General features: G+C 51.9%; 1 protein-coding gene across 1 annotated transcript; it reads left to right on the forward strand.

Moving 5' to 3' along the window:
* Positions 1 to 30,818: 30,818 nt before the first annotated feature.
* Positions 30,819 to 59,550, forward strand: LOC148521537 (serine/threonine-protein kinase mTOR-like; the record flags this gene model as incomplete). Its single annotated transcript, XM_088475017.1, has 4 exons — positions 30,819 to 30,907; positions 43,824 to 44,004; positions 53,402 to 53,510; positions 59,318 to 59,550. Coding segments are annotated over exons 2-4 (477 nt in total), but the record flags the coding sequence as incomplete, so codon positions are not given.
* Positions 59,551 to 70,229: the final 10,679 nt, after the last annotated feature.

Here is a 70,229-nt window from a genome sequence, read left to right on the forward strand (position 1 = left end):
GTGAGGGGAGTCAGTGCTATGTGAGGGGAATCTGTGCTATGTGAGGGGAGTCAGTGCTATGTGAGGGGAGTCTGTGCTATGTGAGGGGAGTCAGTGCTATGTGAGGGGAATCTGTGCTATGTGAGGGGAGTCAGTGCAATGTGAGGGGAGTCACTGTCAGTGCTATGTGAGGGGAGTCTGTGCTATGTGAGGGGAGTCAGTGCTGTGTGAGGGGAGTCAGTGCTGTGTGAGGGGAGTCAGTGCTGTGTGAGGGGAATCAGTGCTGTGTGAGGGGAGTCAGTGCTGTGTGAGGGAAGTCAGTGCTGTGTGAGGGAAGTCAGTGCTGTGTGAGGGGAATCAGTGCTGTGTGAGGGGAGTCAGTGCTGTGTGAGGGGAATCTGTGCTGTGTGAGGGGAGTCAGTGCTGTGTGAGGGGAATCTGTGCTGTGTGAGGGGAGTCAGTGCTATGTGAGGGGAGTCAGTGCTATGTGAGGGGAATCTGTGCTATGTGAGGGGAGTCAGTGCTATGTGAGGGGAGTCAGCGCTATGCGAGGGGAGTCAGCGCTATGTGAGGGGAGTCAGCGCTATGTGAGGGGAGTCTGTGCTATGTGAGGGGAGTCAGTGCTATGTGAGGGGAGTCTGTGCTATGTGAGGGGAGGGGAGTCTGTGCTATGTGAGGGGAGTCTGTGCTATGTGAGGAGAGTCAGTGCTATGTGAGGGGAGTCAGTGCTATGTGAGGGAGTCAGTGCTATGTGAGGGGAATCAGTGCTATGCGAGGGGAGTCAGTGCTATATGAGGGGAATCAGTGCTATGTGAGGGGAGTCAGTGCTATGTGAGGTGAATCAGTGCTATGTGAGGGGAGTCACTGTCAGTGCTATGTGAGGGGAGTCTGTGCTATGTGAGGGGAGTCTGTGCTATCTGAGGGGAGTTTGTGCTATGTGATGGGAGTCAGTGCTATGTGAGGGGAGTCACTGTCAGTGCTATGTGAGGGGAGCCTGTGCTATGTGAGGGGAGTCTGTGCTATCTGAGGGGAGTTTGTGCTATGTGAGGGGAGTCAGTGCTATGTGAGGGGAGTCACTGTCTGTGCTATGAGCGGAGTCAGTGCTATGTGAGGGTAATCAGTGCTATGTGAGGGGAGTCAGTGCTATGTGAGGGGAATCAGTGCTATGTGAGGTGAGTCAGTGCTATGTGAGGGGAGTCAGTGCAATATGAGGGGAGTCAGTGCTATGTGAGGGGAGTCAGTGCTATGTGAGGGGAGTCAGTGCTATGTGAGGGGAGTCTGTGCTATGTGAGGGGAGTCAGTGCTATGTGAAGGGAGGGGAGTCTGTGCTATGTGAGGGGAGTCTGTGCTATGTGAGGGTAGTCAGTGCTGTGTGAGGGGAGTCAGTGCTGTGTGAGGGGAGTCAGTGGTGTGTGAGTGAAATCAGTGCTGTGTGAGGGAATCAGTGCTGTGTGAGGGGAATCAGTGCTGTGTGAGGGGAGTCAGTGCTCTGTGAGGGGAGTCTGTGCTGTGTGAGGGGTCAGTGCTGTGTGAGGGGAATCTGTGCTGTGTGAGGGGAGTCAGTGCTGTGTGAGGGGAGTCAGTGCTGTGTGAGGGGAGTCAGTGCTGTGTGAGGGGAGTCAGTGCTGTGTGAGGGGAGTCAGTGCTGTGTGAGGGGAGTCTGTGCTATGTGAGGGGAGTCAGTGCTATGTGAGGGGAGTCTGTGCTATGTGAGGGGAGTCTGTGCTATGTGAGGGGAATCAGTGCTATGTGAGGGGAGTCAGTGCTATGTGAGGGGAATCTGTGCTATGTGAGGGGAATCTGTGCTATGTGAGGGGAGTCTGTGCTATGTGAGGGGAGTCAGTGCTATGTGAGGGGAATCAGTGCTATGTGAGGGGAGTCTGTGCTATGTGAGGGGAGTCTGTGCTATGTGAGGGGAGTCTGTGCTATGTGAGGGGAATCAGTGCTATGTGAGGGGAGTCTGTGCTATGTGAGGGGAATCAGTGCTATGTGAGGGGAGTCAGTGCTATGTGAGGGGAATCTGTGCTATGTGAGGGGAGTCAGTGCTATGTGAGGGGAGTCACTGTCAGTGCTATGTGAGGGGAGTCTGTGCTATGTGAGGGGAGTCAGTGCTATGTGAGGGGAGTCTGTGCTATGTGAGGGGAGTCTGTGCTATGTGAGGGGAGTCTGTGCTATGTGAGGGGAATCAGTGCTATGTGAGGGGAGTCTGTGCTATGTGCGGGGAATCAGTGCTATGTGAGGGGAGTCAGTGCTATGTGAGGGGAATCTGTGCTATGTGAGGGGAGTCACTGTCAGGGCTATGTGAGGGGAGTCTGTGCTATGTGAGGGGAGTCAGTGCTATGTGAGGGGAGTAAGTGCTATGTGAGGGGAATCAATGCTATGTGAGGAGAATCAGTGCTATGTGAGGGGAGTCAGTGCTATGTGAGGGGAATCAGTGCTATGTGAGGGGAGTCAGTGCTATGTGAGGGGAGTCTGTGCTATGTGAGGGGAGTCTGTGCTATGTGAGGGGAGTCTGTGCTATGTGAGGGGAGTCAGTGCTATGTGAGGGGAATCTGTGCTATGTGAGGGGAGTCAGTGCTATGTGAGGGGAGTCACTGTCAGTGCTATGTGAGGGGAGTCTGTGCTATGTGAGGGGAGTCTGTGCTATGTGAGGGGAGTCTGTGCTATGTGAGGGGAGTCAGTGCTATGTGAGGGGAACCTGTGCTATGTGAGGGGAGTCAGTGCTATGTGAGGGGAGTCAGTGCTATGTGAGGGGAGTCTGTGCTATGTGAGGGGAGTCTGTGCTATGTGAGGGGAATCAGTGCTATGTGAGGGGAGTCAGTGCTATGTGAGGGGAATCTGTGCTATGTGAGGGGAGTCAGTGCTATGTGAGGGGAGTCTGTGCTATGTGAGGGGAATCAGTGCTATGTGAGGGGAGTCAGTGCTATGTGAGGGGAGTCTGTGCTATGTGAGGGGAGTCTGTGCTATGTGAGGGGAGTCTGTGCTATGTGAGGGGAATCAGTGCTATGTGAGGGGAGTCTGTGCTATGTGAGGGGAGTCTGTGCTATGTGAGGGGAATCAGTGCTATGTGAGGGGAGTCAGTGCTATGTGAGGGGAATCTGTGCTATGTGAGGGGAGTCAGTGCTATGTGAGGGGAGTCACTGTCAGTGCTATGTGAGGGGAGTCTGTGCTATGTGAGGGGAGTCAGTGCTATGTGAGGGGAGTCTGTGCTATGTGAGGGGAATCAGTGCTATGTGAGGGGAGTCAGTGCTATGTGAGGGGAATCAGTGCTATGTGAGGGGAGTCAGTGCTATGTGAGGGGAGTCTGTGCTATGTGAGGGGAACCAGTGCTATGTGAGGGGAATCAGTGCTATGTGAGGGGAGTCTGTGCTATGTGAGGGGAGTCAGTGCTATGTGAGGGGAGTCAGTGCTATGTGAGGGGAATCTGTGCTATGTGAGGGGAGTCAGTGCTATGTGAGGGGAGTCTGTGCTATGTGAGGGGAGTCAGTGCTATGTGAGGGGAGTCTGTGCTATGTGAGGGGAGTCAGTGCTATGTGAGGGGAGTCACTGTCTGTGCTATGTGAGGGGAATCAGTGCTATGTGAGGGGAGTCTGTGCTATGTGAGGGGAGTCTGTGCTATGTGAGGGGAATCAGTGCTATGTGAGGGGAATCAGTGCTATGTGAGGGGAGTCTGTGCTATGTGAGGGGAATCAGTGCTATGTGAGGGGAATCTGTGCTATGTGAGGGGTGTCTGTGCTATGTGAGGGGAGTCAGTGCTATGTGAGGGGAGTCTGTGCTATGTGAGGGGAATCAGTGCTATGTGAGGGGAGTCTGCTATGTGAGGGGAGTCTGTGCTATGTGAGGGGAGTCAGTGCTATGTGAGGGGAATCAGTGCTGTGTGAGGGGAGTCACTGTCTGTGCTATGTGAGGGGAGTCAGTGCTATGTGAGGGGAGTCTGTGCTATGTGAGGGGAGTCAGTGGTATGTGAGGGGAGTCTGTGCTATGTGAGGGGAGTCTGTGCTATGTGAGGGGAATCAGTGCTATGTGAGGGGAATCAGTGCTATGTGAGGGGAGTCTGTGCTATGTGAGGGGAGTCAGTGCTATGTGAGGGGAATCAGTGCTGTGAGGGGAGTCACTGTCTGTGCTATGTGAGGGGAGTCAGTGCTATGTGAGGGGAGTCTGTGCTATGTGAGGGGAGTCAGTGGTATGTGAGGGGAGTCAGTGCTATGTGAGGGGAGTCACTGTCTGTGCTATGTGAGGGGAATCAGTGCTATGTGAGGGGAGTCTGTACTATGTGAGGGGAGTCTGTGCTATGTGAGGGGAATCAGTGCTATGTGAGGGGAATCAGTGCTATGTGAGGGGAGTCTGTACTATGTGAGGGGAATCAGTGCTATGTGAGGGGAATCTGTGCTATGTGAGGGGTGTCTGTGCTATGTGAGGGGAGTCAGTGCTATGTGAGGGGAGTCTGTGCTATGTGAGGGGAATCAGTGCTATGTGAGGGGAGTCAGTGCTATGTGAGGGGAGTCAGTGCTATGTGAGGGGAGTCTGTGCTATGTGAGGGGAGTCTGTGCTATGTGAGGGGAATCAGTGCTATGTGAGGGGAGTCTGTGCTATGTGAGGGGAGTCTGTGCTATGTGAGGGGAGTCTGTGCTATGTGAGGGGAGTCAGTGCTATGTGAGGGGAATCAGTGCTGTGTGAGGGGAGTCACTGTCTGTGCTATGTGAGGGGAGTCAGTGCTATGTGAGGGGAGTCTGTGCTATGTGAGGGGAGTCAGTGGTATGTGAGGGGAGTCAGTGCTATGTGAGGGGAGTCTGTGCTATGTGAGGGGAGTCTGTGCTATGTGAGGGGAATCAGTGCTATGTGAGGGGAGTCAGTGCTATGTGAGGGGAATCTGTGCTATGTGAGGGGAGTCAGTGCTATGTGAGGGGAGTCAGTGCTATGTGAGGCGAGTCAGTGCTATGTGAAGGGAGTCAGTGCTATGTGAGGGGAATCAGTGCTGTGTGAGGGGAGTCACTGTCTGTGCTATGTGAGGGGAATCAGTGCTATGTGAGGGGAGTCTGTGCTATGTGAGGGGAGTCAGTGCTATGTGAGGGGAATCAGTGCTGTGTGAGGGGAGTCACTGTCTGTGCTATGTGAGGGGAGTCAGTGCTATGTGAGGGGAATCAGTGCTGTGTGAGGGGAGTCACTGTCTGTGCTATGTGAGGGGAGTCAGTGCTATGTGAGGGGAATCAGTGCTATGTGAGGGGAGTCAGTGCTATGTGAGGGGAATCTGTGCTATGTGAGGGGAGTCAGTGCTATGTGAGGGGAGTCTGTGCTATGTGAGGGGAATCAGTGCTATGTGAGGGGAATCAGTGCTATGTGAGGGGAGTCTGTGCTATGTAAAGGGAATCAGTGCTATGTGAGGGGAGTCAGTGCTATGTGAGGGGAGTCTGTGCTATGTGAGGCGAATCAGTGCTATGTGAGGGGAATCAGTGCTATGTGAGGGGAGCCTGTGCTATGTGAGGGGAGTATGTGCTATGTGAGGGGAATCAGTGCTATGTGAGGGGAGTCAGTGCTATGTGAGGGGAATCTGTGCTATGTGAGGGGAGTCTGTGCTATGTGAGGGGAGTCAGTGCTATGTGAGGGGAGTCTGTGCTATGTGAGGGGAATCAGTGCTATGTGAGGGGAGTCAGTGCTATGTGAGGGGAGTCTGTGCTATGTGAGGGGAATCAGTGCTATGTGAGGGGAGTCTGTGCTATGTGAGGGGAGTCAGTGCTATGTGAGGGGAGTCAGTGCTATGTGAGGGGAGTCAGTGCTGTGTGAGGGGAGTCACTGTCTGTGCTATGTGAGGGGAGTCAGTGCTATGTGAGGGGAGTCTGTGCTATGTGAGGGGAGTTAGTGGTATGTGAGGGGAATCAGTGCTGTGTGAGGGGAGTCACTGTCTGTGCTATGTGAGGGGAGTCAGTGCTATGTGAGGGGAGTCAGTGCTATGTGAGGGGAATCAGTGCTATGTGAGGGGAGTCAGTGCTATGTGAGGGGAATCAGTGCTATGTGAGGGGAGTCAGTGCTATGTGAGGGGAATCAGTGCTGTGTGAGGGGAGTCACTGTCTGTGCTATGTGAGGGGAGTCAGTGCTATGTGAGGGGAGTCTGTGCTATGTGAGGGGAATCAGTGCTATGTGAGGGGAATCAGTGCTATGTGAGGGGAGTCTGTGCTATGTGAGGGGAGTATGTGCTATGTGAGGGGAATCAGTGCTATGTGAGGGGAGTCTGTGCTATGTGAGGGGAGTCTGTGCTATGTGAGGGGAGTCTGTGCTATGTGAGGGGAGTCAGTGCTATGTGAGGGGAATCTGTGCTATGTGAGGGGAGTCTGTGCTATGTGAGGGGAATCAGTGCTATGTGAGGGGAATCAGTGCTATGTGAGGGGAGTCTGTGCTATGTGAGGGGAGTCTGTGCTATGTGAGGGGAATCAGTGCTATGTGAGGGGAGTCAGTGCTATGTGAGGGGAATAGGTGCTATGTGAGGGGAGTCTGTGCTATGTGAGGGGAGTCAGTGCTATGTGAGGGGAGTCTGTGCTATGTGAGGGGAATCAGTGCTATGTGAGGGGAGTCAGTGCTATGTGAGGGGAGTCTGTGCTATGTGAGGGGAGTCAGTGCTATGTGAGGGGAATCAGTGCTGTGTGAGGGGAGTCACTGTCTGTGCTATGTGAGGGGAGTCAGTGCTATGTGAGGGGAGTCTGTGCTATGTGAGGGGAGTCAGTGCTATGTGAGGGGAATCAGTGCTGTGTGAGGGGAGTCACTGTCTGTGCTATGTGAGGGGAGTCAGTGCTATGTGAGGGGAGTCTGTGCTATGTGAGGGGAGTCAGTGCTATGTGAGGGGAGTCTGTGCTATGTGAGGGGAATCAGTGCTATGTGAGGGGAGTCTGTGCTATGTGAGGGGAGTCAGTGCTATGTGAGGGGAGTCTGTGCTATGTGAGGGGAGTCAGTGCTATGTGAGGGGAATCAGTGCTGTGTGAGGGGAGTCACTGTCTGTGCTATGTGAGGGGAGTCAGTGCTATGTGAGGGGAATCAGTGCTATGTGAGGGGAGTCAGTGCTATGTGAGGGGAATCTGTGCTATGTGAGGGGAGTCAGTGCTATGTGAGGGGAATCAGTGCTATGTGAGGGGAATCAGTGCTATGTGAGGGGAGTCAGTGCTATGTGAGGGGAATCAGTGCTATGTGAGGGGAGTCAGTGCTATGTGAGGGGAATCAGTGCTATGTGAGGGGAGTCAGTGCTATGTGAGGGGAGTCTGTGCTATGTGAGGGGTCTGTGCTATGTGAGGGGAGTCAGTGCTATGTGAGGGGAGTCTGTGCTATGTGAGGGGAGTCTGTGCTATGTGAGGGGAGTCAGTGCTATGTGAGGGGAGTCTGTGCTATGTGAGGGGAGTCAGTGCTATGTGAGGGGAGTCAGTGCTATGTGAGGGGAATCAGTGCTGTGTGAGGGGAGTCACTGTCAGTGCTATGTGAGGGGAATCTGTGCTGTGTGAGGGGAGTCACTGTCTGTGCTATGTGAGGGGAATCAGTGCTATGTGAGGGGAGTCTGTGCTATGTGAGGGGAGTCAGTGCTATGTGAGGGGAATCAGTGCTGTGTGAGGGGAGTCACTGTCTGTGCTATGTGAGGGGAGTCAGTGCTATGTGAGGGGAATCAGTGCTATGTGAGGGGAGTCAGTGCTATGTGAGGGGAGTCTGTGCTATGTGAGGGGAGTCAGTGCTATGTGAGGGGAATCAGTGCTATGTGAGGGGAGTCTGTGCTATGTGAGGGGAGTCTGTGCTATGTGAGGGTAATCAGTGCTATGTGAGGGGAGTCAGTGCTATGTGAGGGGAATCTGTGCTATGTGAGGGGAGTCTGTGCTATGTGAGGGGAATCAGTGCTATGTGAGGGGAATCAGTGCTATGTGAGGGGAGTCAGTGCTATGTGAGGGGAATCAGTGCTATGTGAGGGGAGTCTGTGCTATGTGAGGGGAATCAGTGCTATGTGAGGGGAGTCAGTGCTATGTGAGGGGAGTCAGTGCTATGTGAGGGGAGTCTGTGCTATGGGAGGGGAGTCAGTGCTATGGGAGGGGAGTCTGTGCTATGGGAGGGGAATCAGTGCTATGGGAGGGGAGTCTGTGCTATGGGAGGGGAGTCTGTGCTATGGGAGGGGAGTCAGTGCTATGTGAGGGGAGTCAGTGCTATGTGAGGGGAATCAGTGCTGTGTGAGGGGAGTCACTGTCTGTGCTATGTGAGGGGAGTCAGTGCTATGTGAGGGGAGTCTGTGCTATGTGAGGGGAGTCAGTGCTATGTGAGGGGAATCAGTGCTGTGTGAGGGGAGTCATTGTCTGTGCTATGTGAGGGGAGTCAGTGCTATGTGAGGGGAATCTGTGCTATGTGAGGGGAGTCAGTGCTATGTGAGGGGAGTCAGTGCTATGTGAGGGGAATCAGTGCTATGTGAGGGGAGTCTGTGCTATGTGAGGGGAGTCTGTGCTATGTGAGGGGAGTCAGTGCTATGTGAGGGGAGTCTGTGCTATGTGAGGGGAATCAGTGCTATGTGAGGGGAGTCAGTGCTATGTGAGGGGAGTCTGTGCTATGTGAGGGGAATCAGTGCTATGTGAGGGGAGTCTGTGCTATGTGAGGGGAGTCAGTGCTATGTGAGGGGAGTCTGTGCTATGTGAGGGGAGTCTGTGCTATGGGAGGGGAGTCAGTGCTATGGGAGGGGAGTCTGTGCTATGGGAGGGGAATCAGTGCTATGGGAGGGGAGTCTGTGCTATGGGAGGGGAGTCTGTGCTATGTGAGGGGAGTCAGTGCTATGTGAGGGGAGTCAGTGCTATGTGAGGGGAATCAGTGCTGTGTGAGGGGAGTCACTGTCTGTGCTATGTGAGGGGAGTCAGTGCTATGTGAGGGGAGTCTGTGCTATGTGAGGGGAGTCAGTGCTATGTGAGGGGAATCAGTGCTGTGTGAGGGGAGTCATTGTCTGTGCTATGTGAGGGGAGTCAGTGCTATGTGAGGGGAATCTGTGCTATGTGAGGGGAGTCAGTGCTATGTGAGGGGAGTCAGTGCTATGTGAGGGGAATCAGTGCTATGTGAGGGGAGTCTGTGCTATGTGAGGGGAGTCTGTGCTATGTGAGGGGAGTCAGTGCTATGTGAGGGGAGTCTGTGCTATGTGAGGGGAATCAGTGCTATGTGAGGGGAGTCAGTGCTATGTGAGGGGAGTCAGTGCTATGTGAGGGGAATCAGTGCTATGTGAGGGGAGTCTGTGCTATGTGAGGGGAGTCAGTGCTATGTGAGGGGAGTCTGTGCTATGTGAGGGGAGTCAGTGCTATGTGAGGGGAGTCAGTGCTATGTGAGGGGAATCAGTGCTGTGTGAGGGGAGTCACTGTCTGTGCTATGTGAGGGGAGTCAGTGCTATGTGAGGGGAGTCTGTGCTATGTGAGGGGAGTCAGTGCTATGTGAGGGGAATCAGTGCTGTGTGAGGGGAGTCACTGTCTGTGCTATGTGAGGGGAGTCAGTGCTATGTGAGGGGAATCAGTGCTGTGTGAGGGGAGTCACTGTCTGTGCTATGTGAGGGGAGTCAGTGCTATGTGAGGGGAATCAGTGCTATGTGAGGGGAGTCAGTGCTATGTGAGGGGAATCTGTGCTATGTGAGGGGAGTAGGTGCTATGTGAGGGGAGTCAGTGCTATGTGAGGGGAATCAGTGCTATGTGAGGGGAGTCTGTGCTATGTGAGGGGAGTCTGTGCTATGTGAGGGGAGTCTGTGCTATGTGAGGGGAGTCAGTGCTATGTGAGGGGAGTCTGTGCTATGTGAGGGGAGTCTGTGCTATGTGAGGGGAGTCAGTGCTATGTGAGGGGAGTCAGTGCTATGTGAGGGGAGTCTGTGCTATGTGAGGGGAATCAGTGCTATGTGAGGGGAGTCAGTGCTATGTGAGGGGAGTCTGTGCTATGTGAGGGGAGTCAGTGCTATGTGAGGGGAGTCTGTGCTATGTGAGGGGAATCAGTGCTATGTGAGGGGAGTCTGTGCTATGTGAGGGGAGTCAGTGCTATGTGAGGGGAGTCTGTGCTGTGTGAGGGGAGTCACTGTCTGTGCTATGTGAGGGGAATCAGTGCTATGTGAGGGGAGTCTGTGCTATGTGAGGGGAGTCAGTGCTATGTGAGGGGAATCAGTGCTGTGTGAGGGGAGTCACTGTCTGTGCTATGTGAGGGGAGTCAGTGTTATGTGAGGGGAATCAGTGCTATGTGAGGGGAGTCAGTGCTATGTGAGGGGAGTCAGTGCTATGTGAGGTGAGTCTGTGCTATGTGAGGGGAATCAGTGCTATGTGAGGGGAATCAGTGCTATGTGAGGGGAGTCTGTGCTATGTGAGGGGAGTCTGTGCTATGTGAGGGGAATCAGTGCTATGTGAGGGGAGTCAGTGCTATGTGAGGGGAATCTGTGCTATGTGAGGGGAGTCTGTGCTATGTGAGGGGAGTCAGTGCTATGTGAGGGGAGTCAGTGCTATGTGAGGGGAGTCTGTGCTATGTGAGGGGAATCAGTGCTATGTGAGGGGAGTCTGTGCTATGTGAGGGGAGTCAGTGCTATGTGAGGGGAGTCTGTGCTATGTGAGGGGAGTCAGTGCTATGTGAGGGGAGTCAGTGCTATGTGAGGGGAATCAGTGCTGTGTGAGGGGAGTCACTGTCTGTGCTATGTGAGGGGAGTCAGTGCTATGTGAGGGGAGTCTGTGCTATGTGAGGGGAGTCTGTGCTATGTGAGGGGAGTCAGTGCTATGTGAGGGGAATCAGTGCTATGTGAGGGGAATCAGTGCTGTGTGAGGGGAGTCACTGTCTGTGCTATGTGAGGGGAGTCAGTGCTATGTGAGGGGAATCAGTGCTGTGTGAGGGGAGTCACTGTCTGTGCTATGTGAGGGGAGTCAGTGCTATGTGAGGGGAATCAGTGCTATGTGAGGGGAGTCAGTGCTATGTGAGGGGAATCTGTGCTATGTGAGGGGAGTAGGTGCTATGTGAGGGGAGTCAGTGCTATGTGAGGGGAATCAGTGCTATGTGAGGGGAGTCTGTGCTATGTGAGGGGAGTCTGTGCTATGTGAGGGGAGTCAGTGCTATGTGAGGGGAGTCTGTGCTATGTGAGGGGAGTCTGTGCTATGTGAGGGGAGTCAGTGCTATGTGAGGGGAGTCAGTGCTATGTGAGGGGAGTCTGTGCTATGTGAGGGGAATCAGTGCTATGTGAGGGGAGTCAGTGCTATGTGAGGGGAGTCTGTGCTATGTGAGGGGAGTCAGTGCTATGTGAGGGGAGTCTGTGCTATGTGAGGGGAATCAGTGCTATGTGAGGGGAGTCTGTGCTATGTGAGGGGAGTCAGTGCTATGTGAGGGGAGTCTGTGCTGTGTGAGGGGAGTCACTGTCTGTGCTATGTGAGGGGAATCAGTGCTATGTGAGGGGAGTCTGTGCTATGTGAGGGGAGTCAGTGCTATGTGAGGGGAATCAGTGCTGTGTGAGGGGAGTCACTGTCTGTGCTATGTGAGGGGAGTCAGTGTTATGTGAGGGGAATCAGTGCTATGTGAGGGGAGTCAGTGCTATGTGAGGGGAGTCAGTGCTATGTGAGGTGAGTCTGTGCTATGTGAGGGGAATCAGTGCTATGTGAGGGGAATCAGTGCTATGTGAGGGGAGTCTGTGCTATGTGAGGGGAGTCTGTGCTATGTGAGGGGAATCAGTGCTATGTGAGGGGAGTCAGTGCTATGTGAGGGGAATCTGTGCTATGTGAGGGGAGTCTGTGCTATGTGAGGGGAGTCAGTGCTATGTGAGGGGAGTCAGTGCTATGTGAGGGGAGTCTGTGCTATGTGAGGGGAATCAGTGCTATGTGAGGGGAGTCTGTGCTATGTGAGGGGAGTCAGTGCTATGTGAGGGGAGTCTGTGCTATGTGAGGGGAGTCAGTGCTATGTGAGGGGAGTCAGTGCTATGTGAGGGGAATCAGTGCTGTGTGAGGGGAGTCACTGTCTGTGCTATGTGAGGGGAGTCAGTGCTATGTGAGGGGAGTCTGTGCTATGTGAGGGGAGTCTGTGCTATGTGAGGGGAGTCAGTGCTATGTGAGGGGAATCAGTGCTATGTGAGGGGAATCAGTGCTATGTGAGGGGAGTCAGTGCTATGTGAGGGGAATCTGTGCTATGTGAGGGGAGTCTGTGCTATGTGAGGGGAGTCAGTGCTATGTGAGGGGAGTCAGTGCTATGTGAGGGGAGTCTGTGCTATGTGAGGGGAGTCTGTGCTATGTGAGGGGAGTCTGTGCTATGTGAGGGGAATCAGTGCTATGTGAGGGGAGTCTGTGCTATGTGAGGGGAGTCAGTGCTATGTGAGGGGAGTCTGTGCTATGTGAGGGGAGTCAGTGCTATGTGAGGGGAGTCAGTGCTATGTGAGGGGAATCAGTGCTGTGTGAGGGGAGTCACTGTCTGTGCTATGTAAGGGGAGTCAGTGCTATGTGAGGGGAGTCTGTGCTATGTGAGGGGAGTCAGTGCTATGTGAGGGGAATCAGTGCTGTGTGAGGGGAGTCACTGTCTGTGCTATGTGAGGGGAGTCAGTGCTATGTGAGGGGAATCAGTGCTATGTGAGGGGAGTCAGTGCTATGTGAGGGGAATCAGTGCTGTGTGAGGGGAGTCACTGTCTGTGCTATGTGAGGGGAGTCAGTGCTATGTGAGGGGAATCAGTGCTATGTGAGGGGAGTCAGTGCTATGTGAGGGGAATCTGTGCTATGTGAGGGGAGTAGGTGCTATGTGAGGGGAGTCAGTGCTATGTGAGGGGAATCAGTGCTATGTGAGGGGAGTCTGTGCTATGTGAGGGGAGTCTGTGCTATGTGAGGGGAATCAGTGCTATGTGAGGGGAGTCAGTGCTATGTGAGGGGAATCTGTGCTATGTGAGGGGAGTCTGTGCTATGTGAGGGGAGTCAGTGCTATGTGAGGGGAGTCTTTGCTATGTGAGGGGAGTCAGTGCTATGTGAGGGGAATCAGTGCTATGTGAGGGGAGTCTGTGCTATGTGAGGGGAGTCAGTGCTATGTGAGGGGAGTCAGTGCTATGTGAGGGGAGTCAGTGCTATGTGAGGGGAGTCAGTGCTGTGTGAGGGGAATCAGTGCTGTGTGAGGGGAATCAGTGCTGTGTGAGGGGAATCTGTGCTATGTGAGGGGAGTCTGTGCTATGTGAGGGGAATCAGTGCTATGTGAGGGGAGTCAGTGCTATGTGAGGGGAATCTGTGCTATGTGAGGGGAGTCTGTGCTATGTGAGGGGAGTCAGTGCTATGTGAGGGGAGTCAGTGCTATGTGAGGGGAGTCTGTGCTATGTGAGGGGAATCAGTGCTATGTGAGGGGAGTCTGTGCTATGTGAGGGGAGTCTGTGCTATGTGAGGGGAGTCTGTGCTATGTGAGGGGAGTCAGTGCTATGTGAGGGGAGTCAGTGCTATGTGAGGGGAATCAGTGCTGTGTGAGGGGAGTCACTGTCTGTGCTATGTGAGGGGAGTCAGTGCTATGTGAGGGGAGTCTGTGCTATGTGAGGGGAGTCTGTGCTATGTGAGGGGAGTCAGTGCTATGTGAGGGGAATCAGTGCTATGTGAGGGGAATCAGTGCTGTGTGAGGGGAGTCACTGTCTGTGCTATGTGAGGGGAGTCAGTGCTATGTGAGGGGAATCAGTGCTGTGTGAGGGGAGTCACTGTCTGTGCTATGTGAGGGGAGTCAGTGCTATGTGAGGGGAATCAGTGCTATGTGAGGGGAGTCAGTGCTATGTGAGGGGAATCTGTGCTATGTGAGGGGAGTCGGTGCTATGTGAGGGGAGTCAGTGCTATGTGAGGGGAATCAGTGCTATGTGAGGGGAGTCTGTGCTATGTGAGGGGAGTCTGTGCTATGTGAGGGGAGTCTGTGCTATGTGAGGGGAGTCAGTGCTATGTGAGGGGAGTCTGTGCTATGTGAGGGGAGTCTGTGCTATGTGAGGGGAGTCAGTGCTATGTGAGGGGAGTCAGTGCTATGTGAGGGGAGTCTGTGCTATGTGAGGGGAATCAGTGCTATGTGAGGGGAGTCTGTGCTATGTGAGGGGAGTCAGTGCTATGTGAGGGGAGTCTGTGCTATGTGAGGGGAATCAGTGCTATGTGAGGGGAGTCTGTGCTATGTGAGGGGAGTCAGTGCTATGTGAGGGGAGTCTGTGCTGTGTGAGGGGAGTCACTGTCTGTGCTATGTGAGGGGAATCAGTGCTATGTGAGGGGAGTCTGTGCTATGTGAGGGGAGTCAGTGCTATGTGAGGGGAATCAGTGCTGTGTGAGGGGAGTCACTGTCTGTGCTATGTGAGGGGAGTCAGTGTTATGTGAGGGGAATCAGTGCTATGTGAGGGGAGTCAGTGCTATGTGAGGGGAGTCAGTGCTATGTGAGGTGAGTCTGTGCTATGTGAGGGGAATCAGTGCTATGTGAGGGGAATCAGTGCTATGTGAGGGGAGTCTGTGCTATGTGAGGGGAGTCTGTGCTATGTGAGGGGAATCAGTGCTATGTGAGGGGAGTCAGTGCTATGTGAGGGGAATCTGTGCTATGTGAGGGGAGTCTGTGCTATGTGAGGGGAGTCAGTGCTATGTGAGGGGAGTCAGTGCTATGTGAGGGGAGTCTGTGCTATGTGAGGGGAATCAGTGCTATGTGAGGGGAGTCTGTGCTATGTGAGGGGAGTCAGTGCTATGTGAGGGGAGTCTGTGCTATGTGAGGGGAGTCAGTGCTATGTGAGGGGAGTCAGTGCTATGTGAGGGGAATCAGTGCTGTGTGAGGGGAGTCACTGTCTGTGCTATGTGAGGGGAGTCAGTGCTATGTGAGGGGAGTCTGTGCTATGTGAGGGGAGTCTGTGCTATGTGAGGGGAGTCAGTGCTATGTGAGGGGAATCAGTGCTATGTGAGGGGAATCAGTGCTATGTGAGGGGAGTCAGTGCTATGTGAGGGGAATCTGTGCTATGTGAGGGGAGTCTGTGCTATGTGAGGGGAGTCAGTGCTATGTGAGGGGAATCAGTGCTATGTGAGGGGAGTCTGTGCTATGTGAGGGGAGTCTGTGCTATGTGAGGGGAGTCTGTGCTATGTGAGGGGAGTCTGTGCTATGTAAGGGGAATCAGTGCTATGTGAGGGGAGTCTGTGCTATGTGAGGGGAGTCAGTGCTATGTGAGGGGAGTCTGTGCTATGTGAGGGGAGTCAGTGCTATGTGAGGGGAGTCAGTGCTATGTGAGGGGAATCAGTGCTGTGTGAGGGGAGTCACTGTCTGTGCTATGTAAGGGGAGTCAGTGCTATGTGAGGGGAGTCTGTGCTATGTGAGGGGAGTCAGTGCTATGTGAGGGGAATCAGTGCTGTGTGAGGGGAGTCACTGTCTGTGCTATGTGAGGGGAGTCAGTGCTATGTGAGGGGAATCAGTGCTATGTGAGGGGAGTCAGTGCTATGTGAGGGGAATCAGTGCTGTGTGAGGGGAGTCACTGTCTGTGCTATGTGAGGGGAGTCAGTGCTATGTGAGGGGAATCAGTGCTATGTGAGGGGAGTCAGTGCTATGTGAGGGGAATCTGTGCTATGTGAGGGGAGTAGGTGCTATGTGAGGGGAGTCAGTGCTATGTGAGGGGAATCAGTGCTATGTGAGGGGAGTCTGTGCTATGTGAGGGGAGTCTGTGCTATGTGAGGGGAATCAGTGCTATGTGAGGGGAGTCAGTGCTATGTGAGGGGAATCTGTGCTATGTGAGGGGAGTCTGTGCTATGTGAGGGGAGTCAGTGCTATGTGAGGGGAGTCTTTGCTATGTGAGGGGAGTCAGTGCTATGTGAGGGGAATCAGTGCTATGTGAGGGGAGTCTGTGCTATGTGAGGGGAGTCAGTGCTATGTGAGGGGAGTCAGTGCTATGTGAGGGGAGTCAGTGCTATGTGAGGGGAGTCAGTGCTGTGTGAGGGGAATCAGTGCTGTGTGAGGGGAATCAGTGCTGTGTGAGGGGAATCTGTGCTATGTGAGGGGAGTCTGTGCTATGTGAGGGGAATCAGTGCTATGTGAGGGGAGTCAGTGCTATGTGAGGGGAATCTGTGCTATGTGAGGGGAGTCAGTGCTATGTGAGGGGAGTCAGTGCTATGTGAGGGGAGTCAGTGCTATGTGAGGGGAGTCTGTGCTATGTGAGGGGAATCAGTGCTATGTGAGGGGAGTCTGTGCTATGTGAGGGGAGTCAGTGCTATGTGAGGGGAGTCTGTGCTATGTGAGGGGAGTCAGTGCTATGTGAGGGGAGTCAGTGCTATGTGAGGGGAATCAGTGCTGTGTGAGGGGAGTCACTGTCTGTGCTATGTGAGGGGAGTCAGTGCTATGTGAGGGGAGTCTGTGCTATGTGAGGGGAGTCTGTGCTATGTGAGGGGAGTCAGTGCTATGTGAGGGGAATCAGTGCTATGTGAGGGGAATCAGTGCTGTGTGAGGGGAGTCACTGTCTGTGCTATGTGAGGGGAGTCAGTGCTATGTGAGGGGAATCAGTGCTGTGTGAGGGGAGTCACTGTCTGTGCTATGTGAGGGGAGTCAGTGCTATGTGAGGGGAATCAGTGCTATGTGAGGGGAGTCAGTGCTATGTGAGGGGAATCTGTGCTATGTGAGGGGAGTAGGTGCTATGTGAGGGGAGTCAGTGCTATGTGAGGGGAGTCTGTGCTATGTGAGGGGAGTCTGTGCTATGTGAGGGGAGTCTGTGCTATGTGAGGGGAGTCAGTGCTATGTGAGGGGAGTCTGTGCTATGTGAGGGGAGTCAGTGCTATGTGAGGGGAGTCAGTGCTATGTGAGGGGAGTCAGTGCTATGTGAGGGGAGTCTGTGCTATGTGAGGGGAATCAGTGCTATGTGAGGGGAGTCTGTGCTATGTGAGGGGAGTCAGTGCTATGTGAGGGGAGTCTGTGCTATGTGAGGGGAGTCAGTGCTATGTGAGGGGAGTCAGTGCTATGTGAGGGGAATCAGTGCTGTGTGAGGGGAGTCACTGTCTGTGCTATGTGAGGGGAGTCAGTGCTATGTGAGGGGAGTCTGTGCTATGTGAGGGGAGTCTGTGCTATGTGAGGGGAGTCAGTGCTATGTGAGGGGAATCAGTGCTATGTGAGGGGAATCAGTGCTGTGTGAGGGGAGTCACTGTCTGTGCTATGTGAGGGGAGTCAGTGCTATGTGAGGGGAATCAGTGCTGTGTGAGGGGAGTCACTGTCTGTGCTATGTGAGGGGAGTCAGTGCTATGTGAGGGGAATCAGTGCTATGTGAGGGGAATCAGTGCTATGTGAGGGGAGTCAGTGCTATGTGAGGGGAATCTGTGCTATGTGAGGGGAGTAGGTGCTATGTGAGGGGAGTCAGTGCTATGTGAGGGGAGTCTGTGCTATGTGAGGGGAGTCTGTGCTATGTGAGGGGAGTCAGTGCTATGTGAGGGGAGTCTGTGCTATGTGAGGGGAGTCTGTGCTATGTGAGGGGAGTCAGTGCTATGTGAGGGGAGTCAGTGCTATGTGAGGGGAGTCTGTGCTATGTGAGGGGAATCAGTGCTATGTGAGGGGAGTCAGTGCTATGTGAGGGGAGTCTGTGCTATGTGAGGGGAATCAGTGCTATGTGAGGGGAGTCTGTGCTATGTGAGGGGAGTCAGTGCTATGTGAGGGGAGTCTGTGCTGTGTGAGGGGAGTCACTGTCTGTGCTATGTGAGGGGAATCAGTGCTATGTGAGGGGAGTCTGTGCTATGTGAGGGGAGTCAGTGCTATGTGAGGGGAATCAGTGCTGTGTGAGGGGAGTCACTGTCTGTGCTATGTGAGGGGAGTCAGTGTTATGTGAGGGGAATCAGTGCTATGTGAGGGGAGTCAGTGCTATGTGAGGGGAGTCAGTGCTATGTGAGGTGAGTCTGTGCTATGTGAGGGGAATCAGTGCTATGTGAGGGGAATCAGTGCTATGTGAGGGGAGTCTGTGCTATGTGAGGGGAGTCTGTGCTATGTGAGGGGAATCAGTGCTATGTGAGGGGAGTCAGTGCTATGTGAGGGGAATCTGTGCTATGTGAGGGGAGTCTGTGCTATGTGAGGGGAGTCAGTGCTATGTGAGGGGAGTCAGTGCTATGTGAGGGGAGTCTGTGCTATGTGAGGGGAATCAGTGCTATGTGAGGGGAGTCTGTGCTATGTGAGGGGAGTCAGTGCTATGTGAGGGGAGTCTGTGCTATGTGAGGGGAGTCAGTGCTATGTGAGGGGAGTCAGTGCTATGTGAGGGGAATCAGTGCTGTGTGAGGGGAGTCACTGTCTGTGCTATGTGAGGGGAGTCAGTGCTATGTGAGGGGAGTCTGTGCTATGTGAGGGGAGTCTGTGCTATGTGAGGGGAGTCAGTGCTATGTGAGGGGAATCAGTGCTATGTGAGGGGAATCAGTGCTATGTGAGGGGAGTCAGTGCTATGTGAGGGGAATCTGTGCTATGTGAGGGGAGTCTGTGCTATGTGAGGGGAGTCAGTGCTATGTGAGGGGAATCAGTGCTATGTGAGGGGAGTCTGTGCTATGTGAGGGGAGTCTGTGCTATGTGAGGGGAGTCTGTGCTATGTGAGGGGAGTCTGTGCTATGTAAGGGGAATCAGTGCTATGTGAGGGGAGTCTGTGCTATGTGAGGGGAGTCAGTGCTATGTGAGGGGAGTCTGTGCTATGTGAGGGGAGTCAGTGCTATGTGAGGGGAGTCAGTGCTATGTGAGGGGAATCAGTGCTGTGTGAGGGGAGTCACTGTCTGTGCTATGTAAGGGGAGTCAGTGCTATGTGAGGGGAGTCTGTGCTATGTGAGGGGAGTCAGTGCTATGTGAGGGGAATCAGTGCTGTGTGAGGGGAGTCACTGTCTGTGCTATGTGAGGGGAGTCAGTGCTATGTGAGGGGAATCAGTGCTATGTGAGGGGAGTCAGTGCTATGTGAGGGGAATCAGTGCTGTGTGAGGGGAGTCACTGTCTGTGCTATGTGAGGGGAGTCAGTGCTATGTGAGGGGAATCAGTGCTATGTGAGGGGAGTCAGTGCTATGTGAGGGGAATCTGTGCTATGTGAGGGGAGTAGGTGCTATGTGAGGGGAGTCAGTGCTATGTGAGGGGAATCAGTGCTATGTGAGGGGAGTCTGTGCTATGTGAGGGGAGTCTGTGCTATGTGAGGGGAATCAGTGCTATGTGAGGGGAGTCAGTGCTATGTGAGGGGAATCTGTGCTATGTGAGGGGAGTCTGTGCTATGTGAGGGGAGTCAGTGCTATGTGAGGGGAGTCTTTGCTATGTGAGGGGAGTCAGTGCTATGTGAGGGGAATCAGTGCTATGTGAGGGGAGTCTGTGCTATGTGAGGGGAGTCAGTGCTATGTGAGGGGAGTCAGTGCTGTGTGAGGGGAATCAGTGCTGTGTGAGGGGAATCAGTGCTATGTGAGGGGAATCTGTGCTATGTGAGGGGAATCAGTGCTATGTGAGGGGAATCTGTGCTATGTGAGGGGAATCTGTGCTATGTGAGGGGAGTCTGTGCTATGTGAGGGGAGTCAGTGTTATGTGAGGGGAGTCTGTGCTATGTGAGGGGAGTCAGTGCTATGTGAGGGGAGTCAGTGCTATGTGAGGGGAATCAGTGCTGTGTGAGGGGAGTCACTGTCTGTGCTATGTGAGGGGAGTCAGTGCTATGTGAGGGGAATCAGTGCTATGTGAGGGGAGTCAGTGCTATGTGAGGGGAATCTGTGCTATGTGAGGGGAGTAGGTGCTATGTGAGGGGAGTCAGTGCTATGTGAGGGGAATCAGTGCTATGTGAGGGGAGTCTGTGCTATGTGAGGGGAGTCTGTGCTATGTGAGGGGAATCAGTGCTATGTGAGGGGAGTCAGTGCTATGTGAGGGGAATCTGTGCTATGTGAGGGGAGTCTGTGCTATGTGAGGGGAGTCAGTGCTATGTGAGGGGAGTCTTTGCTATGTGAGGGGAGTCAGTGCTATGTGAGGGGAATCAGTGCTATGTGAGGGGAGTCTGTGCTATGTGAGGGGAGTCAGTGCTATGTGAGGGGAGTCAGTGCTATGTGAGGGGAGTCAGTGCTATGTGAGGGGAGTCAGTGCTGTGTGAGGGGAATCAGTGCTGTGTGAGGGGAATCAGTGCTATGTGAGGGGAATCTGTGCTATGTGAGGGGAATCTGTGCTATGTGAGGGGAGTAGGTGCTATGTGAGGGGAGTCAGTGCTATGTGAGGGGAATCAGTGCTATGTGAGGGGAGTCTGTGCTATGTGAGGGGAGTCTGTGCTATGTGAGGGGAATCAGTGCTATGTGAGGGGAGTCAGTGCTATGTGAGGGGAATCTGTGCTATGTGAGGGGAGTCTGTGCTATGTGAGGGGAGTCAGTGCTATGTGAGGGGAGTCTTTGCTATGTGAGGGGAGTCAGTGCTATGTGAGGGGAATCAGTGCTATGTGAGGGGAGTCTGTGCTATGTGAGGGGAGTCAGTGCTATGTGAGGGGAGTCAGTGCTATGTGAGGGGAGTCAGTGCTATGTGAGGGGAGTCAGTGCTGTGTGAGGGGAATCAGTGCTGTGTGAGGGGAATCAGTGCTGTGTGAGGGGAATCAGTGCTGTGTGAGGGGAATCTGTGCTATGTGAGGGGAATCTGTGCTATGTGAGGGGAGTCTGTGCTATGTGAGGGGAGTCAGTGCTATGTGAGGGGAGTCAGTGCTATGTGAGGGGAATCAGTGCTGTGTGAGGGGAGTCACTGTCTGTGCTATGTGAGGGGAGTCAGTGCTATGTGAGGGGAATCAGTGCTATGTGAGGGGAGTCAGTGCTATGTGAGGGGAATCTGTGCTATGTGAGGGGAGTAGGTGCTATGTGAGGGGAGTCAGTGCTATGTGAGGGGAATCAGTGCTATGTGAGGGGAGTCTGTGCTATGTGAGGGGAGTCTGTGCTATGTGAGGGGAATCAGTGCTATGTGAGGGGAGTCAGTGCTATGTGAGGGGAATCTGTGCTATGTGAGGGGAGTCTGTGCTATGTGAGGGGAGTCAGTGCTATGTGAGGGGAGTCTTTGCTATGTGAGGGGAGTCAGTGCTATGTGAGGGGAGTCAGTGCTATGTGAGGGGAGTCTGTGCTATGTGAGGGGAGTCAGTGCTATGTGAGGGGAGTCAGTGCTATGTGAGGGGAGTCAGTGCTATGTGAGGGGAGTCAGTGCTGTGTGAGGGGAATCAGTGCTGTGTGAGGGGAATCAGTGCTGTGTGAGGGGAATCTGTGCTATGTGAGGGGAATCTGTGCTATGTGAGGGGAGTAGGTGCTATGTGAGGGGAGTCAGTGCTATGTGAGGGGAATCAGTGCTATGTGAGGGGAGTCTGTGCTATGTGAGGGGAGTCTGTGCTATGTGAGGGGAATCAGTGCTATGTGAGGGGAGTCAGTGCTATGTGAGGGGAATCTGTGCTATGTGAGGGGAGTCTGTGCTATGTGAGGGGAGTCAGTGCTATGTGAGGGGAGTCTTTGCTATGTGAGGGGAGTCAGTGCTATGTGAGGGGAATCAGTGCTATGTGAGGGGAGTCTGTGCTATGTGAGGGGAGTCAGTGCTATGTGAGGGGAGTCAGTGCTATGTGAGGGGAGTCAGTGCTATGTGAGGGGAGTCAGTGCTGTGTGAGGGGAATCAGTGCTGTGTGAGGGGAATCAGTGCTATGTGAGGGGAGTCAGTGCTATGTGAGGGGAATCTGTGCTATGTGAGGGGAGTCTGTGCTATGTGAGGGGAGTCAGTGCTATGTGAGGGGAGTCTTTGCTATGTGAGGGGAGTCAGTGCTATGTGAGGGGAATCAGTGCTGTGTGAGGGGAATCAGTGCTGTGTGAGGGGAGTCTGTGCTGTGTGAGGGGAGTCAGTGCTATGTGAGGGGAGTCAGTGCTATGTGAGGGGAGTCAGTGCTATGTGAGGGGAATCAGTGCTATGTGAGGGGAATCTGTGCTATGTGAGGGGAATCTGTGCTATGTGAGGGGAGTCTGTGCTATGTGAGGGGAGTCAGTGCTATGTGAGGGGAGTCAGTGCTATGTGAGGGGAGTCAGTGCTATGTGAGGGGAATCAGTGCTATGTGAGGGGAATCTGTGCTATGTGAGGGGAATCTGTGCTATGTGAGGGGAATCTGTGCTATGTGAGGGGAGTCTGTGCTATGTGAGGGGAGTCTGTGCTATGTGAGGGGAGTCAGTGCTATGTGAGGGGAGTCAGTGCTGTGTGAGGGGAGTCACTGTCTGTGCTATGTGAGGGGAGTCAGTGCTATGTGAGGGGAGTCTGTGCTATGTGAGGGGAGTCTGTGCTATGTGAGGGGAGTCAGTGCTATGTGAGGGGAATCAGTGCTATGTGAGGGGAATCAGTGCTATGTGAGGGGAGTCAGTGCTATGTGAGGGGAATCTGTGCTATGTGAGGGGAGTCTGTGCTATGTGAGGGGAGTCAGTGCTATGTGAGGGGAATCAGTGCTATGTGAGGGGAGTCTGTGCTATGTGAGGGGAGTCTGTGCTATGTGAGGGGAGTCTGTGCTATGTGAGGGGAGTCTGTGCTATGTAAGGGGAATCAGTGCTATGTGAGGGGAGTCTGTGCTATGTGAGGGGAGTCAGTGCTATGTGAGGGGAGTCTGTGCTATGTGAGGGGAGTCAGTGCTATGTGAGGGGAGTCAGTGCTATGTGAGGGGAATCAGTGCTGTGTGAGGGGAGTCACTGTCTGTGCTATGTAAGGGGAGTCAGTGCTATGTGAGGGGAGTCTGTGCTATGTGAGGGGAGTCAGTGCTATGTGAGGGGAATCAGTGCTGTGTGAGGGGAGTCACTGTCTGTGCTATGTGAGGGGAGTCAGTGCTATGTGAGGGGAATCAGTGCTATGTGAGGGGAGTCAGTGCTATGTGAGGGGAATCAGTGCTGTGTGAGGGGAGTCACTGTCTGTGCTATGTGAGGGGAGTCAGTGCTATGTGAGGGGAATCAGTGCTATGTGAGGGGAGTCAGTGCTATGTGAGGGGAATCTGTGCTATGTGAGGGGAGTAGGTGCTATGTGAGGGGAGTCAGTGCTATGTGAGGGGAATCAGTGCTATGTGAGGGGAGTCTGTGCTATGTGAGGGGAGTCTGTGCTATGTGAGGGGAATCAGTGCTATGTGAGGGGAGTCAGTGCTATGTGAGGGGAATCTGTGCTATGTGAGGGGAGTCTGTGCTATGTGAGGGGAGTCAGTGCTATGTGAGGGGAGTCTTTGCTATGTGAGGGGAGTCAGTGCTATGTGAGGGGAATCAGTGCTATGTGAGGGGAGTCTGTGCTATGTGAGGGGAGTCAGTGCTATGTGAGGGGAGTCAGTGCTATGTGAGGGGAGTCAGTGCTATGTGAGGGGAGTCAGTGCTGTGTGAGGGGAATCAGTGCTGTGTGAGGGGAATCAGTGCTATGTGAGGGGAATCTGTGCTATGTGAGGGGAGTCTGTGCTATGTGAGGGGAATCAGTGCTATGTGAGGGGAGTCAGTGCTATGTGAGGGGAATCTGTGCTATGTGAGGGGAGTCTGTGCTATGTGAGGGGAGTCAGTGCTATGTGAGGGGAGTCAGTGCTATGTGAGGGGAGTCTGTGCTATGTGAGGGGAATCAGTGCTATGTGAGGGGAGTCTGTGCTATGTGAGGGGAGTCAGTGCTATGTGAGGGGAGTCTGTGCTATGTGAGGGGAGTCAGTGCTATGTGAGGGGAGTCAGTGCTATGTGAGGGGAATCAGTGCTGTGTGAGGGGAGTCACTGTCTGTGCTATGTGAGGGGAGTCAGTGCTATGTGAGGGGAGTCTGTGCTATGTGAGGGGAGTCTGTGCTATGTGAGGGGAGTCAGTGCTATGTGAGGGGAATCAGTGCTATGTGAGGGGAATCAGTGCTGTGTGAGGGGAGTCACTGTCTGTGCTATGTGAGGGGAGTCAGTGCTATGTGAGGGGAATCAGTGCTGTGTGAGGGGAGTCACTGTCTGTGCTATGTGAGGGGAGTCAGTGCTATGTGAGGGGAATCAGTGCTATGTGAGGGGAGTCAGTGCTATGTGAGGGGAATCTGTGCTATGTGAGGGGAGTAGGTGCTATGTGAGGGGAGTCAGTGCTATGTGAGGGGAGTCTGTGCTATGTGAGGGGAGTCTGTGCTATGTGAGGGGAGTCAGTGCTATGTGAGGGGAGTCAGTGCTATGTGAGGGGAATCAGTGCTATGTGAGGGGAATCTGTGCTATGTGAGGGGAATCTGTGCTATGTGAGGGGAATCTGTGCTATGTGAGGGGAGTCTGTGCTATGTGAGGGGAGTCAGTGCTATGTGAGGGGAGTCTGTGCTATGTGAGGGGAGTCAGTGCTATGTGAGGGGAGTCAGTGCTATGTGAGGGGAATCAGTGCTGTGTGAGGGGAGTCACTGTCTGTGCTATGTGAGGGGAGTCAGTGCTATGTGAGGGGAGTCTGTGCTATGTGAGGGGAGTCTGTGCTATGTGAGGGGAGTCAGTGCTATGTGAGGGGAATCAGTGCTATGTGAGGGGAATCAGTGCTATGTGAGGGGAGTCAGTGCTATGTGAGGGGAATCTGTGCTATGTGAGGGGAGTCTGTGCTATGTGAGGGGAGTCAGTGCTATGTGAGGGGAATCAGTGCTATGTGAGGGGAGTCTGTGCTATGTGAGGGGAGTCTGTGCTATGTGAGGGGAGTCTGTGCTATGTGAGGGGAGTCTGTGCTATGTAAGGGGAATCAGTGCTATGTGAGGGGAGTCTGTGCTATGTGAGGGGAGTCAGTGCTATGTGAGGGGAGTCTGTGCTATGTGAGGGGAGTCAGTGCTATGTGAGGGGAGTCAGTGCTATGTGAGGGGAATCAGTGCTGTGTGAGGGGAGTCACTGTCTGTGCTATGTAAGGGGAGTCAGTGCTATGTGAGGGGAGTCTGTGCTATGTGAGGGGAGTCAGTGCTATGTGAGGGGAATCAGTGCTGTGTGAGGGGAGTCACTGTCTGTGCTATGTGAGGGGAGTCAGTGCTATGTGAGGGGAATCAGTGCTATGTGAGGGGAGTCAGTGCTATGTGAGGGGAATCAGTGCTGTGTGAGGGGAGTCACTGTCTGTGCTATGTGAGGGGAGTCAGTGCTATGTGAGGGGAATCAGTGCTATGTGAGGGGAGTCAGTGCTATGTGAGGGGAATCTGTGCTATGTGAGGGGAGTAGGTGCTATGTGAGGGGAGTCAGTGCTATGTGAGGGGAATCAGTGCTATGTGAGGGGAGTCTGTGCTATGTGAGGGGAGTCTGTGCTATGTGAGGGGAATCAGTGCTATGTGAGGGGAGTCAGTGCTATGTGAGGGGAATCTGTGCTATGTGAGGGGAGTCTGTGCTATGTGAGGGGAGTCAGTGCTATGTGAGGGGAGTCTTTGCTATGTGAGGGGAGTCAGTGCTATGTGAGGGGAATCAGTGCTATGTGAGGGGAGTCTGTGCTATGTGAGGGGAGTCAGTGCTATGTGAGGGGAGTCAGTGCTATGTGAGGGGAGTCAGTGCTATGTGAGGGGAGTCAGTGCTGTGTGAGGGGAATCAGTGCTGTGTGATGGGAATCAGTGCTATGTGAGGGGAATCTGTGCTATGTGAGGGGAGTCTGTGCTATGTGAGGGGAATCAGTGCTATGTGAGGGGAGTCAGTGCTATGTGAGGGGAATCTGTGCTATGTGAGGGGAGTCTGTGCTATGTGAGGGGAGTCAGTGCTATGTGAGGGGAGTCAGTGCTATGTGAGGGGAGTCTGTGCTATGTAAGGGGAATCAGTGCTATGTGAGGGGAGTCTGTGCTATGTGAGGGGAGTCAGTGCTATGTGAGGGGAGTCTGTGCTATGTGAGGGGAGTCAGTGCTATGTGAGGGGAGTCAGTGCTATGTGAGGGGAATCAGTGCTGTGTGAGGGGAGTCACTGTCTGTGCTATGTGAGGGGAGTCAGTGCTATGTGAGGGGAGTCTGTGCTATGTGAGGGGAGTCTGTGCTATGTGAGGGGAGTCAGTGCTATGTGAGGGGAATCAGTGCTATGTGAGGGGAATCAGTGCTGTGTGAGGGGAGTCACTGTCTGTGCTATGTGAGGGGAGTCAGTGCTATGTGAGGGGAATCAGTGCTGTGTGAGGGGAGTCACTGTCTGTGCTATGTGAGGGGAGTCAGTGCTATGTGAGGGGAATCAGTGCTATGTGAGGGGAGTCAGTGCTATGTGAGGGGAATCTGTGCTATGTGAGGGGAGTAGGTGCTATGTGAGGGGAGTCAGTGCTATGTGAGGGGAGTCTGTGCTATGTGAGGGGAGTCTGTGCTATGTGAGGGGAGTCTGTGCTATGTGAGGGGAGTCAGTGCTATGTGAGGGGAGTCTGTGCTATGTGAGGGGAGTCTGTGCTATGTGAGGGGAGTCAGTGCTATGTGAGGGGAGTCAGTGCTATGTGAGGGGAGTCTGTGCTATGTGAGGGGAATCAGTGCTATGTGAGGGGAGTCAGTGCTATGTGAGGGGAGTCTGTGCTATGTGAGGGGAGTCAGTGCTATGTGAGGGGAGTCTGTGCTATGTGAGGGGAATCAGTGCTATGTGAGGGGAGTCTGTGCTATGTGAGGGGAGTCAGTGCTATGTGAGGGGAGTCTGTGCTGTGTGAGGGGAGTCACTGTCTGTGCTATGTGAGGGGAATCAGTGCTATGTGAGGGGAGTCTGTGCTATGTGAGGGGAGTCAGTGCTATGTGAGGGGAATCAGTGCTGTGTGAGGGGAGTCACTGTCTGTGCTATGTGAGGGGAGTCAGTGTTATGTGAGGGGAATCAGTGCTATGTGAGGGGAGTCAGTGCTATGTGAGGGGAGTCAGTGCTATGTGAGGTGAGTCTGTGCTATGTGAGGGGAATCAGTGCTATGTGAGGGGAATCAGTGCTATGTGAGGGGAGTCTGTGCTATGTGAGGGGAGTCTGTGCTATGTGAGGGGAATCAGTGCTATGTGAGGGGAGTCAGTGCTATGTGAGGGGAATCTGTGCTATGTGAGGGGAGTCTGTGCTATGTGAGGGGAGTCAGTGCTATGTGAGGGGAGTCAGTGCTATGTGAGGGGAGTCTGTGCTATGTGAGGGGAATCAGTGCTATGTGAGGGGAGTCTGTGCTATGTGAGGGGAGTCAGTGCTATGTGAGGGGAGTCTGTGCTATGTGAGGGGAGTCAGTGCTATGTGAGGGGAGTCAGTGCTATGTGAGGGGAATCAGTGCTGTGTGAGGGGAGTCACTGTCTGTGCTATGTGAGGGGAGTCAGTGCTATGTGAGGGGAGTCTGTGCTATGTGAGGGGAGTCTGTGCTATGTGAGGGGAGTCAGTGCTATGTGAGGGGAATCAGTGCTATGTGAGGGGAATCAGTGCTATGTGAGGGGAGTCAGTGCTATGTGAGGGGAATCTGTGCTATGTGAGGGGAGTCTGTGCTATGTGAGGGGAGTCAGTGCTATGTGAGGGGAATCAGTGCTATGTGAGGGGAGTCTGTGCTATGTGAGGGGAGTCTGTGCTATGTGAGGGGAGTCTGTGCTATGTGAGGGGAGTCTGTGCTATGTAAGGGGAATCAGTGCTATGTGAGGGGAGTCTGTGCTATGTGAGGGGAGTCAGTGCTATGTGAGGGGAGTCTGTGCTATGTGAGGGGAGTCAGTGCTATGTGAGGGGAGTCAGTGCTATGTGAGGGGAATCAGTGCTGTGTGAGGGGAGTCACTGTCTGTGCTATGTAAGGGGAGTCAGTGCTATGTGAGGGGAGTCTGTGCTATGTGAGGGGAGTCAGTGCTATGTGAGGGGAATCAGTGCTGTGTGAGGGGAGTCACTGTCTGTGCTATGTGAGGGGAGTCAGTGCTATGTGAGGGGAATCAGTGCTATGTGAGGGGAGTCAGTGCTATGTGAGGGGAATCAGTGCTGTGTGAGGGGAGTCACTGTCTGTGCTATGTGAGGGGAGTCAGTGCTATGTGAGGGGAATCAGTGCTATGTGAGGGGAGTCAGTGCTATGTGAGGGGAATCTGTGCTATGTGAGGGGAGTAGGTGCTATGTGAGGGGAGTCAGTGCTATGTGAGGGGAATCAGTGCTATGTGAGGGGAGTCTGTGCTATGTGAGGGGAGTCTGTGCTATGTGAGGGGAATCAGTGCTATGTGAGGGGAGTCAGTGCTATGTGAGGGGAATCTGTGCTATGTGAGGGGAGTCTGTGCTATGTGAGGGGAGTCAGTGCTATGTGAGGGGAGTCTTTGCTATGTGAGGGGAGTCAGTGCTATGTGAGGGGAATCAGTGCTATGTGAGGGGAGTCTGTGCTATGTGAGGGGAGTCAGTGCTATGTGAGGGGAGTCAGTGCTATGTGAGGGGAGTCAGTGCTGTGTGAGGGGAATCAGTGCTGTGTGAGGGGAATCAGTGCTATGTGAGGGGAATCTGTGCTATGTGAGGGGAATCAGTGCTATGTGAGGGGAATCTGTGCTATGTGAGGGGAATCTGTGCTATGTGAGGGGAGTCTGTGCTATGTGAGGGGAGTCAGTGTTATGTGAGGGGAGTCTGTGCTATGTGAGGGGAGTCAGTGCTATGTGAGGGGAGTCAGTGCTATGTGAGGGGAATCAGTGCTGTGTGAGGGGAGTCACTGTCTGTGCTATGTGAGGGGAGTCAGTGCTATGTGAGGGGAATCAGTGCTATGTGAGGGGAGTCAGTGCTATGTGAGGGGAATCTGTGCTATGTGAGGGGAGTAGGTGCTATGTGAGGGGAGTCAGTGCTATGTGAGGGGAATCAGTGCTATGTGAGGGGAGTCTGTGCTATGTGAGGGGAGTCTGTGCTATGTGAGGGGAATCAGTGCTATGTGAGGGGAGTCAGTGCTATGTGAGGGGAATCTGTGCTATGTGAGGGGAGTCTGTGCTATGTGAGGGGAGTCAGTGCTATGTGAGGGGAGTCTTTGCTATGTGAGGGGAGTCAGTGCTATGTGAGGGGAATCAGTGCTATGTGAGGGGAGTCTGTGCTATGTGAGGGGAGTCAGTGCTATGTGAGGGGAGTCAGTGCTATGTGAGGGGAGTCAGTGCTATGTGAGGGGAGTCAGTGCTGTGTGAGGGGAATCAGTGCTGTGTGAGGGGAATCAGTGCTATGTGAGGGGAATCTGTGCTATGTGAGGGGAATCTGTGCTATGTGAGGGGAGTAGGTGCTATGTGAGGGGAGTCAGTGCTATGTGAGGGGAATCAGTGCTATGTGAGGGGAGTCTGTGCTATGTGAGGGGAGTCTGTGCTATGTGAGGGGAATCAGTGCTATGTGAGGGGAGTCAGTGCTATGTGAGGGGAATCTGTGCTATGTGAGGGGAGTCTGTGCTATGTGAGGGGAGTCAGTGCTATGTGAGGGGAGTCTTTGCTATGTGAGGGGAGTCAGTGCTATGTGAGGGGAATCAGTGCTATGTGAGGGGAGTCTGTGCTATGTGAGGGGAGTCAGTGCTATGTGAGGGGAGTCAGTGCTATGTGAGGGGAGTCAGTGCTATGTGAGGGGAGTCAGTGCTGTGTGAGGGGAATCAGTGCTGTGTGAGGGGAATCTGTGCTATGTGAGGGGAATCTGTGCTATGTGAGGGGAGTCTGTGCTATGTGAGGGGAGTCAGTGCTATGTGAGGGGAGTCAGTGCTATGTGAGGGGAATCAGTGCTGTGTGAGGGGAGTCACTGTCTGTGCTATGTGAGGGGAGTCAGTGCTATGTGAGGGGAATCAGTGCTATGTGAGGGGAGTCAGTGCTATGTGAGGGGAATCTGTGCTATGTGAGGGGAGTAGGTGCTATGTGAGGGGAGTCAGTGCTATGTGAGGGGAATCAGTGCTATGTGAGGGGAGTCTGTGCTATGTGAGGGGAGTCTGTGCTATGTGAGGGGAATCAGTGCTATGTGAGGGGAGTCAGTGCTATGTGAGGGGAATCTGTGCTATGTGAGGGGAGTCTGTGCTATGTGAGGGGAGTCAGTGCTATGTGAGGGGAGTCTTTGCTATGTGAGGGGAGTCAGTGCTATGTGAGGGGAATCAGTGCTATGTGAGGGGAGTCTGTGCTATGTGAGGGGAGTCAGTGCTATGTGAGGGGAGTCAGTGCTATGTGAGGGGAGTCAGTGCTATGTGAGGGGAGTCAGTGCTGTGTGAGGGGAATCAGTGCTGTGTGAGGGGAATCAGTGCTATGTGAGGGGAATCTGTGCTATGTGAGGGGAATCTGTGCTATGTGAGGGGAGTAGGTGCTATGTGAGGGGAGTCAGTGCTATGTGAGGGGAATCAGTGCTATGTGAGGGGAGTCTGTGCTATGTGAGGGGAGTCTGTGCTATGTGAGGGGAATCAGTGCTATGTGAGGGGAGTCAGTGCTATGTGAGGGGAATCTGTGCTATGTGAGGGGAGTCTGTGCTATGTGAGGGGAGTCAGTGCTATGTGAGGGGAGTCTTTGCTATGTGAGGGGAGTCAGTGCTATGTGAGGGGAATCAGTGCTATGTGAGGGGAGTCTGTGCTATGTGAGGGGAGTCAGTGCTATGTGAGGGGAGTCAGTGCTATGTGAGGGGAGTCAGTGCTATGTGAGGGGAGTCAGTGCTGTGTGAGGGGAATCAGTGCTGTGTGAGGGGAATCAGTGCTATGTGAGGGGAGTCAGTGCTATGTGAGGGGAATCTGTGCTATGTGAGGGGAGTCTGTGCTATGTGAGGGGAGTCAGTGCTATGTGAGGGGAGTCTTTGCTATGTGAGGGGAGTCAGTGCTATGTGAGGGGAATCAGTGCTGTGTGAGGGGAATCAGTGCTATGTGAGGGGAGTCTGTGCTATGTGAGGGGAGTCAGTGCTATGTGAGGGGAGTCAGTGCTATGTGAGGGGAGTCAGTGCTATGTGAGGGGAATCAGTGCTATGTGAGGGGAATCTGTGCTATGTGAGGGGAATCTGTGCTATGTGAGGGGAGTCTGTGCTATGTGAGGGGAGTCAGTGCTATGTGAGGGGAGTCACTGTAGGAACTGATGTCAGTGGGAACGTTCGCGCTGAGCTCTGTTTAGTGTGCGCTGCACGCAGAGCCGGAAGTGACGTCCCAGTGATTGGCGGAGGCGGAGGTGGTTCCGGTGTTCGGCGGGATGGGTGAAAGGTGACCGGGAGGAAGCGGCCGTGGTGTAATTACGGTAATACTGTCGTGGGCTCTCCCAGATCTATCACTACACTGTCCCGATACTTTCCCCCAGCCTGTCCCTGGTGCACCCCCCACCGTCCCTGCCATTTCCTGGTACACCCCCCTATCTTCCCTGCCAGTCCATGGTGCACCCCCCCACCGTCCTTGTCAGTCCCTGGTGCACCCCACCTCCCCCCCACCGTCCCTGCCTGTCCCTTTTGCATCCCCCCTCCCCACGGTCCCTTCCTGTCCCTGGTGCATCTTCCCATCTTCCCTGCCAGTCCCTGGTTCCCTCCCCCCCCCCCCCCCCCACCGTCCTAGCCAGTCTTTGGTGCACACCCCCCACCATGCCTGCCAGCTCCTGGTACACCCCCCATCGTCCCTGCCTGTCCCTGGTGCACGTCCCTGCCAGTCCCTGGTGCACCCCCCAGCACCGTCCCTGGTGCACGTCCCTGCCAGTCCCTGGTGCACCCCCCAGCACCGTCCCTGCCAGTCCCTGGTGCACCCCCCTGCACTGTCCCTGCCAGTCCCTGGTGCACCCCCCTGCACCGTCCCTACCAGTCCCTGGCGCACCCCCCTGCACTGTCCCTGGCGCACCCCCCCGCACCGTCCCTGCCAGTCCCTGGTGCATCCCCCCATCTTCCCTGCCAGTCCCTGGTGCCCCTCCCCCACCGTCCTTGCCAGTCCCTGGTGCCCCTCCCCCACCGTCCCTGCCAGTCCCTGGTGCCCCTCCCCCACCGTCCCTGCCAGTCCCTGGTGCACACCCCCCCACCATCCCTGCCAGTCCCTGGTGCGCCACCCACTATCTCCTCTCCCTAGTTCCCAGTATACCCGCACTGTCTCTGTGATATGTGATCCATAGTAGACCAGTTAAATTGTTACCTTCAGTTGGGCAGAGACTGATACAAGTAATTAAATTTTCTTTGCTTTCCAGCTGGGCTGTGTCAGAGGAACGCTGTGCCCCATCCAATTTTAAAACTCTAAAATGTGCTCTGTCCTTATGGATGTGCCCCGCTAATCACAGGCTGTCGCCATCCCATGGCGCCCCCCTCCCGCTGTGCTGCCCCCCCTGCTGGCCATGGGGGTGAGCACTATGCAGACAATGATTACATTCCCAGGGCATGTGCATGGCGTCTGTACACATTACGGGGAGAGCTTGGGGGCAGCTCGGCATCTCGGTGAGTTCTGGGCATTCCCTCTAGAGTGATGGAAAGTGGCGGCGCGCCCCTTCTCCCGAGACGCCACGCCAAAGTCACATATAGATGTGCCCTCTTTCAGGATCGGCGCCCTTCCCGATAATGAGGCCCTATAGAAACAGAGGCTGGGAAGGCAGATAAGAGCCACTTGGCCCCCTATATAACTAGTAATAATCACAGTGCACATTCCTCGTCTGACTGTGTACTTACTCCTCTATTCTAGCTCCCTTCTGTGTTTAGTATTTGTGTTATTATGTAGAGAGGTTTTATTCTGTTCCTCTGAGATGTGAAAGACGACTTTTCTCTGGGTGCAATTGTATCCAATGTACAGCAGCTCATACAGAGGAGAAGGTAGGGAAGCGCCTGACAGCTTACAGTGTAGAGGAAGAGAAGAGGTGAGCAAGCATCAGAATGGGGAAGAGAGAGAGAGGACTGCCCTCTGTGCTGCGCTCTCTGTGGTGCGCCCTCTGTGCTGCGAGTGGAGGAGAAGGTGGGTTTGAGGTGTTAATATAAATACAGCTGGAATCTTGGAGATACAAGTATATTAGTCTTCATTGTAGCACCCTGCGTCTGTCACACCACCCCGTGCAGTTCCTCTATTCTGCTCTGGTGCTTCTAGCACACTCAGTTGATGCAACAAACCGTTTAACTACGGGTTGGTTATGATATCCCGACACTCGGGATGCCGGCTGTCAATAGACTGACAGCGGCATCCAGATGGCTAGAATCCCGACAGGGGAACAGTAAATACTGTTACTCTGCCCTATTTATCCTTAACCCTCCCCCCTTAGTGCCTAACCTTCCCCCTCCCCCCTTAGTGCCAGACCCTAACCCTCCCCCCTTAGTGCCAGTCCCTAACCCTCCCCCCTAGTGCCTAACCCTCCCCCTCCCCCCCTAGTGCCTAACCCTCCCCCTCCCCCCTTAGTGCCTAACCCTCCCCCTCCCCCCTTAGTGCCTAACCCTCCCCCCTTAGTGCCTAACCCTCCCCCCTAACGATACTGGATCAGAACCTCTATACACTTTCCTATACCTTCTAATGTCCTGCCTATACCTTCTAAGGATGACGCTAGTTTGCATACGCAGTCACACCATAAATAAAGACTTAGACGTGGAATCTGTGGTTCCAAAGCACAAGTGTTATTCAGGTAAAAGTTCAGACAGTTACACGCAATTGATCAAGACACAATTTAGGCGCAAAAGGAAATCATACAGACCCAAGTACAGTATACATACGCAGCGCTTCCGGACCCGGAGATAGGCATCAGCAAGAGACCTCTCGTCATTCAGCACGAAGACTCAGAACCAGCGTTCGTGCACTCATATTTATACCCCCCCAGAATAAACAGGACAATAGGGAAGTCTGTTGCTGATATCATTGGTTCTCAGGGGTGAAACATCTGTTGCGACACATTTAACAGGCTGGTTCAAACAGACTCTCCCTGCCTCTAACAGCTGGGGGTCTTCCTCTTCACGCCTCTCGTAGCATCCTAACAGTTGTTTCTAAAATATACATTTCTACTTCAGGGTCCATAGGGTATCCACAGGATACCTTGGGTATAGGTGATGACGTCAGTCTTCAGGCACCACAGAGTTAAAGTTTTCAGCCTCCCAGGATGCATCTGGGTCCCTCTCCTATACCCCGCCCCCGGGCCAAGGCATCTCAGTTTCGTCGGTGCCTGGCCGGAGTCGGAGGCACTGTGCAGAGGGGGGCTATGAAGAGCCCCTGAAGTTTCTTTTAAAGGCAGCGCTGGCTGCACATCTGGGAGTACAGCATGGACAGTCAGTACTGACGTCCATGCCGTCTCCCCTACACCCCGCCGGTACCAGAACGCCGGTACTGATCCGGGGATGCTGGTAGACATCTGGGGTCACGGCTAGCGGTGTCCCCAGATGTTTTGGACCATGGCCGGATCCAAGGGGATGCAGGTAAGCAGCGGGGTCCCGCGGTGGGTCCCTGCTGGTCACATGGTCCTGAGTCCCCAGGCAGGGGGCTCCCTGGGGACTGGCTGCAGCGTGGAGCCAGGCGACCAACCTGCGCTTCCACTACCCCGTGGGACAGCGGGCCGCTGCTGAGCGGCATGCGCTGCGGCGTCCCAGGGGTTAAATGCATGCCAGGGGAGCGCGCTTTCCCTGTCTCACAGCCGGCGCCTCCCCTGCTGCACACAGCCTCTCTGCTCTGCCTGATTGGCCACAGTGTGTCAGCTGTCCTCCCCAGGCCGGCCTCCTTCATCTTCTGCTCCTCGGTGGCCATCTTTAAAGCATGGTGAACGCTGCTGGAAGCCTGTGAGCGGTGGCATTGCGGTCTGGGTTCCCCAGCATACCTCTCCTCTGTTTGTCACAGGTCAGTGTATGCAGCGCTGATTCCTACCAGCCTGAGGGTCTGAGTAGTTGAGAATCAGCGCTAATAGTGCAGGGATTTGTTTCTTCTGCATTGTATGTGACTGAACTGCTAGCCTGCTGTCTGTACTTTCACTTTCTACTGTCAGCCTTATTACTGTCCCTGATCTTGCTCTGCTCAAAGCCCTTGCGGTGTGCAGGGTGTTATTCACACTATACCAATACGTATAGGTGTGAGTGTCACATACTTACCATCATGTCTGAGACTGATTTTCCTCTCCAGCTCATGTGTACTAAATGTAAGGTACCTATAGCGGAGGGGGAGGGTAACGCGGAGGGGTTATGCCCCCAGTGCCTGGCACTGTCACGGCCGATTATGGTCACTGTCCCGGTACAGGAACCTCCCTGGGCTTGTTTCGCTAAGGCGCTTACAACCCTTGTGGGCCAGCTAGCTCCGCCACCTGCGTTTACCCAGACGGGTTTGTCCCAGCAGTCAGTGGTGTCGTCACCCATGCGGGAGTTCCCGAGACAATTGATGGTACCCCACAGTCTCCCTGTCCCTTCCCAGGTTTCTCCGGAGCCTGCGTGGGTTAATACTCTTAACTACATCGGTTCAGCATTTGTCCGATGTTTTACAGGGGGAGTCTGTGTTGCGACCTCATAACGGCCGGTGGCGTCTTTATCTGCTCCTTATGGGGATGACGATGAGACGTCAGATCATGGGGAGATTCTGGATCTATCTGACCAAGAACCTCTCCGTACCAAAGAGCCAGACGCTAAGTCCAAGGTGTATATCCCTGGTCTTATTCGAGCGGTCCGCTTGGCTTTAGTTATTGAGGATATTGATCCTTTGGTGGCCACATTCATATATGCCTTTTTAAGGATATTAAGGGTGAGGCTACGGTGTTCCCTCTTTCTGATCAATTAGTGGATCATTTAGAGGAGGCGTGGAAAAATCCAGGTAAACGGTTTCAGCCCCAGAGACGCTTAGCCGTGGCTTATCCGTTTGCGGTCAATTATTTTTCTAAGCGGGAATCCCCTACGCAAGTGGATACACATGTCACACGCCTAGTCAAAAGTGCCACGTTGCCTATGCCTTCGATGTCATCCTTGAAGGATGTCACTGACCGCAAGGTGGAGATCTGCCTCAAATCCGTTTATTCACTTGCAGGGAAGCATCCAGACTGGCTCTGGCCGTGTGTTGGGTAGCCAGAGCTATGGAGCGCTGGGCGGATAATTTGGAGGCGTCTGGACTCTGACTGTTCGGCTGAACAGACCGAGTTGGTGGGCAATCTCCGAGACTCGGCCACTTACATTAATGAAGCGGCCTTAGATATTTGTATGCTCACCTCTAGGATCTCCTCTGCAGCCGTGGCTGCTCGTCGCACCTTATGGTTGCGTTCTTGGAAAGCGGACGCAGATTCCAAAAAGGGATTAGAAGGTCTGGACAGGTACTATTTGGTCCAGATCTGGACAAAATTGTAGTTACGTTGGCAGCAGCAAAATCTGCATGTCTTCTGTCTGCTATGATTCCTTCTAGTGCTGGTGGGTCGTCCTTTTGGCCTCACAGGGCCCAAGGTAGGCCTAAAGTACAGTCCTGTCCACGGCAGGCTGGGGCCAAGAAATTGTCCAGGCCCAAGAATCAGGTCTGGAGTACCAGACGTCCGGCTCCTAGGTCAGATAACAAACCTGCGGCCTGACGGTCCAGGCCTCCTTTTGGGGACCCCAAAGTGGGGGGCGCCTGCTTCAGTTCGCCCGGTGCTGGTCGCAGTGCATGTTCCTATTTCCCAGAGGGGCCTGGGTTTCTATTCCATTCTATTTTTGGTGCAGAAACCCAATGGGTCTTACCGTTCAATACTAAACCTAAAGGCCCTCAGCAAGTCCTTGAGGGTGCCTCTGTTTCGGATGGAGACCCTGCGGTCCATTATTCTGGCACTGGAACCTGGGGACTACATGGTGTCATTGGACATCCAGGACGCTTACCTGCATGTCCCTATTCTTTTGCGCCATCAGCAGTTCCTCAGATTGGCAATCTGCAACGAACATTTCCAGTTCCGGGCACTGCCTTTTGGCCTGGTGTCTGCTCCACGGGTATTCACCAAGGTCATGGCGGCTCTCCTGCGGACGCAGGGAGTCCGACTGTTGCCTTATCTGGACGACCTCCTGTTGATAGCGGGGTCTCCAGAGCTTCTTTTACACCATCTGGATCTGACGATTGCGGTACTGCAACGTCACGGCTGGTTGACAAACTGGCAGAGGTCCACTCTCACCCCGTCTCAGAGGATCCTGCACCTCGGGGCCTTATTGGACTCCAGGCAGCAGTGGATCTTTGTGACGGAGGAAAAGATCCTTGCTTTGTAGTTGAGGGTGCACAGATGTCTGCAGTGTCGTCGAGTGTCGATACACTTGGCAAAGAGGTTATTGGGCTCAATGGTGTCGGTATTCGACATGGTGGAGTACGCCCAATTTCACTCCAAACCTCTGCTGCTATTGATCCGGTCCAGATGGAATGGATTGCCTCAGTGTCTCAAGTCCCAGACGATGGGGCTCACTCCGGATGCTCGCCTGTCTCTAACCTGGTGTTTGCAGACGCCCGTTCTGGGTGGCGAACTGGGTCGGACGCCAGTCTCCGGTGCTGGGGAGCTGTCACGGGTCCACAATTGTTTCAGGGCAGGTGGAGCTCCATGCGGTGTCAAGAGCTCTCCAGCGGGCACAGCCGGTTCTCCATGGTCACCCTGTGCAGGTCCCGTCGGACAACGCCACCACGGTGGCCTATTTAAACCAGCAAGGAGGAACCGGGAGAGTGGTCTTTATACCAGGACGTCTTTCGGAGTCTGGTGGATAAGTGGGGTCTTCCAGAGATAGACCTCATGGCGTCCCGGCACAACAACAAGTTGCCGGTGTACGGGTCTCGAACATGAGACGAAAAGTCGTCTCTGGTGTATGCCCTGTCCATCTAGTAGACGTTCCAGTTTGCCTACCTTTTCCCTCCGTTTTCCCTTCTTCCGCGGGTATTACGGAAATTCAAATCAAGAAGGAGGTACGCTACTGTTGATAGCTTCCGAGTGGCCCAGACGGCACTGGTTCTCCGACCTCCAGAGTCTGTCAGTAGACGTTCCTCTGAGGTTACCATTACGACCAAATCTGCTGTCATAGGGTCCTTGTCTTCACCCGGACCTGACTCGGTGTGGCTGTTGAAACGGTCATGCTAAGGTCCAGAGGGTTTTTCTAGCTCCGTGGTGCAAACCATACTAAGAGCTCGTAAACCTTCCTCGGCAAGAATCTACCATCGTGTGTGGCATACTTTCTTCCGGTGGTGTAGACCTAGAGGGTATTCCCTTAGGGAGTTCCGCCTGTCTAGGGTGTTGGCTTTCCTACAGGCTGGACTGGATCATGGGCTTCGCCTGGCTTCTCTGAAAGTGCAGGTGTCTGCCCTGTCAGTCTGGTTTCATCGTAGGATTGCTGCGCTCTCTGATGTGCACACCTTTATGCGAGGTGTTCTTCGCATTCAGCCACCTTTTGTTCCACCGGTGGCGCCTTGGAATTGGGCTGTGGTCCTGAGAGTTCTCTAGGGACCGCCGTTTGAACCACTGGACTCAGTGGACCTTAAATGGCTTACAGCTGAAACCATATTCCTTCTGGCCATTGCCTCGGCCAGACGGATTTCGGATTTAGGGGTTCTCTCTTGTAGACCCCCTTTTCTGATTTTTCATAGGAATAGGGCGGTGCTTCGCACTCGTTCGGGATTCCTTCCCGAAGTGGTATCCAGTTTTCACATCAATGAAGAAATTGTTGTGCCTGCTTTCAATTCACCTGGACTTTCAGTGGGTGACGCCACTTGGGATGTTGTGCGGGCATTGAGAATTTATGTTGACCGCACTTCTTCTTTTAGGAAGTCGGACGCCTTGTTTGTCCTCTATGGCTTCCGTAAAAAAGGTTGGCCTGCTTCAAAGTAGACTTTGGCAGGCTGGATTCATATGGCAATTTCAGAAGCTTATCTTCATGAAGGTCTTCCAGTTCCCTCCTTGGTGAGGGCTCATTCCACTAGGTCTGTGGGTCCTTCGTTTGCAGCTAGACGTGGTGCCTCTGCAGTTCTGATCTGCAAGGCTGCTACGTAGTCTTCTGTCTATACCTTTGTGAGGTATTACGCTTTTGACATCTTTGCCTCTCAGGATGCTTCCTTCGGGCGGCGGATTCTCCTCTCAGCACAGGAGCGTCCCCACCCTTAAAGGATACTGCTTTGGGACATCCCCAAGGTATCCTGTGGATACCCTATGGACCCTGAAGTAGAAAATATGAGATATGGTAAGAACTTACCCTTGTTATCTCTATTTCTACGAAGTCCATAGGGTTCCACAGGACTCCCGCCCTGTCGCACCTGTACTGCAGATGGGCTTTATCCTGGTCACCGTTTTTTCCGTCTCCCTATGGTGAGAATGTGATTCTTGTGAGTGTCCAGATTTTTTTCTTCTCTCTCTTTCTTCTCCTCCTCCGGCCTATGGCTTGTGACGTAACTGAGATGCCTTGGCCCGGGGGCGGGGTATAGGAGAGGGACCCAGATGCATCCTGGGAGGCTGAAAACTTTAACTCTGTGGTGCCTGAAGACTGACGTCATCACCTATACCCAAGGTATCCTGTGGAACCCTATGGACTTCGTAGAAATAGAGATAACAAGGGTAAGTTCTTACCATATCTCATATTTTTGTTGCTTGTAGGCTCTGCGATCCATAACTCGGGAATGCTTGATGCGATCTCCCCACCGATAACACCGGAATACTGTGAAAAGAGTACGCATCAGTACAACTCCAAACACGACTTGTTTAGCATGTATAATACCTTAGTTATCAAATATCTTTATTTCTCAGCATTTAAACTAACTGAACCTACTTAAATCATACACTTTAAAGCTTATTAAACCTTATGTGTGAATATGTAATGTGTGGGTATTCAGGGTTTGAAATAAGGACGCTAGTTAACTTGGGGCAGATGCGTGCGCATAAAGCTAATAAAACAGCGGTTTCATACAAAGTCCTATGCATTCGCTAATATGCGACTAGTTAACAGCGCAATTGTGTGTATTATTGTGTGTATGAGAAATGGTGAAAGATGCAAACACATGGTGCTATTAGTATTATCGCCACATGTATTAAACTGTGAGTTTATCTAAAATGGCGCTTAGGCGGCCATTCGCAAAATGGCGTCTTGCGATCTCATTTTAAAGATGGCGTCTTGCGGCCAGTCGCAAGATGGCGTCGCCGCGATTAAATTTCAACCTGAACTTGTCTTAGCCAATTATTCAGCTTCGACACCCCTTAGTGCCTAACCCTCCCGCCTTAGTGCCTAACCCTCCCGCCTTAGTGCCTAACCCTCCCGCCTTAGTGCCTGTCCCTCCCCCCCCCTTAGTGCCTGTCCCTCCCCCCCCCTTAGTGCCTGTCCCTCCCCCCCCCTTAGTGCCTGTCCCTCCCCCCCCCTTAGTGCCTGTCCCTCCCCCCCCCCTTAGTGCCTGTCCCTCCCCCCCCCTTAGTGCCTGTCCCTCCCCCCCCCTTAGTGCCTGTCCCTCCCCCCCCTTAGTGCCTGTCCCTCCCCCCCCCTTAGTGCCTGTCCCTCCCCCCCCCTTAGTGCCTGTCCCTCCCCCCCCCTTAGTGCCTGTCCCTCCCCCCCCTTAGTGCCTGTCCCTCCCCCCCCTTAGTGCCTGTCTCTCCCCCCTTAGTGCCTGTCTCTCCCCCCTTAGTGCCTGTCCCTCCCCCCTTAGTGCCTGTCCCTCCCCCCTTAGTGCCTGTCCCTCCCCCCTTAGTGCCTGTCCCTCCCCCCTTAGTGCCAGTCCCTGTCCCTCCCCCCTTAGTGCCAGTCCCTGTCCCTCCCCCCTTAGTGCCAGTCCTTAACCCTCCCCCTTTAGTGCCTAACCCTCCCCTCTTAGTGCCAGTCCCTAACCCTCCCCCCTTAGTGCCAGTCCCTCCCCCTCCCCCCTTAGTGCCAGTCCCTCCCCCTCCCCCCTTAGTGCCAGTCCCTAACCCTCCCCCCTTAGTGCCAGTCCCTCCCCCTCCCCCCTTAGTGCCTAACTCTACTGCTACATTATACATACACTATCAGTGATCGCGGCGAGAGAAAAAAATTGTGGGTCCCAGGGGCCCCTCACTTTAAAAAATTGGGGTCCTAGTCCATTGTTTCTGGGTCCCATCAGATATTATGCAGGAGGAGGGCAGACAGCAACTGGCGCAGTACTGGGAGGGGGGGGGCAAGGGGGGTGTTAGGGATAGACAGAACTAGGGGTGGCAAGGTTAGATAGCAACTGGCGCAGTACTGGGAGGGGGGGGCAAGGGGGGTGTTAGGGATAGACAGAACTAGGGGTGGCAAGGTTAGATAGCAGCTGGCACAGTACTGGGAGGGGGGGCCAAGGAGGGTGTTAGGGATAGACAGAACTAGGGGTGGCAAGGTTAGATAGCAGCTGGCACAGTACTTGGGGGCAAGGATGGGGTTAGGGGGAGGGGGTCAGGATAGCAGCTGGGGCAGCCCTGGGGGAAGGGGGTAAGGGTAGATATCACTTGGGGCAGTGGTTACCTCCATGGTCAGTGTTGTCCGCCTGCAGTCCTTTCTGCGCCGTGCAGTGACTGCCTCACCGCCTCCTGCGTGCAGAGAGCTCGTCTGGCTGAAGGAGCGCAGGCTGCTAGAGGGTGATGCCGCTCTCCTCCAGGAACCTGCTTCCTCCACCTCAGCCTGCAGGAACCGGTCTCCTCTATGCTACTGCCCAGCCTATGCTGGCTTCCCCATCTCCATTTATGCTCACCGGGTAGCTCCAGCCTCTGCCGGGAATGGATATAGAGTGCGGCGCGCTGGAGGGATAGAGGAGGTGTCAGGACACAGCACCGCGTGGCGATTGGCTGGAGACACATCGCCGCACAGCGATTGGCTGAGGACACGCTATTGGCTGGGGACAAGCGGCGATTGGCTTTGCTCCCAGCAGGAGCAAATGAGGTAACCATTGATTGGCTGGGGGATACGGTGCCGCGCGCCTACACAGTGCCTACCAGCGCTGGAGCTGACAAGGATCTGCTTCTTCCTCCCACCCCGGGTAATCTGGTCGCCAGGTTGCAAAATCTGGTCGCCATGGCGACCTGGCCTCCGGGATATGTTGTGCCCTGATATATATATAAGTCCAGAACGTCCGCACTCTAGTAGAAATCAATAAAGGTGGGGTGCTCAATTAAAGACCATTAAAAATCCATTTAGCATATAAATATAGAAAAAAAATCGTCACTCACCAGGTATATGACAGAATAAGAAAATGTATTTATCATATGATAAAGTGCATAAAGTCAACGTTTCGGTCCTATCAAGGACCTTCCTCAGGTCATAGCAGTAGATGTCAGCAGCCAGGTGTACAATGAATACCATCACCAATAGCTGACATAAATACCCACAATAACTAACTCCAGCTCCACCCCCGAGCCGCAGAGCTTTCAGGGGCGTCTGGAGATCTGCATAGTCAAATAGACAAATATCACTATTAAAAGCATCAGCATAAGTACGAAAAGCTTAACTTACCAAGAAGGGGCAAAAGCGCCATCACAAATAGGGCAGAATGTATCAAATAAACTAAACAGCAGTCACGGAGCTACAAACCGGAAGTAGCATGCGTTCCACTGCTGTGGAACGCAAGCCGCTACCCGGAAGTGCCAAAGCGCGCTGTCACAGCTGATGGTCCCACTGGGCGCCAGGGCACCAGAAGCAACAGTAACGTGCATTCCACCACAGTGGAGCGCACACAGAACTACACTATAACTGCCCCCTGGTGGACGAAGTTCCAAATTCACACACTGTATCCTCAGTGGGCGCCCTCTAGTCCAACTTGGGACCTCTGTCATACCTGTCTGTGAGTGCCGAGTTCTAGCTTTCTGAAGGCATCTTTGTACCGTTGTTAAGGAGTAACCTGTAGCTAAGAAGTGCTCAGTCATATCACTGATCTGTGTGGCTGCCCCAGCACTGGAGGAATTATTTCTTAGAATGGGCAAAAATTGTGATCTGCAAATTTCATCTCAGTCTGATGGATGTTACCTGTAAACTTAATGGAGGAATCTAAATCATTTAAAAATTGCACCATATCTAGTGTTCCCTCTAGCTCCGGCGGCAGACAGGGCGCCGGAGCTAGAGAGGGCAATCTTGTGCGGCCGAAAAGGGGGCGTGGTTATGAAAAGGAGGCGTGTCTATAAGACGAGTCCCCTTTTCGTCATACTTGGGGGCGTGCCTGGCGCTTACGGACATACCGGGCAGCCCCCAAGCGCTGCAGAAAGGGAGAATAGATGTCGGGCGCATGCGCCCGGCGTCTATTCTCCGGCGGTGACCGGGTCACCGCATGTTTGTCCACCCGCGGGACACTGCGTCCCGCGGGTGAGAACGGCTCCCGCAGGCTGTTAGGGCAGGGTGCTTTTTGCCCTCCTCCTGGAGAGCAGGGTGCTTTTTGCCCTCCAGAAGGAGGGCAGGGCGCCGTGCCCCGCTAAAACAGCCTAGCGGGAACGCTACATATCCATGAACTGAGCCTCCGTATCCAACCAAATCAAAAACAAATAAACCGTTTGTAAATTAATATATTACTGCCAAATAACGGTAAAATGTGGGTTTGTTCAAACTGTGCCATATACAAATTGGCATACGCAGGTGCAAGGTTAGACCCCATAGCGGTGCCAGTTTTTTGTATATAGTAGCTACTGCCATATTGGTAAGAATCAACTCGGTCAGCTCAAGCAAAAATTCAATGGGAGGACCCTTATGTTTGCTATTGGTTAATGCACAGGTTCTCAAACTCGGTCCTCAGGACCCCACACAGTGCATGTTTTCCAGGTCTCCTCACAGAATTACAGGTGAAATAATTAGCTCCATCTGTGGATCTTTTAAAATGTGTCAGTGAGTAATGAATACACCTGTGCACCTGCCAGGAGACCTGCAAAACGTGACCTGTGTGGGGTCCTGAGGACCGAGCTTGAGAACCACTGGGTTAGTGCATGTCGAATAACCTGTGATCCCACCAGCGTGTGGGATCACAGTATAAAGTGAAGAAACAAGATAAATGATTTGGCTATAAACCTTGCGTGTGATTTTTTTTGCCCGTCAGATGTATACAATATACGTACAACATAGTGTTTATACTATACGCAGGTGGTTTGGCGTTAAAACTTAAAATTCTATCATTGTGAAAAAGCTTTTATTCATAGTTATTGACAGTATTTATAGAAAGTGAAGTAACTATGAGGTAATGTATGCTGAAATGAATGTAACATCTGTCTGATTGTTATAGGTGTGATCTTATGGACATGAATACAGTATGTATCTTACACAGCCTCCTGTATGTCACATATTGGTGTAGCCTGGAACTGACCGATGTGCCTTTCTCTGTACCTGCAGGTACCCATGAGGTCACCTCTGTAGCGTCTTCCGGTCCTGCTAACCCATGGCCCAAGCCAGCATGTCCGGCATAATGACAATGTTGCAGCAATTTGCTAACGGCTTGAGAAGCAAAAATGAAGAGGCGCGTACCAAGGCGGCCAAGGACCTGCAGCACTATGTCACCACCGAGCTGCGAGAGGTGAGTGCACCCTGGGGTCTGTCTGCTTTCCATATAATGTACAGTAATGAGGAAAACATGTCTCATCCTTCTCAGTACACACAGCTAGGGGGGATAGTCAGTGCCAAGGTGATGCACAATAGCATTAGATCATTCTCACTACGGGCTAAACCCTGAGTGGTAGAAGTCAGTATATCGCGTGCAGGAAAATGTCATTTTATAAAGAAGAGACTCCATTTCCAATGGCCTTTTTCTGCAGTAGTAATAATTCTCTGTGACCTCTTTCCCCCATGTCAGCCAGCATGACTATTTCTCATCCCGGTGACTGAGATCGCCTCTAATGCCTTTACTTCTACAGTGCATCCGGAAAGTATTCACAGCGCTTCAATTTTTCCACATTTTGTTATGTTACAGCCTTATTCCAAAATGGAATAAATTCATTTTTGTCCTCAAAATTCTACACACAGTACCCCATAATGACAACATGTAAATCAAAACTAAGACTAGGACAGTGCCGATGTCAGTACTGTGCTCTTACCGAGATCACTATAGTACATACAGATTACTCAGAGAAAGGAGCCACATTGTGCTTAGACTAGGACAGTGCCGATGTCAGTATTGTGCTCTTACCGAGATCACTATAGTACATACAGGTTACTCAGAGAAAGGAGCCACATTGTGCTTAGACTAGGACAGTGCCAATGCCAGTATTGTGCTCTTACCGAGATCACTATAGTACATACAGATTACTCAGAGAAAGGAGCCACATTGTGCTTAGACTAGGACAGTGCCGATGTCAGTATTGTGCTCTTACCGAGATCACTATAGTACATACAGGTTACTCAGAGAAAGGAGCCACATTGTGCTTAGACTAGGACAGTGCCAATGCCAGTATTGTGCTCTTACCGAGATCACTATAGTACATACAGATTACTCAGAGAAAGGAGCCACATTGTGCTTAGACTAGGACAGTGCCGATGTCAGTATTGTGCTCTTACCGAGATCACTATAGTACATACAGGTTACTCAGAGAAAGGAGCCACATTGTGCTTAGACTAGGACAGTGCCGATACCAGTATTGTGCTCTTACCGAGATCACTATAGTACATACAGATTAATCAGAGAAAGGAGCCACATTGTGCTTAGACTAGGACAGTGCCGATGTCAGTATTGTGCTCTTACCGAGATCACTATAGTACATACAGATTAATCAGAGAAAGGAGCCACATTGTGCTTAGACTAGGACAGTGCCGATACCAGTATTGTGCTCTTACCGAGATCACTATAGTACATACAGATTAATCAGAGAAAGGAGCCACATTGTGCTTAGACTAGGACAGTGCCGATGTCAGTATTGTGCTCTTACCGAGATCACTATAGTACATACAGATTAATCAGAGAAAGGAGCCACATTGTGCTTAGACTAGGACAGTGCCGATGCCAGTATTGTGCTCTTACCGAGATCACTATAGTACATACAGATTAATCAGAGAAAGGAGCCACATTGTGCTTAGACTAGGACAGTGCCGATGTCAGTATTGTGCTCTTACCGAGATCACTATAGTACATACAGATTACTCAGAGAAAGGAGCCACATTGTGCTTAGACTAGGACAGTGCCGATGTCAGTATTGTGCTCTTACCGAGATCACTATAGTACATACAGATTACTCAGAGAAAGGAGCCACATTGTGCTTAGACTAGGACAGTGCCGATACCAGTATTGTGCTCTTACTGAGATCACTATAGTACATACAGATTACTCAGAGAAAGGAGCCACATTGTGCTTAGACTAGGACAGTGCCGATGTCAGTATTGTGCTCTTACCGAGATCACTATAGTACATACAGATTAATCAGAGAAAGGAGCCACATTGTGCTTAGACTAGGACAGTGCCGATGTCAGTATTGTGCTCTTACCTAGATCACTATAGTACATACAGATTACTCAGAGAAAGGAGCCACATTGTGCTTAGAATAGGACAGTGCCGATGTCAGTATTGTGCTCTTACCGAGATCACTATAGTACATACAGATTACTCAGAGAAAGGAGCCACATTGTGCTTAGAATAGGACAGTGCCGATACCAGTATTGTGCTCTTACCGAGATCACTATAGTACATACAGATTACTCAGAGAAAGGAGCCACATTGTGCTTAGAATAGGACAGTGCCGATGCCAGTATTGTGCTCTTACCGAGATCACTATAGTACATACAGATTAATCAGAGAAAGGAGCCACATTGTGCTTAGAATAGGACAGTGCCGATGTCAGTATTGTGCTCTTACCGAGATCACTATAGTACATACAGATTACTCAGAGAAAGGAGCCACATTGTGCTTAGACTAGGACAGTGCCGATGTCAGTATTGTGCTCTTACCGAGATCACTATAGTACATAGAGATTAATCAGAGAAAGGAGCCACATTGTGCTTAGAATAGGACAGTGCCGATGTCAGTATTGTGCTCTTACCGAGATCACTATAGTACATACAGATTACTCAGAGAAAGGAGCCACATTGTGCTTAGACTAGGACAGTGCCGATGTCAGTATTGTGCTCTTACCGAGATCACTATAGTACATACAGATTACTCAGAGAAAGGAGCCACATTGTGCTTAGACTAGGACAGTGCCGATGTCAGTATTGTGCTCTTACCGAGATCACTATAGTACATACAGATTACTCAGAGAAAGGAGCCACATTGTGCTTAGACTAGGACAGTGCCGATACCAGTATTGTGCTCTTACCGAGATCACTATAGTACATACAGATTAATCAGAGAAAGGAGCCACATTGTGCTTAGACTAGGACAGTGCCGATGTCAGTATTGTGCTCTTACCGAGATCACTATAGTACATACAGATTAATCAGAGAAAGGAGCCACATTGTGCTTAGACTAGGACAGTGCCGATGCCAGTATTGTGCTCTTACCGAGATCACTATAGTACATACATATTACTCAGAGAAAGGAGCCACATTGTGCTTAGACTAGGACAGTGCCGATACCAGTATTGTGCTCTTACCGAGATCACTATAGTACATACAGATTACTCAGAGAAAGGAGCCACATTGTGCTTAGAATAGGACAGTGCCGATGTCAGTATTGTGCTCTTACCGAGATCACTATAGTACATACAGATTAATCAGAGAAAGGAGCCACATTGTGCTTAGACTAGGACAGTGCCGATGCCAGTATTGTGCTCTTACCGAGATCACTATAGTACATACAGATTACTCAGAGAAAGGAGCCACGTTGTGCTTAGACTAGGACAGTGCCAATGTCAGTATTGTGCTCTTACCAAGATTACTATAGTACATACAGATTACTCAGAGAAAGGAGCCACATTGTGCTTAGAATAGGACAGTGCCAATGCCAGTATTGTGCTCTTACCGAGATCACTATAGTACATACAGATTACTCAGAGAAAGGAGCCACGTTGTGCTTAGACTAGGACAGTGCCGATGCCAGTATTGTGCTCTTACCGAGATCACTATAGTACATACAGATTAATCAGAGAAAGGAGCCACATTGTGCTTAGAATAGGACAGTGCCGATGTCAGTATTGTGCTCTTACCAAGATCACTATAGTACATACAGATTAATCAGAGAAAAGAATAAAAGTAGAGCTTTAATTGGTGCACTTATAGGATCGGAGATAAATTATGTTTTGTCAAAAAAATTAAAATGTAGTTTTTTTTATAATGTAATCAATCTTTTAGTTCCATCTTAAAATATTGTGTTCAAAATACTATTGGCGAAAGTTTATCAATTGTTTTATAATTAATTGTTACGAGGTGGCACCTTTATCTCCGGGTTATACACATAGATTAATCAGGGTCCATAGGGTATCCACAGGATACCTTGGGGTATAGGTGATGACGTCAGGCATCGAGCACCATAGAGTTAAAGTTTTCAGCCTCCCAGAATGCACTAGGGTTCCCCTCCTATACCCCGCCCCGAGCCAAGGCATCTCAGTTTCGTTTGGTGCCGGGCCGGAGTCTGATGCACCTGTTGGAGTGGGGGCTAAGAAGAGCCCCTGAAGTTTTCTACAATGCAGCTTTGGCTACACTTCTGGAAGTACAGCATGGACAGTCAGTACTGACGTCCATGCTGTCTTCCCTACACCCCCGCCGGTACCAGAACGCCGGTACTGATCCGGGGATGCTGGTAAGCATCTGGGGTCACAGCTAGCGGAGCCCCCAGATGTTTGGGACCATGGCCGGATCTAAGGGGGACGACAAGGTAAGCAGCAGGGGTCCCGCGGTGGGACCCTGCTGAACATGGTCCAGAGTCCCCAGGCAGAGGGCTCCCTGGGGACTGGCTGCAGCATGGAGCCAGGTATTAACCTGCACTTCCACTACCCCTCTGGGACAAAGGACCGCGGCAGAGCGGTAGCGCTGCGGCGTCCCAGGGGTTAAATGCATGCCAGGGGAGCACGCCTTCCCTGTCTCACAGCCGGCGCCTCCCCCGCTGCACACAGCCTCTCTGCATCTGCTGACTGGCCCTGTGGCAGCGCTCCTCCCCCAGGCCAGCCTCCTCTATGCTCCTCGGTGGCCATCTTTCTCAACGCATGGTGAACCCTGCTGGGAGCTTGAAACTGAGGCATCGTGGTCTGGGTCCCCCCGCATACCTCTCCTCCGCTTGGTCATGTCTGTGTATGCAGCGCTGTGTCCTACCAGGCCCTGTGTCTGCGTAGTTGAGTGATCAGCGCTGTTAGTGCAGGATTTGAGTTTCTGTGCATTGTATGTGACTGTGCTAGCGCTGCTGCCTGTACTTTCAATTTCTTCTGTCAGCCATTTCACTCTCCGTACTAAGGAGGCGGACGCTAGGTCCAAGGTTTATATTCCTTGACTTATTAGGGCAGTCCGCATAGTTTTAGTGATTGAGGATGAAGATCCACCAGTGTCCAAGTCTAAATATGCCTTTTTTAAGGATATTAAGGGTGACGCCACAGTGTTTCCTCTTTCGGGTCAGTTAGTGGACCATTTAGGGGAAGAGTGGAAACAGCCTGGCAAACGGTATCAGCCGCAGAGACGTTTGGCGGTGGCTTATCCGTTTGCGGATAATTATTTTTCTAAGTGGGAATCCCCTCCACAGGTGGATTCTCATGTGACACGCCTAGTCCGTAGTGCCACGTTGCCCATGTCCTCCATGTCTTCCCTGAAGGATGCTACGGACCGTAAGGTGGAGATCTGCCTAAAGTCTGTTTATTCTCTTGCGGGGGGGGGGGGCAGCTAGGCCGGCTATGGCCATTTGTTGGGTAGCCAGAGCTATGGAGCGCTGGGCTGATACTTTGGAGGCGTCTTTCGATTCGGATTGTTCGGCTGAGCAGACCGAGTTGATAGGCAATCTCCGGGACTCGGCCACTTATATCAATGAAGCGGCCTTGGATATCAGTACCCTGGCGTCTCGGATTTCTTCGGCAGCTGTAGCTGCTCGTCTCACCTTATGGTTGCGATCTTGTAAGGCGGACGCTGATTCCAAAAAGGGCTTGGAAGCTTGGCCTTTTAATGGAGAGGTTCTATTTGGTCCGAACCTGGACAAAATTGTAGCCATGCTGGCGGCAGCCAAATCTGCATGTCTCCCGTCTGCTGCAGTTCCTTCCGGTTCATGTACGTCGTCCTTTCGGCCTTATAAGGCCCAGGGTAGGCCTAAAGCACAGTCCTTTCCCCGACAGGCTGGCCCCAAAAAATCGTCCAAGCCCCGGAAGCAGGCCTGGAGTACCAGACGTCCGGCCCCTAAGCCAGATGACAAGCCTGCGGCCTGACGGTCCGGGCCTCCCTTTGGGGGATCCCAAAGTGGGAGGCCGCCTGCTGCAGTTCGCCCAGTGTTGGTCGGTTACCACGACAGACACTCGGGTTCTCGAGGTGGTTTCTCACGGGTACGCCCTCTCCTTTCGGGACAGGCTCCTGTCTCGATTCTTCACCACGGGTCTTCCATCAGACCGGAACAAAGCCTTGGAACTGCGGAAAGTGTTGCACACTATGCTCCAGGCTGGAGTTATAGTGCCTGTTCCATTCTCCCAGAAGGGCCAGGGTTTCTATTCCAATCTGTTTTTGGTGCAGAAACCCAATGGGTCGTTTCGTCCGATTCTCAACCTCAAAGCACTCAACAAGTCTTTGCGGGTGCCGAGGTTTCGGATGGAGACCCTACGGCCCATCATTCTGGCGCTGGAACCTGGGGATTACATGGTGTCGTTACCTGCATGTTCCTATTCTTTTACGCCATCAACAGTTCCTCAGGTTTGCAATCCACAACGACCACTTTCAGTTCCGGGCGTTACCTTTTGGGCTGGCGACAGCTCCACGTGGTGTAACTTTTCACCAAAGTGATGGCGGTCATGGCGGCTTCCCTGCGGCTGCAGGGAGTCCGCATGTTACCGTACTTGGACTAACTTCTGTTGGTGGCAGGATCTCCAGAGCTCCTTCTACGTCACTTGGACCTGACCATTGCGATACTGCAACGGCACGGCTGGTTGATAAACTAGCAGAAGTCCACCCTGATCCCGTCTCAGCTGATTCTGCACCTCGGAGCCTTATTGGTCTCCGGACAGCAAAGGATCTTTGTGACGGGGGAAAAGATCTCTGCCTTGCAGTTGAGGGTGCGCAGTTGTCTGCAGAATCGCCGGGTGTCTCTGCACTCGGCGATGAGGTTACTGGGCTCCATGGTGTCGGTATTCGACATTGTGGAATATGCCCAGTTTCACTCCAGACCTCTGCAGCAATTGATCCTGTCCAAATGGAATGGACTGCCTCAGAGTCTAAGGTCCCAGACGATGGTGCTCCCTCCGGAGGTTCGCCTGTCCCTAGCCTGGTGGTTGCAGACGACCCATCTCAACAGGGGTCGTCCGTTCTGGGTGGCGAATTGGGTCCTGTTGACAACGGACGCCAGTCTGCGAGGCTGGGGAGCAGTCACGGGTCCACACTTGTTCCTGGGCAGGTGGACTCGGGCGGAAACAGAGCTTCCAATAAACATGTTGGAGCTCCGCGCCGTATTCAATGCTCTCCAGCAGGCACATCGGGTTCTCCAAGGTCACCCAGTGCAGGTCCAGTCAGACAACGCTACCACCGTGGCCTACATAAATCGGGAAGGAGGAACCCAAAGTCGGGCGGCTCTCGTAGAGGTGTCCCGAATCCTGGTTTGGGCGGAGCGTAATCTCCCGGCCTTCAGCAGTCTTCATCCCGGGAGTCCTAAACTGGCAGGCGGACTTTCTCAGTCGCCAGGACGTTCATCCGGGGGAATGGTCTCTGCACCAGGACGTCTTTCAACTTCTGGTGGACAGGTGGGGTCTTCCAGAGATCGACCTCATGGCGTCACGGCACAACAACAAGTTGCCGGTGTACGGGTCTCGAACAAGAGAAGAAAAGGCGTCTCTGGTGGATGCTCTGTGCGTCCGGTGGACGTTCCGGTTTGCTTATCTGTTTCCTCCGTTTTCCCTTCTTCCACGGGTAATACGGAAATTCAAACAGGAAGGAGGGACGCTCCTGTTGATCGCTCCCGCGTGGCCCGGGAGGCACTGGTTCTCAGACCTCCAGGGACTGTCCATGGACATTCCTCTGCGGTTGCCGTTACGTCCGGACCTCCTGTCACAGGGTCCTTGTCTTCACCCGGACCTGACTCGGCTGTCTTTGACGGCGTGGCTGTTGAGACGGCCATGTTAAGGTCCAGGGGGTTTTCCAGCTCTGTAGTGCAAACAATGCTAAGGGCTCGGAAACCATCCTCTGCAAGGATATACCATCGTGTGTGGCATACGTTCTTCCAGTGGTGTCGGCAGAGAGGTTATGTTCCTCTGGAGTTCCGTCTGTCTAGAGTATTAGCTTTCCTACAGGCGGAACTGGACTATGGGCTTCGCCTTGCGTCTCTGATGGTGCAGGTGTCTGCCCTGTCCGTCTGGTTCCATTGTAGGATTGCTGCAATCCCTGATGTGCGCACCTTTATGCAAGGTGTTCTCAGAATTCAGCCACCTTTTGTTCCACCGGTGGCGCCTTGGGATTTAGCTGTGGTCCTGAGGGCTCTCCAGGGACCGCCGTTTGAACCACTGGGCTCAGTGGACCTCAAATGGCTGACAGCTAAAACTATTTTCCTTCTGGCCATTGCTTCGGCCAGACGTGTTTCTGACTTAGGGGCTCTCTCCTGTAAGACCCCCTTTTCTGATTTTTCATAGGAACAGGGCGGTGCTACGCACTCGTCCTGGTTTCCTTCCTAAAGTTGTTTCCAGTTTTCACATCAACGAGGAAATCGTTGTGCCGGCTTTTAACTCACCTGATCTTTCAGTGGGTGAGGCCACTTTGTATGTTGTGCGGGCTTTAAGGATTTATGTTGACCGCACTTCTTCGTTTAGGAAGTCGGACGCCTTGTTTGTCCTCAATGGCTTCCGTAAAAAGGTTTGGCCTGCTTCAAAACAGACTTTGGCAGGCTGGATTCGTATGGCCATTTCAGAAGCTTATCTTCATGAAGGCCTTCCGGTTCCTTCCTCTGTGAGGGCTCATTCCACTAGGTCTGTCTGTCCTTCGTGGGCTGCTCGACGTGGTGCCTCTGCAGTCCAGATCTGCAAGGCTGCCACTTGGTCCTCGGTCCAAACCTTTGTGAGGTATTACGTGTTTGACACCTTTGCCTCTCAGGATGCTTCCTTCGGGCGGCAGATTCTCCTTTCAGCACAGGAGCGTCCCCACCCTTAAAGGTTACTGCTTTGGGACATCCCCAAGGTATCCTGTTGATACCCTATGGACTCTGATGTAGAAAATATGATATGGTAAGAACTCACATTTGTTATCTCTATCTCTACGAAGTCCATAGGGTTCCACAGGACTCCCGCCCTGTCGCACCTGTGCTACAGATGGGCTTTACTATGGTCACCGGTTTTTTTCCGTCTCCCTCTGGTGAGAATGTGATTCTTGTGTGTGTCCAGATCTTTTTTCTCTCTTCCTTCTCCTCCTCCGGCCTATGGCTTGGTACGTAACTGAGATGCCTTGGCTCGGGGGCGGGGTATAGGAGGGGGACCCTAGTGCATCCTGGGAGGCTGAAAACTTTAACTCTATGGTGCCCTATGCCTGACGTCATCACCTATACCCCAAGGTATCCTGTGGATACCCTATGGACTTCGTAGAAATAGAGATAACAAAGGTAAGTTCTTACCATATCTCATATTTTTGTGAACTATAATAATACGTTTACTGTCTGACATTGTTGGAGAATATTCTACTTTGATTAATATATTTTTAATATTTGGAGTCTTTTTTAAAAATAAATTGTGCCACAGATCAGATTCCCTGTTCCCTGTGCTGGCGCACTGATTGGGATCTCTCCCGCCATGATGGAATGACCCCCTTTGTCAGTTCCTGTCGTGATATGCTGTCACTTTGGTGTTACGTGTGCTTTTCATGCACATTGTTATATACAGATCATGTGTCATTTCTAGGTCAGCCAGGAGGAGGCGACACAGTTCTACGATGAGCTCAATCATTTTATCTTTGAGTTTGTTTCTAGCTCTGACGTGAGCGAGAGGAAAGGCGGAATCCTCGCAATAGGTATGTGATGCGCACTCTCTGTATGATTAGGGTTTCACATTATTATGGACTGTCTATTCTCTCTCTCTCCCTCTTTGTGTTATTATGCTAGAGGAAAGGTGGGATCCTAGCTATAGGTATGTGATGCGCACTCTCTGTATGCTTAGGGTTACACATTATTATGGACTATATTCTCTCTCTCTCTGCCTCTTTGTGTTATTATGCTAGAGGAAAGGCGGGATCCTAGCTATAGGTATGTGATGCGCAGTCTCTGTATGCTTAGGGTTACACATTATTATGGACTGTTTATTCTCTCTCTCTCCCTCTTTGTGTTATTATGCTAGAGGAAAGGTGGGATCCTAGCTATAGGTATGTGATGCGCACTCTCTGTATGCTTAGGGTTACACATTATTATGGACTGTCTATTCTCTCTCTCTCTGCCTCTTTGTGTTATTATGCTAGAGGAAAGGCGGAATCCTCGCAATAGGTATGTGATGCGCAGTCTCTGTATGCTTAGGGTTACACATTATTATGGACAGTCTATTCTCTCTCTCTCCCTCTTTGTATTTCTATGCTAGAGGAATGGCGGGATACTAGCTATAGGTATGTGATGCGCAGTCTCTGTATGCTTAGGGTTACACTTTATTATGGACTGTCTATTCTCTCTCTCTCCCTCTTTGTGTTGTTATGCTAGAGGAAAGGCGGGATCCTAGCTATAGGTATGTGATGCGCAGTCTCTGTATGCTTAGGGTTACACATTATTATGGACTGTCTATTCTCTCTCTCTCCCTCTTTGTGTTGTTATGCTAGAGGAAAGGCGGGATCCTAGCTATAGGTATGTGATGCGCAGTCTCTGTATGCTTAGGGTTACACATTATTATGGACTGTCTATTCTCTCTCTCTCCCTCTTTGTGGTGTTATGCTAGAGGAAAGGTGGGATCCTAGCTATAGGTATGTGATGCGCAGTCTCTGTATGCTTAGGGTTACACATTATTATGGACTGTCTATTCTCTCTATCTGCCTCTTTATGTTATTATGCTAGAGGAAAGGTGGGATCCTAGCTATAGGTATGTGATGCGCACTCTCTGTATGCTTAGGGTTACACATTATTATGGACTGTCTATTCTATCTCCCTCTTTATGTTATTATGCTAGAGGAAAGGCGGGATCCTAGCTATAGGTATGTGATGCGCACTCTCTGTATGCTTAGGGTTACTCATTATTATGGACTGTCTATTCTATCTCCCTCTTTGTTATTATGCTAGAGGAAAGGCGGGATCCTAGCTATAGGTATGTGATGCGCACTCTCTGTATGCTTAGGGTTACACATTATTATGGACTGTCTATTCTCTCTCTCTCCCTCTTTGTGTTATTATGCTAGAGGAAAGACGGGATCCTAGCTATAGGTATGTGATGCGCAGTCTCTGTATGCTTAGGGTTACACATTATTATGGACTGTCTATTCTCTCTCTCGCTGCCTCTTTGTGGTGTTATGCTAGAGGAAAGGCGGGATCCTAGCTATAGGTATGTGATGCGCAGTCTCTGTATGCTTAGGGTTACACATTATTATGGACTGTCTATTCTCTCTCTCGCTGCCTCTTTGTGGTGTTATGCTAGAGGAAAGGCGGGATCCTAGCTATAGGTATGTGATGCGCAGTCTGTACGCTTAGGGTTACACATTATTATGGACTGTCTATTCTCTCTCTCTCCCTCTTTGTGTTATTACGCTAGAGGAAAGGTGGGATCCTAGCTATAGGTATGTGATGCGCACTCTCTGTATGCTTAGGGTTACACATTATTATGGACTGTCTATTCTCTCTCTCTCTCCCTCTTTGTGTTGTTATGCTAGAGGAAAGGTGGGATCCTAGCTATAGGTATGTGATGCGCAGTCTCTGTATGCTTAGGGATACACATTATTATGGACTGTCTGTTCTCTCTCGCTGCCTCTTTGTGTTATTATGCTAGAGGAAAGGCGGGATGCTAGCTATAGGTATGTGATGCGCAGTCTGTATGCTTAGGGTTACACATTATTATGGACTGTCTATTCTCTCTCTCTCCCTCTTTGTGGTGTTATGCTAGAGGAAAGGCGGGATCCTAGCTATAGGTATGTGATGCGCAGTCTCTGTATTCTTAGGGTTACACATTATTATGGACTGTCTATTCTCTCTCTGCCTCTTTGTGTTGTTATGCTAGAGGAAAGGTGGGATCCTAGCTATAGGTATGTGATGCGCAGTCTCTGTATGCTTAGGGTTACACATTATTATGGACTGTCTATTCTCTCTCTGCCTCTTTGTGTTGTTATGCTAGAGGAAAGGCGGGATCCTAACTATAGGTATGTGATGCGCAGTCTCTGTATGCTTAGGGTTACACATTATTATGGACTGTCTATTCTCTCTCTCGCTGCCTCTGTGTTATTATGCTAGAGGAAAGGTGGGATCCTAGCTATAGGTATGTGATGCACACTCTCTGTATGCTTAGGGTTACACATTATTATGGACTGTCTATTCTCTCTCTCCCTCTTTGTGTTATTATGCTAGAGGAAAGGCGGGATCCTAGCTATAGGTATGTGATGCGCAGTCTCTGTACGCTTAGGGTTACACATTATTATGGACTGTCTATTCTCTCTCTCTCCCTCTTTGTGTTGTTATGCTAGAGGAAAGGCGGGATCCTAGCTATAGGTATGTGATGCACTCTCTCTGTATGCTTAGGTCGTTCCCGCTAGGCTGTTTTAGCGGGGCGCGGCGCCCTGCCCTCCTTCTGGAGGGCAAAAAGCACCCTGCCCTCCAGGAGGAGGGCAAAAAGCGCCCTGCCCTCACAGCCTGCATGTGCCGTCCTCCCCCGCGGGACGCAGTGTCCCGCGGGTGGAGAAACGTGCGGTGACCCGGTCACCGTCGGAGAATAGACGCCGGGCCCATGCCCCCGGCATCTATTCTCCCTTTCTGCAGCATTTGTGGGCTGTCCGGCGTGTCCGTAAGTGCCGGGCACGCCCCCAAGTATGACGAAAAGGGGACGCGTCTTATAGACAGGGTTACCCTCTCTATGGTTACCCTCTCTAGCTCCGACCCCCTGCCTGCCGCCGGAGCTAGAGTGAACACTAATAGGGTTTCACTTTATTATGGACTGTCTATTCTCTCTCTCTGCCTCTTTGTGTTGTTATGCTAGAGGAAAGGCGGGATCCTAGCTATAGGTATGTGATGCGCAGTCTCTGTATGCTTAGGGTTACACATTATTATGGACTGTCTATTCTCTCTCTCTGCCTCTTTGTGTTATTATGCTAAAGGAAAGGTGGGATCCTAGCTATAGGTATGTGATGCGCACTCTCTGTATGCTTAGGGTTACACATTATTATGGACTGTCTATTCTCTCTCTCTGCCTCTTTGTGTTATTATGCTAGAGGAAAGGCGGGATCCTAGCTATAGGTATGTGATGCGCACTCAATGTATGCTTAGGGTTACACATTATTATGGACTGTATTCTCTCTCTAACTGCCTCTTTATGTTATTATGCTAGAGGAAAGGTGGGATCCTAGCTATAGGTATGTGATGCGCACTCTCTGTATGCTTAGGGTTACACATTATTATGGACTGTCTGTTCTCTCTCCCTCCCTCTTTGTGGTGTTATGCTAGAGGAAAGGCGGGATCCTAGCTATAGGTATGTGATGCGCAGTCTCTGTATGATTAGGGTTACACATTATTATGGACTGTCTATTCTCTCTCTCTCCCTCTTTGTGTTGTTATGCTAGACGAAAGGCGGGATCCTAGCTATAGGTATGTGATGCGCAGTCTCTGTATGCTTAGGGTTACACATTATTATGGACTGTCTATTCTCTCTCTCTGCCTCTTTGTGTTGTTATGCTAGAGGAAAGGCAGGATCCTAGCTATAGGTATGTGATGCGCACTCTCTGTATGCTTAGGGTTACACATTATTATGGACTGTCTATTCTCTCTCTCTCCCTCTTTGTGTTGTTATGCTAGAGGAAAGGCGGGATCCTAGCTATAGGTATGTGATGCACACTCTCTGTATGCTTAGGGTTACACATTATTATGGACTGTCTATTCTCTCTCTCTCCCTCTTTGTGTTATTACGCTAGAGGAAAGGTGGGATCCTAGCTATAGGTATGTGATGCGCACTCTCTGTATGCTTAGGGTTACACATTATTATGGACTGTCTATTCTCTCTCTCTCCCTCTTTGTGTTATTATGCTAGAGGAAAGGCGGGATCCTAGCTATAGGTATGTGATGCACACTCTCTGTATGCTTAGGGTTACACATTATTATGGACTGTCTATTCTCTCTCTCTGCCTCTTTGTGGTGTTATGCTAGAGGAAAGGTGGGATCCTAGCTATAGGTATGTGATGCACACTCTCTGTATGCTTAGGGTTACACATTATTATGGACTGTCTATTCTCTCTCTCTCCCTCTTTGTGTTTATATGCTAGAGGAAAGGCGGGATCCTAGCTATAGGTATGTGATGCACACTCTCTGTATGCTTAGGTCGTTCCCGCTAGGCTGTTTTAGCGGGGCGCGGCGCCCTGCCCTCCTTCTGGAGGGCAAAAAGCACCCTGCCCTCCAGGAGGAGTGCAAAAAGCGCCCTGCCCTCACAGCCTGCGGGTGCCGTCCTCACCCGCGGGACGCAGTGTCCCGCGGGTGGAGAAACGTGCGGTTACCCGGTCACCGCCGGAGAATAGACGCCGGGCGCATGCGCTCGGCATCTATTCTCCCTTTCTGCAGCATTTGTGGGCTGTCCGGCGTGTCCGTAAGTGCCGGGCACGCCCCCAAGTATGACGAAAAGGGGACGCGCCTTATAGACACGCCCCCTTTTCATGATCACGCCCCTTTTTCGGACGCGCGTGCGTCTTCGGCGAGCACACAGGGTTACCCTCTCTAGCTCCGACGCCCTGCCTGCCGCCGGAGCTAGAGTGAACACTAATAGGGTTTCACATTATTATGGACTGCCTATTCTCTCTCTCTGCCTCTTTGTGTTTATATGCTAGAGGAATGGCGGGATCCTAGCTATAGGTATGTGATGCGCAGTCTCTGTATGCTTAGGGTTACACATTATTATGGACTGTCTATTCTCTCTCTCTCCCTCTTTGTGTTGTTATGCTAGAGGAAAGGCGGGATCCTAGCTATAGGTATGTGATGCGCAGTCTCTGTATGCTTAGGGTTACACATTATTATGGACTGTCTATTCTCTCTCTCTCCCTCTTTGTGTTATTATGCTAGAGGAAAGGCGGGATCCTAGCTATAGGTATGTGATGCGCAGTCTCTGTATGCTTAGGGTTACACATTATTATGGACTGTCTATTCTCTCTCTCTCCCTCTTTGTGGTGTTATGCTAGAGGAAAGGCGGGATCCTAGCTATAGGCATGTGATGCGCAGTCTCTGTATGCTTAGGGTTACACATTATTATGGACTGTCTATTCTCTCTCTCTCCCTCTTTGTGTTATTATGCTAGAGGAAAGGCGGGATCCTAGCTATAGGTATGTGATGCACACTCTCTGTATGCTTAGGGTTACACATTATTATTGACTGTCTATTCTCTCTCTCTCCCTCTTTGTGTTGTTATGCTAGGGTGGGATCCTAGCTATAGGTATGTGATGCGCACTCTCTGTATGCTTAGGGTTACACCTTATTATGGACTGTATTCTCTCTCTCTGCCTCTTTGTGTTATTATGCTATTGGAAAATGTTGCAGTAAGTATAAGAGATGCAATATAAAGGGGGATATTTAGTGTCAGTGGGGTGCTTTGTAGCTTTGTGCTTAACTTTGTGCATAATTACTTGGCTTCTAAATGAGCTGTTTTGCTCAGTTTTCCTTTCCCTCACAGTAAGCCTAATCGGGGTTGAGGGCGGCAATGCCACCCGAATCAGCAGATTTGCCAACTATCTGCGTAACCTGCTTCCCTCCAGCGATACTGCGGTTATGGAGATGGCTTCCAAAGCGATGGGACGCCTTGCCATGGCGGGTGACACTTTTACCGCCGAGTACGTGGAGTTTGAGGTGAAACGTGCCTTGGAGTGGTTGGGAGCTGACCGGAATGAAGGACGTAGACACGCTGCTGTGAGTTCATTGGTTCTTGATGTTCTATGATTGTTTTTCTAATGACCAGTTGTCAGATAAATATGGAGTATATATATTATTGAGCCACCCTTGACGTCGACATCTGTATCTTACATACGGTAACATGTTCATATGCACAGAGTGGAAGTTGTCTTGCGTGAAGATGCAGCCTATCCACTTATTAGTAGTCGTCCATTCTGTGGGCTGGACCATTGTTTATGATGTCACTGTACCATGTGATGTGTTGTACCATAGGATATAGTTCCTGCCCCGCTGATTGTCCTCAGTCTGAGTAGGGGCAAGCTCTCTGTAGTTCCTCCTCCCAGGGTGTGATGTCACTGTACCATGTGATGTGTTGTACCATAGGATATAGTTCCTGCCCCACTAATTGTCCTCAGTCTGAGTAGGGGCAAGCTGTCTGTGTAGTTCCTCCTCCCAGGGTGTGATGTCACTGTACCATGTGATGTGTTGTACCATAGGATATAGTTCCTGCCCCACATTGTCCTCAGTCTGAGTAGGGGCAAGCTGTCTGTGTAGTTCCTCCTCCCAGTGTGTGATGTCACTGTTCCATGTGATGTGTTGTACCATAGGATATAGTTCCTGCCCCGCTGATTGTCCTCAGTCTGAGTAGGGGCAAGCTCTCTGTAGTTCCTCCTCCCAGGGTGTGATGTCACTGTACCATGTGATGTGTTGTACCATAGGATATAGTTCCTGCCCCGCTGATTGTCCTCAGTCTGAGTAGGGGCAAGCTCTCTGTAGTTCCTCCTCCCAGGGTGTGATGTCACTGTACCATGTGATGTGTTGTACCATAGGATATAGTTCCTGCCCCACTAATTGTCCTCAGTCTGAGTAGGGGCAAGCTGTCTGTGTAGTTCCTCCTCCCAGGGTGTGATGTCACTGTACCATGTGATGTGTTGTACCATAGGATATAGTTCCTGCCCCACATTGTCCTCAGTCTGAGTAGGGGCAAGCTGTCTGTGTAGTTCCTCCTCCCAGTGTGTGATGTCACTGTTCCATGTGATGTGTTGTACCATAGGATATAGTTCCTGCCCCGCTGATTGTCCTCAGTCTGAGTAGGGGCAAGCTCTCTGTAGTTCCTCCTCCCAGGGTGTGATGTCACTGTACCATGTGATGTGTTGTACCATAGGATATAGTTCCTGCCCCGCTGATTGTCCTCAGTCTGAGTAGGGGCAAGCTGTCTGTGTAGTTCCTCCTCCCAGGGTGTGATGTCACTGTACCATGTGATGTGTTGTACCATAGGATATAGTTCCTGCCCCGCTGATTGTCCTCAGTCTGAGTAGGGGCAAGCTGTCTGTGTAGTTCCTCCTCCCAGGGTGTGATGTCACTGTACCATGTGATGTGTTGTACCATAGGATATAGTTCCTGCCCCGCTGATTGTCCTCAGTCTGAGTAGGGGCAAGCTCTCTGTAGTTCCTCCTCCCAGGGTGTGATGTCACTGTACCATGTGATGTGTTGTACCATAGGATATAGTTCCTGCCCCGCTGATTGTCCTCAGTCTGAGTAGGGGCAAGCTGTCTGTGTAGTTCCTCCTCCCAGGGTGTGATGTCACTGTACCATGTGATGTGTTGTACCATAGGATATAGTTCCTGCCCCGCTGATTGTCCTCAGTCTGAGTAGGGGCAAGCTGTCTGTGTAGTTCCTCCTCCCAGGGTGTGATGTCACTGTACCATGTGATGTGTTGTACCATAGGATATAGTTCCTGCCCCGCTGATTGTCCTCAGTCTGAGTAGGGGCAAGCTGTCTGTGTAGTTCCTCCTCCCAGGGTGTGATGTCACTGTACCATGTGATGTGTTGTACCATAGGATATAGTTCCTGCCCCGCTGATTGTCCTCAGTCTGAGTAGGGGCAAGCTGTCTGTGTAGTTCCTCCTCCCAGGGTGTGATGTCACTGTACCATGTGATGTGTTGTACCATAGGATATAGTTCCTGCCCCGCTGATTGTCCTCAGTCTGAGTAGGGGCAAGCTCTCTGTAGTTCCTCCTCCCAGGGTGTGATGTCACTGTACCATGTGATGTGTTGTACCATAGGATATAGTTCCTGCCCCGCTGATTGTCCTCAGTCTGAGTAGGGGCAAGCTGTCTGTGTAGTTCCTCCTCCCAGTGTGTGATGTCACTGTTCCATGTGATGTGTTGTACCATAGGATATAGTTCCTGCCCCGCTGATTGTCCTCAGTCTGAGTAGGGGCAAGCTCTCTGTAGTTCCTCCTCCCAGGGTGTGATGTCACTGTACCATGTGATGTGTTGTACCATAGGATATAGTTCCTGCCCCACTAATTGTCCTCAGTCTGAGTAGGGGCAAGCTGTCTGTGTAGTTCCTCCTCCCAGGGTGTGATGTCACTGTACCATGTGATGTGTTGTACCATAGGATATAGTTCCTGCCCCACATTGTCCTCAGTCTGAGTAGGGGCAAGCTGTCTGTGTAGTTCCTCCTCCCAGTGTGTGATGTCACTGTTCCATGTGATGTGTTGTACCATAGGATATAGTTCCTGCCCCGCTGATTGTCCTCAGTCTGAGTAGGGGCAAGCTCTCTGTAGTTCCTCCTCCCAGGGTGTGATGTCACTGTACCATGTGATGTGTTGTACCATAGGATATAGTTCCTGCCCCGCTGATTGTCCTCAGTCTGAGTAGGGGCAAGCTGTCTGTGTAGTTCCTCCTCCCAGGGTGTGATGTCACTGTACCATGTGATGTGTTGTACCATAGGATATAGTTCCTGCCCCGCTGATTGTCCTCAGTCTGAGTAGGGGCAAGCTGTCTGTGTAGTTCCTCCTCCCAGGGTGTGATGTCACTGTACCATGTGATGTGTTGTACCATAGGATATAGTTCCTGCCCCGCTGATTGTCCTCAGTCTGAGTAGGGGCAAGCTCTCTGTAGTTCCTCCTCCCAGGGTGTGATGTCACTGTACCATGTGATGTGTTGTACCATAGGATATAGTTCCTGCCCCGCTGATTGTCCTCAGTCTGAGTAGGGGCAAGCTGTCTGTGTAGTTCCTCCTCCCAGGGTGTGATGTCACTGTACCATGTGATGTGTTGTACCATAGGATATAGTTCCTGCCCCGCTGATTGTCCTCAGTCTGAGTAGGGGCAAGCTGTCTGTGTAGTTCCTCCTCCCAGGGTGTGATGTCACTGTACCATGTGATGTGTTGTACCATAGGATATAGTTCCTGCCCCGCTGATTGTCCTCAGTCTGAGTAGGGGCAAGCTCTCTGTAGTTCCTCCTCCCAGGGTGTGATGTCACTGTACCATGTGATGTGTTGTACCATAGGATATAGTTCCTGCCCCGCTGATTGTCCTCAGTCTGAGTAGGGGCAAGCTGTCTGTGTAGTTCCTCCTCCCAGGGTGTGATGTCACTGTACCATGTGATGTGTTGTACCATAGGATATAGTTCCTGCCCCGCTGATTGTCCTCAGTCTGAGTAGGGGCAAGCTGTCTGTGTAGTTCCTCCTCCCAGGGTGTGATGTCACTGTACCATGTGATGTGTTGTACCATAGGATATAGTTCCTGCCCCGCTGATTGTCCTCAGTCTGAGTAGGGGCAAGCTGTCTGTGTAGTTCCTCCTCCCAGGGTGTGATGTCACTGTACCATGTGATGTGTTGTACCATAGGATATAGTTCCTGCCCCGCTGATTGTCCTCAGTCTGAGTAGGGGCAAGCTCTCTGTAGTTCCTCCTCCCAGCGTGTGATGTCACTGTACCATGTGATGTGTTGTACCATAGGATATAGTTCCTGCCCCGCTGATTGTCCTCAGTCTGAGTAGGGGCAAGCTCTCTGTAGTTCCTCCTCCCAGTGTGTGATGTCACTGTACCATGTGATGTGTTGTACCATAGGATATAGTTCCTGCCCCGCTGATTGTCCTCAGTCTGAGTAGGGGCAAGCTCTCTGTAGTTCCTCCTCCCAGCGTGTGATGTCACTGTACCATGTGATGTGTTGTACCATAGGATATAGTTCCTGCCCCGCTGATTGTCCTCAGTCTGAGTAGGGGCAAGCTCTCTGTAGTTCCTCCTCCCAGCGTGTGATGTCACTGTACCATGTGATGTGTTGTACCATAGGATATAGTTCCTGCCCCGCTGATTGTCCTCAGTCTGAGTAGGGGCAAGCTCTCTGTAGTTCCTCCTCCCAGCGTGTGATGTCACTGTACCATGTGATGTGTTGTACCATAGGATATAGTTCCTGCCCCGCTGATTGTCCTCAGTCTGAGTAGGGGCAAGCTCTCTGTAGTTCCTCCTCCCAGCGTGTGATGTCACTGTACCATGTGATGTGTTGTACCATAGGATATAGTTCCTGCCCCGCTGATTGTCCTCAGTCTGAGTAGGGGCAAGCTCTCTGTAGTTCCTCCTCCCAGCGTGTGATGTCACTGTACCATGTGATGTGTTGTACCATAGGATATAGTTCCTGCCCCGCTGATTGTCCTCAGTCTGAGTAGGGGCAAGCTCTCTGTAGTTCCTCCTCCCAGCGTGTGATGTCACTGTACCATGTGATGTGTTGTACCATAGGATATAGTTCCTGCCCCGCTGATTGTCCTCAGTCTGAGTAGGGGCAAGCTGTCTGTGTAGTTCCTCCTCCCAGGGTGTGATGTCACTGTACCATGTGATGTGTTGTACCATAGGATATAGTTCCTGCCCCGCTGATTGTCCTCAGTCTGAGTAGGGGCAAGCTCTCTGTAGTTCCTCCTCCCAGGGTGTGATGTCACTGTACCATGTGATGTGTTGTACCATAGGATATAGTTCCTGCCCCGCTGATTGTCCTCAGTCTGAGTAGGGGCAAGCTGTCTGTGTAGTTCCTCCTCCCAGGGTGTGATGTCACTGTACCATGTGATGTGTTGTACCATAGGATATAGTTCCTGCCCCGCTGATTGTCCTCAGTCTGAGTAGGGGCAAGCTGTCTGTGTAGTTCCTCCTCCCAGGGTGTGATGTCACTGTACCATGTGATGTGTTGTACCATAGGATATAGTTCCTGCCCCGCTGATTGTCCTCAGTCTGAGTAGGGGCAAGCTCTCTGTAGTTCCTCCTCCCAGGGTGTGATGTCACTGTACCATGTGATGTGTTGTACCATAGGATATAGTTCCTGCCCCGCTGATTGTCCTCAGTCTGAGTAGGGGCAAGCTGTCTGTGTAGTTCCTCCTCCCAGGGTGTGATGTCACTGTACCATGTGATGTGTTGTACCATAGGATATAGTTCCTGCCCCGCTGATTGTCCTCAGTCTGAGTAGGGGCAAGCTGTCTGTGTAGTTCCTCCTCCCAGGGTGTGATGTCACTGTACCATGTGATGTGTTGTACCATAGGATATAGTTCCTGCCCCGCTGATTGTCCTCAGTCTGAGTAGGGGCAAGCTGTCTGTGTAGTTCCTCCTCCCAGGGTGTGATGTCACTGTACCATGTGATGTGTTGTACCATAGGATATAGTTCCTGCCCCGCTGATTGTCCTCAGTCTGAGTAGGGGCAAGCTCTCTGTAGTTCCTCCTCCCAGCGTGTGATGTCACTGTACCATGTGATGTGTTGTACCATAGGATATAGTTCCTGCCCCGCTGATTGTCCTCAGTCTGAGTAGGGGCAAGCTCTCTGTAGTTCCTCCTCCCAGCGTGTGATGTCACTGTACCATGTGATGTGTTGTACCATAGGATATAGTTCCTGCCCCGCTGATTGTCCTCAGTCTGAGTAGGGGCAAGCTCTCTGTAGTTCCTCCTCCCAGCGTGTGATGTCACTGTACCATGTGATGTGTTGTACCATAGGATATAGTTCCTGCCCCGCTGATTGTCCTCAGTCTGAGTAGGGGCAAGCTCTCTGTAGTTCCTCCTCCCAGCGTGTGATGTCACTGTACCATGTGATGTGTTGTACCATAGGATATAGTTCCTGCCCCGCTGATTGTCCTCAGTCTGAGTAGGGGCAAGCTCTCTGTAGTTCCTCCTCCCAGCGTGTGATGTCACTGTACCATGTGATGTGTTGTACCATAGGATATAGTTCCTGCCCCGCTGATTGTCCTCAGTCTGAGTAGGGGCAAGCTCTCTGTAGTTCCTCCTCCCAGCGTGTGATGTCACTGTACCATGTGATGTGTTGTACCATAGGATATAGTTCCTGCCCCGCTGATTGTCCTCAGTCTGAGTAGGGGCAAGCTCTCTGTAGTTCCTCCTCCCAGCGTGTGATGTCACTGTACCATGTGATGTGTTGTACCATAGGATATAGTTCCTGCCCCGCTGATTGTCCTCAGTCTGAGTAGGGGCAAGCTCTCTGTAGTTCCTCCTCCCAGCGTGTGATGTCACTGTACCATGTGATGTGTTGTACCATAGGATATAGTTCCTGCCCCGCTGATTGTCCTCAGTCTGAGTAGGGGCAAGCTGTCTGTGTAGTTCCTCCTCCCAGGGTGTGATGTCACTGTACCATGTGATGTGTTGTACCATAGGATATAGTTCCTGCCCCGCTGATTGTCCTCAGTCTGAGTAGGGGCAAGCTCTCTGTAGTTCCTCCTCCCAGCGTGTGATGTCACTGTACCATGTGATGTGTTGTACCATAGGATATAGTTCCTGCCCCGCTGATTGTCCTCAGTCTGAGTAGGGGCAAGCTCTCTGTAGTTCCTCCTCCCAGCGTGTGATGTCACTGTACCATGTGATGTGTTGTACCATAGGATATAGTTCCTGCCCCGCTGATTGTCCTCAGTCTGAGTAGGGGCAAGCTCTCTGTAGTTCCTCCTCCCAGCGTGTGATGTCACTGTACCATGTGATGTGTTGTACCATAGGATATAGTTCCTGCCCCGCTGATTGTCCTCAGTCTGAGTAGGGGCAAGCTCTCTGTAGTTCCTCCTCCCAGGGTGTGATGTCACTGTACCATGTGATGTGTTGTACCATAGGATATAGTTCCTGCCCCGCTGATTGTCCTCAGTCTGAGTAGGGGCAAGCTGTCTGTGTAGTTCCTCCTCCCAGGGTGTGATGTCACTGTACCATGTGATGTGTTGTACCATAGGATATAGTTCCTGCCCCGCTGATTGTCCTCAGTCTGAGTAGGGGCAAGCTCTCTGTAGTTCCTCCTCCCAGGGTGTGATGTCACTGTACCATGTGATGTGTTGTACCATAGGATATAGTTCCTGCCCCGCTGATTGTCCTCAGTCTGAGTAGGGGCAAGCTGTCTGTGTAGTTCCTCCTCCCAGGGTGTGATGTCACTGTACCATGTGATGTGTTGTACCATAGGATATAGTTCCTGCCCCGCTGATTGTCCTCAGTCTGAGTAGGGGCAAGCTCTCTGTAGTTCCTCCTCCCAGCGTGTGATGTCACTGTACCATGTGATGTGTTGTACCATAGGATATAGTTCCTGCCCCGCTGATTGTCCTCAGTCTGAGTAGGGGCAAGCTCTCTGTAGTTCCTCCTCCCAGCGTGTGATGTCACTGTACCATGTGATGTGTTGTACCATAGGATATAGTTCCTGCCCCGCTGATTGTCCTCAGTCTGAGTAGGGGCAAGCTCTCTGTAGTTCCTCCTCCCAGCGTGTGATGTCACTGTACCATGTGATGTGTTGTACCATAGGATATAGTTCCTGCCCCGCTGATTGTCCTCAGTCTGAGTAGGGGCAAGCTCTCTGTAGTTCCTCCTCCCAGGGTGTGATGTCACTGTACCATGTGATGTGTTGTACCATAGGATATAGTTCCTGCCCCGCTGATTGTCCTCAGTCTGAGTAGGGGCAAGCTGTCTGTGTAGTTCCTCCTCCCAGGGTGTGATGTCACTGTACCATGTGATGTGTTGTACCATAGGATATAGTTCCTGCCCCGCTGATTGTCCTCAGTCTGAGTAGGGGCAAGCTCTCTGTAGTTCCTCCTCCCAGGCGTGTGATGTCACTGTACCATGTGATGTGTTGTACCATAGGATATAGTTCCTGCCCCGCTGATTGTCCTCAGTCTGAGTAGGGGCAAGCTGTCTGTGTAGTTCCTCCTCCCAGGGTGTGATGTCACTGTACCATGTGATGTGTTGTACCATAGGATATAGTTCCTGCCCCGCTGATTGTCCTCAGTCTGAGTAGGGGCAAGCTCTCTGTAGTTCCTCCTCCCAGCGTGTGATGTCACTGTACCATGTGATGTGTTGTACCATAGGATATAGTTCCTGCCCCGCTGATTGTCCTCAGTCTGAGTAGGGGCAAGCTCTCTGTAGTTCCTCCTCCCAGCGTGTGATGTCACTGTACCATGTGATGTGTTGTACCATAGGATATAGTTCCTGCCCCGCTGATTGTCCTCAGTCTGAGTAGGGGCAAGCTCTCTGTAGTTCCTCCTCCCAGTGTGTGATGTCACTGTACCATGTGATGTGTTGTACCATAGGATATAGTTCCTGCCCCGCTGATTGTCCTCAGTCTGAGTAGGGGCAAGCTCTCTGTAGTTCCTCCTCCCAGCGTGTGATGTCACTGTACCATGTGATGTGTTGTACCATAGGATATAGTTCCTGCCCCGCTGATTGTCCTCAGTCTGAGTAGGGGCAAGCTGTCTGTGTAGTTCCTCCTCCCAGGGTGTGATGTCACTGTACCATGTGATGTGTTGTACCATAGGATATAGTTCCTGCCCCGCTGATTGTCCTCAGTCTGAGTAGGGGCAAGCTCTCTGTAGTTCCTCCTCCCAGCGTGTGATGTCACTGTACCATGTGATGTGTTGTACCATAGGATATAGTTCCTGCCCCGCTGATTGTCCTCAGTCTGAGTAGGGGCAAGCTCTCTGTAGTTCCTCCTCCCAGCGTGTGATGTCACTGTACCATGTGATGTGTTGTACCATAGGATATAGTTCCTGCCCCGCTGATTGTCCTCAGTCTGAGTAGGGGCAAGCTCTCTGTAGTTCCTCCTCCCAGCGTGTGATGTCACTGTACCATGTGATGTGTTGTACCATAGGATATAGTTCCTGCCCCGCTGATTGTCCTCAGTCTGAGTAGGGGCAAGCTCTCTGTAGTTCCTCCTCCCAGCGTGTGATGTCACTGTACCATGTGATGTGTTGTACCATAGGATATAGTTCCTGCCCCGCTGATTGTCCTCAGTCTGAGTAGGGGCAAGCTGTCTGTGTAGTTCCTCCTCCCAGGGTGTGATGTCACTGTACCATGTGATGTGTTGTACCATAGGATATAGTTCCTGCCCCGCTGATTGTCCTCAGTCTGAGTAGGGGCAAGCTCTCTGTAGTTCCTCCTCCCAGCGTGTGATGTCACTGTACCATGTGATGTGTTGTACCATAGGATATAGTTCCTGCCCCGCTGATTGTCCTCAGTCTGAGTAGGGGCAAGCTCTCTGTAGTTCCTCCTCCCAGCGTGTGATGTCACTGTACCATGTGATGTGTTGTACCATAGGATATAGTTCCTGCCCCGCTGATTGTCCTCAGTCTGAGTAGGGGCAAGCTCTCTGTAGTTCCTCCTCCCAGCGTGTGATGTCACTGTACCATGTGATGTGTTGTACCATAGGATATAGTTCCTGCCCCGCTGATTGTCCTCAGTCTGAGTAGGGGCAAGCTCTCTGTAGTTCCTCCTCCCAGCGTGTGATGTCACTGTACCATGTGATGTGTTGTACCATAGGATATAGTTCCTGCCCCGCTGATTGTCCTCAGTCTGAGTAGGGGCAAGCTGTCTGTGTAGTTCCTCCTCCCAGGGTGTGATGTCACTGTACCATGTGATGTGTTGTACCATAGGATATAGTTCCTGCCCCGCTGATTGTCCTCAGTCTGAGTAGGGGCAAGCTCTCTGTAGTTCCTCCTCCCAGCGTGTGATGTCACTGTACCATGTGATGTGTTGTACCATAGGATATAGTTCCTGCCCCGCTGATTGTCCTCAGTCTGAGTAGGGGCAAGCTCTCTGTAGTTCCTCCTCCCAGCGTGTGATGTCACTGTACCATGTGATGTGTTGTACCATAGGATATAGTTCCTGCCCCGCTGATTGTCCTCAGTCTGAGTAGGGGCAAGCTCTCTGTAGTTCCTCCTCCCAGCGTGTGATGTCACTGTACCATGTGATGTGTTGTACCATAGGATATAGTTCCTGCCCCGCTGATTGTCCTCAGTCTGAGTAGGGGCAAGCTCTCTGTAGTTCCTCCTCCCAGCGTGTGATGTCACTGTACCATGTGATGTGTTGTACCATAGGATATAGTTCCTGCCCCGCTGATTGTCCTCAGTCTGAGTAGGGGCAAGCTCTCTGTAGTTCCTCCTCCCAGGCGTGTGATGTCACTGTACCATGTGATGTGTTGTACCATAGGATATAGTTCCTGCCCCGCTGATTGTCCTCAGTCTGAGTAGGGGCAAGCTCTCTGTAGTTCCTCCTCCCAGCGTGTGATGTCACTGTACCATGTGATGTGTTGTACCATAGGATATAGTTCCTGCCCCGCTGATTGTCCTCAGTCTGAGTAGGGGCAAGCTCTCTGTAGTTCCTCCTCCCAGCGTGTGATGTCACTGTACCATGTGATGTGTTGTACCATAGGATATAGTTCCTGCCCCGCTGATTGTCCTCAGTCTGAGTAGGGGCAAGCTGTCTGTGTAGTTCCTCCTCCCAGGGTGTGATGTCACTGTACCATGTGATGTGTTGTACCATAGGATATAGTTCCTGCCCCGCTGATTGTCCTCAGTCTGAGTAGGGGCAAGCTCTCTGTAGTTCCTCCTCCCAGGGTGTGATGTCACTGTACCATGTGATGTGTTGTACCATAGGATATAGTTCCTGCCCCGCTGATTGTCCTCAGTCT

The sequence above is a fragment of the Taudactylus pleione genome, unplaced genomic scaffold, assembly GCF_031769625.1.
Source record: "Taudactylus pleione unplaced genomic scaffold, aTauple2 ptg000160l, whole genome shotgun sequence".
Taxonomy (NCBI): Eukaryota; Metazoa; Chordata; class Amphibia; order Anura; family Myobatrachidae; genus Taudactylus; species Taudactylus pleione.